This window comes from Nesoenas mayeri (genome assembly GCF_963082525.1).
Source record: "Nesoenas mayeri genome assembly, chromosome: 21".
NCBI classification, from domain to species: domain Eukaryota; kingdom Metazoa; phylum Chordata; class Aves; order Columbiformes; family Columbidae; genus Nesoenas; species Nesoenas mayeri.
The window spans coordinates 6620124-6691820 of NC_137571.1; the positions used below are offsets into that span (position 1 = coordinate 6620124).

The following is a 71697-nucleotide window of genomic DNA, read 5'->3' on the forward strand; positions in this document are numbered from 1 at the left end:
AAACCAGGGAAAAGGGAACACTGGCTTAGGGGGAAAAAAACAATTTTTGGGGTTTTTTGGTGGAGGGGAAAGCAGAGCGATGGGGCGGCCGGGTCACCCGCATAGCCCCGATGGCGCCACCTCCAGCCCCAGCACTGGGGATGGACCCAGCGCTCCCCGTGCAGCCAGCGGCTCTAACGGGGCGGTGGGTTTTACCAGCGAGCCGAGGAGCGCGACGCTACGGACACCAGGGCTGACACGTCCCCCTTAGGAGCAGGGCATGAAACACATTTCCCAGTCACAGGCGGTAAAGTCGCAGCTTTAAGTGTTTCCTGCCGCGTTCCCGGGTATCCAGCCAACAACCTGTGGATAATCAGAGCGGACAGAGATGGGCCGCAAGGCACGGGGTCCATTTGGGAGCCAACCGCCCCCTCTCCTCCGCCCACGGGCTGCGCAGTCCTGCAGGACACCGAGCTCTGTGACCGCGATGAAAGCAGCGAAACTCGCGCTTCAGCACAAAGAAGTTACTGGAACTCCAGAAATGCTTAAGCTTAAGCCAACGTACAAGGGTTTTATTAGCTCTGGATAGAAGGTTTGGTACTTAACGGCTGGTTCAAGGAGTTATTTAAGTGCAGGGGCCAAGTCCTCCATGCACAATGGTTTCTTGGATGCCAGAGCATTCATTTCCATGAGTACCTGCGATCAGGGAAGCTACACAAACAGCTTAATAGGGAGGGAAATATCTGAGTAGGGTTTTGGCTGATTAACCAGCTACGTAACAACGAGGAGCAGCCGGTCTCTGGGAGCCACTTGTCCTCATGGACTAGACATTTACAGACCCTCTGCCAGAAGAAAAGCAGGAGATTTTATTTCCACCTGCCAATGAGAAGGAAGGGCTGGGCTTTGGTTTTTTCATTTGCCTATTTGCATTATTATTATTAATAAATACATTCTCTCGCGAATAATACTGCCAACCGCTCCGCAAAGCATCAGTACAGCCAAACCCAGCCAGCCCTGCGGGAGGTAAATCAGGATTTATCGCTCCTATTCTGCAGACAGAAGAGACACCCCGAGTGACATTAAAAGCTGTGACCTGCAAACAGCTTTCACCGAGCGTGACACGGGGAGGCCAACGGGCGCCCGGGTGGGGACGGCAGCCACCAGTGACGGCTGCACCGTGGGTAACACGCAGCGCTATGAACACGGCTGGAGCCGCGGTGCCCCGGGCTGCGCGCGAGGAGCGGGGAGACGCGACCGGCACGGGGTCAGCCCAGGACCCCGCAGCCGGGCTCGGGGACACCCGCCCTGCCCGCAGGCGGAGATGCTGGTGGCGGCGCGGAGGAGGACGCCCTTCCCGCCGAGCTCCGAGCTGTCCGTGTGAGAATTAGCCCTTGAATATTGATTTTTGTGATCCCTTTTGCCTATCCAATAGGCCGTATTGCGCCCGTTAGGTATAACATGAAGCACCATTTCACCCCCGGCCGGAGCATCCCCCGCCGCCCCGCAGAGGAGCCGCAGCGGGTGGAGACGGAGCAGCCTTGGGGTCTCTATTTGCCCATCCCCTGAGTTTCCAGCGGTCCCCGGGTGACGGGTACGGGGTCCCCTCGGGGAGCAATTCCCAAACTCCTCACCCCGACCCTTCCGCTTTGGCCGCGGGTGGAGGGGTCGGACGGTCGCACGCAGCGCCAGCCGCCAGCACGGACGCTCTGCAGCCGCGATGCTGAAAGCTTCAACTCATCTGGAGCTGCCGGCAAAGCTTTAAGAAATAATAATAATAATAACAAAAATAAACCACAGCAACAAAACCAACGTAATGACTCCTGGGTTTTGTTGTTGTTCTTTTTTTCCCCCCTCTGTTCAGAAATGACAGAGGGAGGAAAAAAAAACAAAGGCAAAACATGCGAAGTATCAGCAGGTCAAGGATTAAAATGGTTACGGAAAGAAGCCGAGCAGATTTGATCTAGCCCAAAGCTCGTGGCAAATGCACCTAACAAAACCGGGATGCTGAGTGCACGGCTGCTGCGCTATTTTTCTTTATGTACAATTTATATATATATATATATATATATATATATATATATATATATATATATATATATAAATTAAATACAAAAAGCTACCTTGGAATAATGTTAAGAGCATGACGAGGGCAAGCGGGAGGACAGTGGCAGAAGGCAGGAAAGTCCAAACTGTCACTAGATGGGGCGGATGGTTTCCAGGGATGCTCACGCCGGCCCTGGCCGAGCATCTTGATACTAAGCAGACGCTTAAAGCCTGAGTGGGATTTAGGCTGGTGCTTAAGAGACGCACTGAGGGCTCAGCTGAGCCGAGCTCCCGGGCCTGGGGCCAAACGGGGGGAGACGGGAAAAAGGGAAACTCGATCAAAGTGCTAATTAAGGTATAAATGGGTTCTGGACCTTGTTTTGGTCAGTGTCACAGCCTTAATGTTATTTCCATGATATCTTCTTTTGTACTTAATTCCCTTTACAAGAAAAGCAAAAAAAAATATAATAATCACAGAAGATTATTAAAAAAATGATCTTATTTGCCCGTGAAACGGGAACAGTTCGCAGCTCATCAAGTCTGGCAAGGAAATGTGTTCTCGGTGAGGGTTTTATGTGATTTTTTTTTTAATTTTTAATTTTTTTTTAAAAAGCGTATTACATACCCGATAAAGCGGAGCAGCTCTGAAAGCAGAAAGAACCGCTCCGCTGGTTCAATACTTATATCTTTTTCTTTTTTTAACTAAAAAAAAAGAGGTTTGTACAGATTCCATAGAGCAGAAGAGCCTCCGAAGCCGCGCAGGGCCTGCTGGCCGCAGGGCAAACCCCTGCAACGTCTGCTTCAGACAGCACGGCAGCGCCACACGGGAGCCGCTCCAGGGGCGCCTCTGGGTTTGGTATCTACCGGCAGTGGAGGCCACTGCTCCGCCACGGATCGGCACAGAAACCCCTGTGCATGCACAAGCAGCTGATTGCAAACACCGACCACCCCGCACCATCACGCCGGCACCACAGGGGCGGTCGCCACGTTGCGTTTAAATAAATAAATTAAATTAACATAAGACGGGGGGCGGCAGGGAGACGCGGAGCGGCGGGCGCGCAGACCTGCGGGGAGCGGAACCGGGCGGGAGCGAGCGGGACTGACGGACGCAGTGAGCGGGACTGACAGATGCAGCAAGCAGGACAGACGGACAGAGCTCGTCTGCCACTGCAAAACCAACCACGGGGCGGGGGGAACACGGTCGCAAGGCCGAGTGTCCTTGCGGCGGGAGGCGAAGGAGCGCGGGCTGTCAGGCACGGGCGGGCTCGCGGGGCGGCGCGGGCGCAACACGCGGCGGGGCGGAAGGATTAAAGCGAGCAGGAGGCCGGCTCGTCCAGCGAGAGACACCATTCCCGGGGCTACATTCGATACATTCCTGTGTTCCTGCAGGGAAAGCTTTGAAGAAGAACCTGCTTTTTTGTCCCTTTTTAGAAAAGTGCTTTGCTGGGGTCGGCAGGAGGGAGGACGCTCAGGCTTCGTTTTCTCCCTCTGGTAGGGGTTTCTCTCGCTGCGCACGAGCCTCCCCCTGCTCAAGGAAGTGCTACTTTCATCGACAAGTTCAGGGTAAACACGTTTCTCAAATGTAAAGCAGTCTCAACTCTTTAAAGCACAACCATAGGCAACCCGAGGGATGCGAGGAAAAAACCAAAAACCAAGCACTTTGCAAGAATTAAATAAAGCCTGTAATAAATACGAATCATAAACTTCTGTACACAGGAGCAAGGGTTTGGTTTGTTTTCTTTTTTAATCATTTAATCAATATAAAAAAAAGTTTTTCTGTTTTGTTTTTTGTTTTCAGTGCATCTTCTCCCTCCTAAAACAATTAACCCTTTCCTTTCTGCATCTCTCAGGCCCATAAGAACGCACACCGAAATGGCAAAAAAGACAAGGTCTAACAAACCCCTTTCCAAAAAACTCTAAAAAAATATTCACAGCCTCAAACATCTTTGTACATTTCAAGCAACAAAAGGTATAGAAAAAGGCACAAGTAACTGCATACATGTGGAGATAATACCAGACTGGGACAAAGAAAACCAGGAATCTTCCATGGGTTTGGTCATTCACTAGAGTGCTCCGTATAGCGATGATTATACTAAAGGAAATAGTGTTGAAAATGTCTGTTGATTTTACATAGGAAGCCTAAAGGTGGAACGGATGGCGGGGGCTTAAGTACTTCCCGTGTTTTCATCCACCTTGTGTTGAGTTTGACCTACATGTGCGTGCTCGAGGCTGCCGGCCCTGGGGGCGCCCCCGGGGTCCCCGGAGAGGTTCCTCCTGCGGCCGAAGGGCTGGGCGTGCGGGTGGCCGGGCGGCGGCTCCGAGAGGCAGCCGGTGCTGCCGCTGCGGTCCAGCGGCGGCGAGGGGGGCGCTGAGATGAAAGTGCAGGACGATTCCAAACAAGTGCTCGAGCTGCCGGATTGCTTCTTGCCCGTTTTCTTCGAGGGTTCTTCCCCGCTCGTCGAAGGCTTTGGAGAGTGCTCGTGGGTGGCGCTGGGGCTGCCCGGGGCCGCCTGCTCCGCGCGGCTGGACTCCGCCAACGTTTTTACCCTGTATTCCTCCTGGTCTGTCTTTTGCTGAAGCTCACTAGTCCTCGTTTTCTCTTCTAAGTACCCGCTGCTCGTAGGCTCTGGGGACAGCGTGTATTTGGAAACCTTTGCGACCGGGGAGACGGACGCCGACGACGGCTCCTGCGGGACCGGCGGGTCCTCGTCCCTCTGGGGAGCGCGGCTGAACTCCACGAAGCTGCTGCCACCAGAGGCGAAGTATCCGGCTTGCAGGGACACGACCGAACCGGGCACCAAGCTGGGGTGGGTGCTGGGCCTCGCCTGGACCATCTGGATGCCCCCGATGGGAATCATAGGATACGGCGTCCTCGTGAGCTGCTGCGAATGCAACGGGAGGTGGCTGAAGACCTTGTCCCCGCCGCGGCTGGGAGCGTGGAGGTGCATCTCGTGAGGTGCCTGCGAGGGTCTGGAGCAGACGGGCTGTGTGACGCCAGGCGAGCGCGTTGGGCTTCGTGGTTCTATCTTCTGCACCAGAGAGGGAAAAGGAACAGCTGAATCAGTGCACCGTACAAGTTACGGCATTAGCGCCATTAATGTTCACTATAAGGACTGGTTTTGTTATTATTTTATTCTAATCTGAGGGAGATCAATCAACCGAGGAACACTTGGACCCCCAAACCTTGAAGGTAAGGAGCAAAACAACTCACAGCGTTTGCTGTCTGGGTACAAATATGCCCATGGTCTCCTGGGGCAAATATCCAGGGCTTTGGTTCAGGGTTGGATCATTTTAAAATCATTCAATAGTTTGGGTTGAAGGACCTTCCCAGCCCCCCAGTGCCCCCCCTGCCATGACAGGGACATCGTCACCAGCTCAGGGTGCTCAGAGCCCCGTCCAGCCTGGCCTGGGGTGTCTCAGGGATGGTTCATCCACCACCTCTCTGGGTACCTGGGACAGTGTTTTATCACCCTCATTGTAAAAAACGTCTTCTTTATATCTAGTCTGAATCTCCCCTCTTTTAGCTCAAAACTATTACCCCTTGTGCTATCATCAGACTTGCCCCTGAGGCCCTGGCAGAGGACACAGTGCTTCCTGCCGTCCACGTTGCTCTGGATCCCTTTCAGTACATGGGGTTTCTGACCACCCAAAATAACGTTATTTATTTTCACTGTACTTTGTCACAGCAGCATTACACCCTCACAGCTGCTCATCGCAAGGATGCTTTGGACCGAATGACAGCGTTAACTCTTGTTTGGCCAAAGCACACCCAGCAGTGCGGTCCCCACCACCACCCTCACGGTGTGGTCTGTACAAATCACGGGTCAGGACCCTACGATTTTACCTTTTCCTCTTTCTCTCTTGGTGCTTCACATAGTTTCCTAATGTACATCATGGAGAGATATGTGGCTAAACAGAAATGGATTAATTAGTGACGAGCTTATAACTAAACCCCTAAACAGGACTCGCGAGAAGAGGAAGCAACAGAAACTGAGATCAGCTTTCCGTTAAGATGGAGTCAGCTACAAAATCTGAGGATTCACTGGAGGGCATATTCCTTCATAGGATGATGGAGAACTGGCTGATCTCCATGAAGAGGCGACAGAGGAAAGCAGCAAAAGAGAAAAGAAGAGAAAGAAGCAAGAGCCACTCAAGACAGTGTAACCTTGGTCAGCAGCTACAAGCCCAAACCCTTGCTAAATCTCACTTATCCACACGAAGTCTTGGCAAAATCACTAAAGGGATGCCAGGAAACCCCCAAACAAATAATCTCAATGGTGCAGCAGCCACCAGAAGGAGAGGCCACTACTGCAGGAGCCAGGGGGGACAGACGGTCACGGTCGGGCTGATGGACGGACTAAGCTGAGCTAAGCTGTGATGGCCTCCAAGTTTCTAAACAATGTATAGGGCACCAGTTTTGAGCACAGAGCTCCGTTTGGGATCTGATAAATCCACAATTCTGTCTCTTGTAGCCTCATTGAGAATGTAATTTTGCTATGAAAGCCCAGCTGTCCATCTCGCTGGTAAATAGAAAGTTTCCTGTTGGGGTCTTTATTGTTGCGTTGGAGACACGTGAGCAAAGCAACACCGGTGACTTTGGGTGCGTAAGAGCAGGAAAATGGAACAAGAAGGTATGTGTGTGAGCTTCAGTTAAAAGGTATGAATGGGCAGGAGTATACAAAACCATGTCCTACTGTGGACTAGGGAGCTTAGAGGATTTGCTACGAATGGTGGCAGTGGGTGGTTTTCCTGACAGGGGAAGGATTGGGGTGTCCAAAGCCCTGAGATTCACCACAAAAAGTTAATTGACAGGAAAGGGAAATAGCAATAAAGTAAGCAAAATTTTGGACCTAAAACTAAGGATAGGCCCCGAGAAGGTAAGGCAAGCGTCCATAGCGCAAAGCAGAGGGAAGGCGGCACCAGAAGATGGTACGTTATCATAGTCACGGAAGAAACGCACACTGGGCAACGCGGCTTTCCTGGAGAAGACCTGGGTCAGTATCTGCCGTGACCGCTTCTCCAGGGCGTACGAGGCCTCTCCTCCCCGCGCAGCCCTGAGGGCTCCATCTCTCCTCACACCAGTTTCCCAGCAGGGCCACTCCAGCACCCGAATTTCACGGTCATCAGCACAAAGCACAGGCGGGCCAGGCGCTTCAGCGGAAACGGGAAACGTCCCACCAAACCCGACGTCTAATTTGCCTGTAGCGGTGGGAGGAACATGCAGTTTTCCTTTACTCATAGGATTTGATACGTCCAGCAGAGAGATTAAATAAGTTTCTGGACCCAGCGGTAACACCTCTCTGTGCTGAAGAGAGAAGCGAGATGAAATCAGAGATGCCCAAACAAACACTTCTCAGCGGTTAATCTAACAGCGCTGGCTCCATACGCACACAGCCCACAAGTCAGCAACGACCAGATCAGACCTGGTTCGGGCCACTGAGCAGGAAAACAATGGTCCCAGCTTCACCCCAGCTGGTGAAATCTCAGGAATGGGTGTGAAATTCCCAGGAAAAACAAGAAAAAGCCTCTTAGTGACAATTAGCCATTATGAAGCTGTCACCTCACTGCTTGTGTCAGCAGGAGACTGCTTGGCTCGGGAGAGTAAATACCCTCTTGGAGAAAGGACAACCTGATTTCTCTTCAATTGAGATGATCAGGACTGAAATGGGTGCAAAAGCTGGTGCTGTCCGCTGTCACTTTTCTCTGGGTGACCTGTGCCACAGTCACTGCGCACTCTGCATTGCAACCTTCATTAAAAAACATATCAGAGAACGTACCGCGGGGACTAGAACGCAAGAAGGGCTCGAACTTACCAGCTTGGACTCATAGAGCTGTACGTTTTTGCCAAAGAACCTGTGAGGTAGAGGCATCGAAGACAATATCCCGTGCTGGGCTTGATATGAGCTTTGAACTTTGTCATCTGCTGCTGATTTGCTCGTACCAGGCAAGTCCTCTTTCCCGGGGGACGGATACCTCGGTGACTCCGAACAGCCTGGGGACAGGACCTTCTTCAGCGATAAATATCTGACCGATGACATCTCTCTGCTCGGCGACGAGCGCCTCACAGGGGAGACTTCTCCTTCTGGTGGAAGGTACGACCTCGGGGACAGCTCTGTTCGGGGGGAAAGATGCCGGCTGGGCGACAGCTCAAGCCTTGGTGACACACACCTCAGTGGAGACGCCTCCCTCCTGGGAGAGACTCGCTGGCCAGGAGACACCCCCCTCCCTGGAGACAGGCACCGGAGGGGGGACAGCTCTCCGGGCGGGGAAAACCGTTTGGGCGAAGTTTCATTTTTGGTTAACAGGTGCTTTCTCGCGAGCATCGGTCGGCTGCTGCCAGCGCCTCTGCCGGAGTCCTGACTCGGAGACCACCTTCTTCTTGGGGACGTGTCCTTGGAGGTTGACAGGTCCATAACTAAGGACATCTGGGGCCTTGTGACAGACTCTCTTTCAGCAGAAGCCAATTGCTTGGTGGAGGTCAAAGCTGGTCTGTGGAGACTCAAGAAACTGTGGCACACGGCAACGTCGCTGCTGTCTGCTGACCACCTCGTTTCCAGCCCCGAGGAGGAGCCCTGCTGGTCTTCACCTGCTTTTTGGCTGCTGGAAACAGTTTCTTGGGCTAAGGATGATGCTATTTCGGTGCCTTCCTCCTGAGAAGATGGAGAGCCACCTGAAGAGTGCAGCGGGAGGGTGGCAGGTTTGCCTTCCGACAACTTTAAAGGTGGCTCATCTTGGCTCTCCTCTTCCTCCTCGTCTTCCTCATCTTCATTGTCATCATCATCGTCAGATTCTTCTAGGTCTGAAAACTGATGTTCTTCAATTGGCTCAGATCCCTCCCGCCCCTCAGAGTCCTGGAATAGGTCTTCACTGGTTCCTGAAGGGATGGACAAACACAGAACAGAGAGGGTGAAACACACGCACAGGGACGGGTTTTGTGCTAAATCTGCCCAAAAGTTCGAAGGGGACAAGAGGAGGGAGGACCCAGTCATTTCCTAGATGTGATCATCTCGTGCTTTGAAGCCTTGCAGCCGCTGCCCTCTGTGCCAGCTCCGCTCCTGGCGATCCCAGTACAGCCCAGTGGACCCCACTGGGACCTCCCGCTCTGCCCTGAACTGGTTCCAGCCATTGCTCTGACAACACACGCAGCTTCTGCTCCAGCCCTTCGCACCCCCTGCCTGCCTCCCTCTAGAAACGCAAAATAAGGCTCTTAATAGATGAGAACAGCAGCACAATCACCCTTTAGTGGGCTTCTTACGACTATTTGTTGCAATGGTGCCTACAAAATACCTAGAGCTGCCAAAGTATGAGGAAGGCACTGGGATGGCCGTTCCCATCCTTCACGTTGGGCCTTTTTCTGCAGTTAAACATTAGCAAGACAGGACATATTAGGGTGAAAAATAGGGTTGAAAGCACTTTTGTGGATTTTCCCTTATTTTGATAAATTCTGGCTATGATGCAGATGCTCGTTTGTAGCAGAGGCTTTTGCTGTCTGCCTGTGGAAAGCCTTGCACAGGGATGCTTTGTTAATAAGGGCTTGTAAACAGTGAGGAGTGTACAAGAAGCAAATTCTAAAGGATTTGCAATATATCTGCAGGTAAATATACCACATCTCTCTTCTACTTTAAGGGCCGGCGGAGGCTTTGTGAGACCAGCACCAAGCTCCAAGCAGATGGCGCCGGCTCTGCACCAGGAAAACCTGCCTTTGCGCGCCAGATGTGCACAGCTGCGCGCTCAGCCTGCAGAGGCCCATCGGGAACAGCCACTGGATGTCACTGCAGCTCAACGCAATCACGCCGCCAGGCTGCCCTGCCAGTCCCCACCGCTCTGCACACGCTGATAAAACACCAGTTTTTCCAACCTCTGTTTGTGCCAAGCACCAAGACAACGGGCGCAGAGCTGCCGGGATGCGCGTGGTCCCCAGCTTTGGGAGGGATGCTGCTCTGACACCTGCACCAAACAAGGTGATTAATTGCGGCACTGCTGGCCTCTTTTCACCGTCAGTTCAGCCTAGGACACGCTTTCTCCTCCGATGAACACTGAAACGGTTTTCCATTCAGAGCTGCCATCTGTCAGCAGGACGAGCCGGAGGGGAAATGAGCCGGGTGAGCGCTGAGGCTGGAGCAGACCTGCCTGCAGCGGGCAGGGCGGCTGCCACCAGCGGCCACGGCCACACAGTGAGAAGTCACTGTGATCTATGCATAAAAAACCCCTCATTTTGTTTGCTTGGAATAACAGGGCCCTACTAGTAAAAGCTCATGAAATACTTGGCATCACCAGTGAAATAAATAAGACGTGTATTTTACCAGGGCTGCTGATCCATCCAAGGCTCAGCCTGAAATGCACCTCATTTGCTCCCCACCACATTTCAGAAGTATCTGGTCCATAAAGCGAGACCTACCGCAGAACTCACGCGGCACCGAGTCCAAGCCAGCGGCTCTTCGCTGCGAGGTGGACTCGCATTGTGACCGTCCGTATAATCACGGTGCTTGCTGGACGCAGGATCCAGTGGCGGGTTTGCAAACTCCCAAAGGGATTGAATTCAGAACAAAGATTATTCCAAACGACCGGTTTTCCCGGCTGTAGGGTGAACGGTGCATATTTCTCGCTTGGAAAAGGAATGCATTGCGCTGGCAGAGCCAAGGGCTGGTCCCCATCTCTGGTTTTGTGGTTCCTATGGTATTATGTGGTATCTATGGGCTCGGGGAGCCGCGTCCGCTGTGGCCTCTGCCGGGTCCCAGTCGCCCAGCGGACAGGACAGAGAGCAAGGTCAGAAACAGGGAGTGAGGGGAACGCGAAGCCAGCTCCGCGCTGGGACGTGTTTGCATTTGCCACGGAGGGAAACATGTGAGCGAGCGCCGGGACAGCCCAAGGGGAGTTTGCTTTGGCCTCGGGACAGGCAGAGAGAGCTCAGAGCCGAGCCCTGGCTCCCTGCGCCAAAACACATTCTGCTGAGCTAACGGGCAGAGAAAGGGCAAGTCAGGAGAAGGGAGAGGAGGAGGGAGAGGAGGAGGAGGGAGAGGAGGAGGGAGAGGAGGAGGGAGAGCTGGGAGAAGGACGGGAGAGGCAGCCAGGGAAAACGCGCCTTGTCGGCTTTGGCCGAGGGCTGCGTTTCATTACACGTGTGTTATTCTGAGCTTGTTCTACCAAACCGGTGCAATCCCATCAAGCAAAACCAACGCAGGAGTGAGGAATTAGACTCCGATCTCCTTTTATAGTAACACTCCTTACTTTCTCCTGCCCCTTAAATAGAAATAAAAACAATCGAGTGAAATATAACTCTTGTTTAAAATAATCCGGGGAGTTTTAGGCGCTGCGGCTCCCTCCCTGCCTGCCCCAAAGGAAGCGCGGCCATTCCCGTGCTGGCTTGTGGCACATGGAAATAGCCATTTTCTAGTTTTCTAATTAAAATAGTCCTTGCTAGGGGTCTGTTCTGAGCCCCTTTGCAAAGAGAGAAGACATTGTGGTTACACAGGCTCTTTGTAGCCCACTATGAGAACACGGGATGCCTGACGGAGCTGTGAGCTCTTGATTTCTCATGCACCTTTCTGTTATCTTTATGTTATTTTCTCATCCATCCAAATAGCCCCCAACCACTATAGTGGAAAATAGGATTTTCTGGCCATCTTCTTGGCTGCTTTATTTAGTATTGGCATTTATGAGCAATGAGCCTCCTTACTCATGAGGCAGAACATACAGCCGAAGTCCAGTGTTAACTTCAACCGGATGGAAAAGCAGCTGAAAGAAAATAAAGGAAAGGTCCTGCGATACCACGGCTCCCGCTTTCACCTTCCTGCATTCCTTCCTGGCAGACCGTCCCCTTTACACAAACACGAACGCTCCTCATCAATGGGAGGAAATGGGGACTGTATGTTTTTTGTAATTCTAAAATTACACGGGTTGTTTGCATAATGCGATGAGGGCCAGCCAGCGCAGCTCACTCCAGCGAGCAGCCGACGGCGGCCGGGGCAGAGGAGTCCCCGCTGCACGCGGGTGCGTTCGGGTCCTCTGCAGGGAGATCTTTCCTTGCTGGGCTCAGCGCGTGTCCAGCCACCCGCTGGTCAGACACAAGCAGTCATGGATCATTTTGGCTGGAAAAGCCCCTCAAGATCATCCAGTCCAACTGTTCCCCAGCCCTGTCCCTGCCCCATGTCCTGAGACCCTCATCTCCATGTCCAGCCCTGCAGGGCTGGTGACTCCAGCCCTGCCCTGGGCAGCCTGTTCAATGCCCCACAGCCCTGGTCTGTGACCAGTGACTTAATTATGGCTGAAAGAAAAAGCCCCCCAGGAGATGGTCTCGGTTTCTCCAGCCAACCCAGAGATGCAGTCAGACCCCTCTTGTGCTTTTGTTTAATTCTGCTCCTTCCATGAGGCCAAAGACTCAGACCAGCTCAGCCTCTCCACCTGCCAGGGCTCCCTTTGGGAAAGCAGAGTGCTCCCACCAGCATGGAGGGGCTTCCACACCACTATTAACCCCGTATGAGCCCAGGGATGAATGACAGAAGGAAATCACGAAAGAAAGCACTCCCCCGGACCGGTGAAGTGAGCCCTTGCAGTTCTGTCCTCGGAAGGCTGCAATTACATGTAACATAAATAGGACTTCTGATTTGCAGGTTTTCAAAAGTGACACTCAATTAATATGATTCATTAGTTCTAATTGACTATAATGGAAAGGTTTAAAATAACAGTTGCTCTTTTCAGAGTAACGCAACCAACGTTTCAGGAGCCACTTTCCCTATCTGGCTTTGGTCTGCAGAAGCATCACCAGCGGGTGCTGTAACAGCAGGGAGAGATTTTTGGGGACCATCAGCTAATCAATTCTTTTGAGTGAGTTCCCAGCTGAAGGAGCTCTCCAGCAACCCCCACGGGAGCAGCATCCCACTGTTTGCCCCATAACAATGGGCAGCCACTGCAAAATCCCCAGCTAGGTTCTCCTTTGGCCATGCCCGCATTCGGAGAGGCCGTGGCCGAGAACACCGTGTCTCTGCGCGATGGAAAGGTTGCTCTGCAGAGCTGGATAAACGCCAGGGGCTTGGGCAGATTTCAAAGGCAGAAAGCCCTCCCTGGAGGCAGAGCGGCACGTTGCCAGCCAGGCCAGACGGCCTCAGCTTTGGTAGGTGGTTGTTCTGTGTGGCCTGGGACAGCCCTTTGTCCACCCCCTGTGCATGTCAGGGAAGGCACCACGAAGGGGACACGGGTGTGGGGTGATGCCTTAGGGCCCTTTCTTCCTCCCACGTCCTCATCTCCTGAGCACCCAGGTCAGAACCCAAGTCTGAAAGGGCTGCACTGATCACTCAACACCCCAAAATAACAAGAAGCACCTTCTCACAGCACCACTATTCATGATTATGCATTGTACACAGCCCCTTCTCAGCACCACTATTCATGATTATGTACTGTACACAGCCCACGTGCAGAGCGCTGGGGCAAACACAGGACGCTCCCCACCCCTCCGTTCACTCTTGCCAGCAGCCAAAATCCTTCTGACAAACACACGGAACCCCCAGCACAGACACACGGGCTCAGACCGCCCCGTTGATGAACCCCCCCAGACGGCCCGTAACCCACCCCGTGCAAGCAGAAACCTCCCTGGGTGCTGGAAGGAGCTTGAGATGAACAGAATTGCTCCACATCTTGGAAAGGATGATCTGCGGAGTAACCTCCTGCCTGGACGGGCATCGCCCTCGCTCAGCACCAACAGCAGGTTTATAAGGTGAAAGACTTTACCTTCTTCGGCTTCCAGATCCACCAGTGAAGATACCAACACGCCCATCTCCTGACATTTTTTGCTGTGGGCCTTTGACTTCATATGTTTAGTCAGATTCCCTGAAAAGAAGCAGAAAACACATTTTGGTGAATATGACTTTTTAAATATATATATTCTTTCAATTTTGCGAGCTCTGCAGTAACAAGTTCATCGTTTGGCTCTGGCTCTCCCTAAACCACTGGCCACTGCAAACAGCCCGTGCCACAAAGCGTCACCGCCCGTTCCCTCGCTGCTCCGCTAACGGGGCTGTGAGACGTCTCAGGTGTTGTCGCAACAGTCGGGGAACACATTTGGGTTTATGGGGGACAAAAGTCCTGGATTGCCTTCAGCTGTGATGGTGCAGCAAAGAAACATGGCAGGAAAGCAGGGAAGAGAAACACGTCTCAACTGAGCGTCATCTCCCACCTCGGCACAAGCGTTGGTTATTGTTATCAAGGCATCGGTTATTGCTCTGAGATGGTGTGATTGGGTGACTCGTGGGCAGGCCGGCATCACAGGGCACCCCTCTAATGCTAACTCCCAGATTACAAGCAGGTTAATTAGATAGTTATTAGCCCTAATTATGTCCAAGGGAAACGCTGAACAAAAGGGAACCTTTGTTGTGGGGGAAAAGGTAAGTAGGTGGAATTAGGAGAAGAATTAAGGGTAGGAGAGATAAAGGAAAAATGCCCCTTTTTTCTCTTTCCCACATCTCTCATGGGCTGAGCTGCTGAGGAGAAGAAACCTGGGCTGTTGAACCTCCCAGCACAGCGCTGGCGCTGGCTGAGCACCAATTCACCGCGGCCATACGATGTGCCATCGGCCTCCCTGTCTGCGACAACTCCCGAGCAGTGCTGAGCACCAGCCTTGTTTTCATCACCGAAAAAATGAATCCTCACACTTGATTACAACCTTCAGTGGGGACTGAGGTCCCGCAGGACCAGGAACCCTGAGCCCAGAGTCCCCTGGTCCCCGAGCTGGGTGGGAGCACAGAGAACCTCTACCAACCTCTCCTCCTGCTGCTCCGCATTGTGTAAATAAATAAGCAACTATTCATTGGAGCAGAGAATGACCCGTGACACCCTGACATCTCAGAAGATGCCACAACCATCGAGCTACCAAGTTAGTTTCTCTTTAGCCCATGAATTATTTATTTAGCCCATTTTATACGAAATGGAATGGCTCCAACAGGAAGGCTGACTATATATCCTTGTGTATCTGGCACCCATCGAGGGTGTGGATTCAAAGGATATTTAATATTTTAAATGCAGCAAACCAGTTCCAATAAGAGATTTATTATTTCTAAGCTTCATGCCTAAAACCCCTCAGCCCCACGGTGAGGACACTCAGGTAGGAGGATGAGGCCACCTTGGCTCAGATCCTTCCTCCAAATCACATTTCCCTTCTACACTTTGGACCGGGAGTTTTGCTGTGGACCCACAGACACCCAGTCACACAGACCCTGCTCTCACGGACACCTCCGCTTCCAGTGAACCACTATTGCTTTAAGGAGAAAAACTGCTTCACCAAAAAATATCCAACGGGTCCAGATTATGGCCTCATGGAACTGGAATTTAAATTTGGACCTAACAGGCAAAAAGACAGAGTGAGTCAGCCTGTTGCAATCAAGGCTGCTGCCGCGTGGCACAGCGCATCGCGGCTGCAGAAAGGACCCGCATCGCTCAGCCACCACAGCAAAGCCCGCACTGATCTCCTCCAACCACGATGAGCACAGAAAACAAGCCCAAGCCAAGGCCTGGGAGGACCGGGGGGGTTGGTCTGTGATCCCCATGGTGGGAACGGTGGGGAGGGGAGCTCCCCAGGCATTTTGGTGCTACCACATCCTCAAAACAAGCTCATAAATCCCCTGCGCTACACACATCTGGCTTCGACTGAAGTGGGAGGGCGTAACATGAATTCCCCAGGGGTGGCTGTTGGATGCGATGGTTTGGGCGAGAACGCGGCGCTCGAGGGAGGGAGCCTGGTCCTCAGAGGTGCGCGGTGGCCACCGTGGCCACCTCGGAGATCCCAGGCTGGCTGTACATGAGCCCTTCTCCTCAGCCCGGTGCTGTTCACAGCCAACACACGCTCCCCATGTGTTCTGCTCTTGCCTCCGCACCGGGGGAGCTCCAAAGCCAAAACCCCTCTGAGAATGGCTTCATGTAAAGGACCAAAGGACCAGTCCATAGCAAGTGTTGCTTTCCTTCTCCTGCTTTTTTCTATTCTGCTTTCCGTCCTCATTTGGTGAGATAAGGCCATACCCACACACACTGATGAACAAGATAAGCCCGCAAAGCTCTTGCTGCACATCCCTTGGTGCACGGGCTGTCCGTGCACAGCACCATGGGTGCACAGCAACAAGAAACCCCAGCAAAGCAGGGATGCAGAAAAAACACCCAACAAAACAGGGATGCAGAAGCAATTCCAGCAAACAGGGATGCTGCTCTCCCTTCATGGAAGAGGCTCAGCGGGCTGGATCCTCATCTGACCTGAGTTTGCATCAGTTTTAGGGAAGCTCAAGGCTTATTTACACCAGCTGAGTTATCACCTTGGGAGCAATCTGGAGGACAATGATATTTGTCTTATCAGGGTTCTTCTTACAGTTTGTGTTTTCAGACCCCTTAATTAATGCTGGCAGGATTAAATGCTGAAGTCCTTTGGCCCATTTCCAGTAAAATCAACACTGCTTTGCCTAAGTAAGAAGCTGGATACGAATCCTACCAGGAAGGACTCACAGCTACTTGTTGCCTTACAGAGTTCTGGCTCCAAAGGAAAAACAACCCACATAGTGTCGCTTCCTTGGAAACAGTGAGAAAAACCATATTGGAAGAAGGACGGGAGGAAGCAGCAGGTGGGGAAGCAGGATTTAAACAGGCAGTTCTGGATCCTCAGCAGCTAAGTGGTCCTTCCTAAGGACTGTTCACCACATTTGAGATAAACTGGCTGTATATAAATCCAGGAATCAGTGGAAATTGTAACCCCAGCCCAACTGTTGCTGCACTGGAGAACACGCAGCATCAGCACAGCTCCCGCTTTACACCCGCTTGTAACTCCGTATTACCGGCCACTTAAGCTCTTCTTAGGTTGTGATGTCTTATTCTGGACTTCAAGCAGCTTAAATACTTGTGTTGTTTTGAGAAAGCTGAAACTCCGGTGTTCCAGCAGCACTTAAAGCAGCTTAATGGGGACTAGAAGCTATTTCCCATTTACATTGAAAGAGGGAAATTGATTTTTCAGAATATCCATCATCACATTTTAAAGGTGGTGGAGTTAAAGCAAATATTAGGGAACAGAAACATTGAGATTCCCTGCCTGTACTGGCCATGCACTATGCTTCTATTTCTCCTATTAAAAGTGAACAATTTAACAACAACAAAAATACCTCAAAAAATACCAGCAACACCGGTTCTGCATCCCCGACCAACCCTCCAAACGGGCTTTGTGTCTGACTTAAACAATGCACAGGCCTTGATTTAGGTCTCTGCACGGATACTGTGTTCCCAAGTGAGGCTCCACGAGAAGGAAAGCCTTAGTTTACATCATTTATTGGGCAAAAGATTTCAATTTGTTAAACTTGTGTTATTATCTTTTATACTTATTGACTTAAAGAGTAAGGAAGAGAATGTGAACACCGAGCCTGCCTGTCTGTATTGATACGGGCTATAAGATGTTCACTGTCTCCTGGATCAAGCTTGCATTAGCCAAAACCTCATCTTCCAGAAAGGTACCCGGGATGGATTTGCAGAGTTCAAAACATAGAGAATTAGCGTATTTCCCATTGAGGATTGCGCTGAGACTCAATAGCTGCACTGCTCAAAAAAAAAGAATAACAGCTAATAATTCACTTGAATTGTCTTTGACTTGGAGCCCTCGTTCCCTTATTTTCATCCCTTTCCCTGGTACGTTACAAAGCCCTTTTGCTCACAGCGTTCCGCCTCCTGTCTGGACCACTGGGTCGGTTTTCAATCCAAGCGACACGTCTCAGCCGCATTGCGGGAGGGAGCGAGGCAGCGCGTTCCTGAGGATAACCCCATCCCCGCCGGGGGCAGGACCGAACCCCCGTCCCGCGGCGGCTCCGCGGGGACGCTGGGAGCCCCGTCCCCGCTCCGGGTGCCACGGAAGGGCCGCAGCACGCGGGGCCGCTTGCAGACCCGCAGCCCGACTGCCCTGCCGTTAGCTGATTCTCTCGGAGCTTCGCGCCAGCTGGACCCACTGCGCAGCCAGAGCAGCCCGAGCAGCAATCCTCATAACTGTGCAGCCACAACCCTGCCTGTACGGGCTGAGGGGGTAATGCATTTAATATATTAACATGTTCAATAACCTCAGCGCCTGTCATGCGCTGATTTAAGGAAGCGCAAACTAATTTATTAAAGGAAGACTGCGGCTGAGGACATGGAGAAGTCTGGTGTCTGGAAACTGTGGGTGGACTAGACTACCAAATGGATGTCTTGAGCCAACAGGCACTGATGTCCTTTACACAAGCACCTTTTAAATTAATATGAAGCTCCCTGTCCCTCCTGACCTCCAAGCAAAGGCAGCAGCAGGGACACCGAGCTGCTCCACGCGATTTATGCAGAAATCGTAAGAAATCTTCAGCAATCAAGACGTGAGAGTCTGAACGAGAGCAGGAAAGAGCTCTGGCCAAGGAGAATGAACACACCAACACCGACCCGCGTCACCGCGAGCGGTGAGGAACGGGCTGGAGACGGGGGACAAGGGAACGTTCCTGTGACCCCCGGGAACGCGGTCGGGGGAAAAACTCTCCCTGACCTTCCTGAAAGGGAAAATTGTTCCACTGCAGCTTTTTCTCCGTTTCCTTCCTGGTAAGAAAACAATGAAGAAGCTGCTTAACTTCTTCTCAACAGCCTCGTGGAGGCCGCGGCAACAAAGCCCTCGGGAGAGCGGGGCTGCGCGGGAGGTGCAGACACCTCGTTAAAGAGGCACATTTAGATCTGCTCCAGAAATGTAAAATCAAATAAATCTTTACGAACCGAGTTTCCAAGGCTGCTGTTTCCATCAGCTCAGCGAGCACACGAAAATCTCATGGATTGGCTTTAAAATAATAATAATAATAACAATAATAATAAAGCTTTCCCTGCAGTTCTATAAGCCAAAGGAAGCGCCTCGCTCACAGCGGCAGAAACGCACAAAAAGTGGAGAAACAGCATAATTACTGAAAAGGGGAAAATATTTAAAGCGCTTTCTTTTGCAACAGTTTTCCCAGCTCTTGGAACACAGACATGGGTTTGGGGGCAGGGGAGGGAGGTACATTTAACCAGATAAAGATCCTCATTAAAAATAATAATAAAAAAAGCGTTTAACTGCTTCCAGCCTATTTGAGAGTTTAGAGCATTAGATCATGCTGGAGTGATGCACAGAGCCAAACGAAGGCAGCTCCGCAGATCTCCCCCCGGAGCACACGCTGAAGGCTGAAATGAACTTTCCAAGCTGATTTCTAGAAGAGCTTCAGCTCAGCTTGTATTGAGCTGGGGCTGCAAACCACACACGGGGAAGGACGATCCTCATGGATCGGGGCACAACCAAACTCATCCTGGGGGTCTGCAAAATGAGCCGTGAAACTCCCGTTCTGCAAAGCTCCGCTTCTCACCCCCCCACCAACAGCAATGATTCTGTAACTGGACTTTGATGATTTTATCAGCACCCGAGGCTGATTTGTTCCTCACCCTCCAGCAATTCTTCCAAAGGTCCTCGTGTCTCCATCAGCAAAGCAAACAGTTTTTACTCAAGTGCTGCAAAGTAGAACATTAGGAGGCCCGCGGGCACGGCCGGGCTCGACCGTCACCCCCTCGCAGCACCGACCCGTTCTCATGCAAATCCAAGTTACCATCATGCAAGTATTTGTCCTGAAACCGCTGATTCGGGGAGGTTCTGACCCCTCATGCATCTATAGGCAAACGGATAGTTTGGCATTCAAACCCCCACACGTTTTCCTTTATGTTTTGAAGGCAGAATTCCCATGCCACCATCCTCATGCAATTTTCCTGCAAAGCTAAAGAAGTCCCTCGGGGGCAAAGTGTCTCTGTGCGGTGGCACGGGCCGTGCTGGCAGCTCGTGCGCTTCGAGGGAGCGGAGATGGAGAGCAAAGCAGCTAGAGATGGGGACAAGGACGGTCTGATCGCAGCATCCTGATAGAAGCCTAACAGAAGCATGGCGGAAAGCAAGGCGGGGTGGCGGAAGGGGCTGAATGAGTCCACCTCTCAAAACCTCAGAACAAAGTAACAAAAGCAAGAGGGAAAGGGAAAGAAAATGAATCAGAAATAGCTCCAGGCGGGGAGGAAGCGAAAGAAGCGTCGCTCAGATCTGCCGCATGCGTCTGATGAGATTTTGGCCTCAAGTTGGGTATCACTTCCCCATGCTGCCCAGTGACCACGGACACGGTGTTTCCCAGAGATCGCCCACCAGCTTCCCCAGCAACCCCCGGGCCCCCGGCGCCGCGTGCCCTGCGTCACCGTCCGGTCACCGCTCGGCACAGGCGGCTCAGGACACCCGTGTCGTGCCCCACGCAGCACTCGCTGCCTCCTCCCCACACCCCTGTTTGGGGCTGACGCTCTCAATGAGTAATTAACTCTCCCAGATCTGTCTTCCAAGAGCAATGGTGGAGCTCCAGACAGCGAACATTTACGCATCTATGTCAAACTATAATCAAGAAACTGAACTCGACATCTCGATTGCAAAACTTGCTGCAACCAGCGGTGCAGGGAGAGTCGTCAAACCACAGTTCCAGCGTCTTATGGGAAGTTAAAGGGACCTGGGCACCCCTGGCACTTTGGAAACCTTCACCCACAGTCTCTCGGAGACTTCATTTTGCGTGTGGTTTTGCGTGTTCCTGGTGGAGTTCACTCGCACACCCCCCGAGGAAATGGTGACGACAAAGAATATCTGGTGGTGGTGAGGCTGTGGGTCATTAATGACTACATGTCCCGGAATGGAGGCCTTTAGAGAAAAAAGCCTATTGATATGATATAGAAAATGTCGAAGCTACATGCAACCGCAAAGGATGAAAATGCAGCGCGAACAGATCATAGAGCACTCGCATAGAAAGGCACTCAGACCGTCTCCGTGTGCTCGGCCAGGGCTGTCTGCCCGCACCAGGAGCTGCTGCTCCCCCTCGGGGTGCTCTGGTTCGTAAAGCCCTGCCAGCCAAGCTGCGTTTCAGGATGATTCCCTTTAAGAAGCACAAAGGGGATGGCGCAGGTGCAGCCAGCGCTCTCCACCGAGCCTAACGCAGGGCTGCTCCTCTGCCGCAGCCTTCAGCCCGTTCCAACTCCCTCATCCCCCTCCCTCCAACTCCTGGGGTTCCAGACCCTGGGAAGACCTTCCCTTCCCCTTGGCCGCTGCCCGAGGAGGCCGGTCAGTCAATACACTAAGCAGAGGAGCCGGGAGCTGACTGTCTCTTACCTTTGGTTTTAAAAGCAAAGTTACAGTACTTGCAGACATATGGCCTGACGTCTGTGTGCGTGCGAATGTGTTTCTTCAGCATGCTGGGTTTCTTGCAGCGAATTCCACACTCCTCACATACATACTTCCCTCTTCCACGGCCTCGCACATACACATACTCTTCGTTTGATTTGTACCTATGAGCAACAGGCGTCATGATAAAAAAAAAAAAGAAGATTCCCACCTCAAAAGTAGAGTCACAACGTTCCTGGATCAATTCAGCATGTTATTGACACCACTGGGTAATTGTTTACATACAAAATATCTTCAAAAGCTTTTACCCAGATGCCTACTTCTTCTTCTGGAATATTTTCTTACGTCCTACGTCTGCGTCTCTATACAGACAAACAGCCCAAAGTCTGAAATCAAGGCACAGTGTCACCCAAATGTCCTGATTTCCCCATCCGCAAGCACAAGCCAGGCACTCGGAACAGTCTGAATACGTCACGGTCCAGCCCGGCTGCCTCAGTCGTCTCTCCCAGCCTGTGCTGCGGCTCAAAACGCCGCGTCCGTCACCGCACGATGCCAGGACTGAGGAGACCCACCCCAGCTCAGCCCCTGCTGGTTCAAACCCTCCTCACCCGTGGAAACGCCGGTGAAAGCCGCCCAGAGGGCTGCGATGCACCACGCGCTGCGGCCCCTGCCAGGATGAGACACCAGGATGGACACAGAGAGAAATCATCCCTTTTAAAATCATATGGTGCTATCGCTGAACGTGAACACCACAGTCTCCAGGCTCTTTTATCTCCGGCACAACATCATGAGTTAGATTCACCCAAGAGAACGAGGCCGGTCACCCTTCCTCCCCATTGTACATTCATTTCTCCTCTGTCCACGCGTTAGCGCGTGGGGAAGGCTACGTGATACGGGTTTGAAAAATACTTGTGCGAGTGAGACAAATCCTTTGGCCTCCTGCCGTTTAGCAAATGGAGACTGTGATTTCCTGTACTTGCAGCACAAGAAGAAGAAGGTAACACAAAACAAGTCCCTTCAGATTTTTAAGAGGCTAAATTTTGGAAGCAGGGTACTTCTTGTAACCCATTCTTTTTCTATTCTGCATGATTTAAGTCTGGTCTTCAGAAATCCCCAAACATCCGCTTTTGAAAATCAAGCCTTCTAAAGCATCTTAATGGGGGATCCAAAGACACACAACACCATGAGTCACCGTTTCATAACCTCCCAGTAAAGCACATTCCAAACCAGAATGGTGGGAAAACTGCAGCCAGACTGAAGAGAGACTGAACAGACACAGCAGCACTGAGGATTCCAGTACTCAAATGAGTAAAAGTAGAGTAAATCCTAAAATATATATATATAATGAACAAAGAAATCATTGCAGATCTCCTGCGCAGGTCTCAGACTCAGACTAGAGAAAAGAGAGGCAAGAATGGTGCCCAGGTAGCCCCAGTCTAGTGTGAAATACCGGGGCAGCACCAGCAGAGCCGGGTCTGGGTGTCCAACAGCTCCATGGGGACACGGTTCGTGTTTGTGGGCGCCAGCAGGAGCTCTCCAGAACACAACCGGGCTCGGCTGCTAGCCCAGATATCCCGAAGTATTTTATCTTCTCCAACAGAAACCACGGCAATGCCATCTATCCCCATCCCTTTCCCCCCTCAAGAAAACCCCAAAACACCAAAACTCAGCCAAACAAACAAAAAAACCCCACGGAACTCCCTTCATCACCAGGTTCTCATGATCTGAGCAGAGCTGGTGGTTGGAGAGCACACAGTGACTGCACATCCACCCCGCGCCCGCAATGTCCCGCTAGCTCCATAGATACCAGGGTACACAGGATTAATGGTTGGGGATGGCCGATGTCCCTTCTTCATTCAGTGACGCAACGCTAACGCAGCCAAAGGAGCAAAGGGAATCCAGGAATCCTGATTCTCTCCTCCTGCCCACATTTGTATTCGAGGCTTCCTTCTGCCCCTCCTTCCTTTCTCATTACTCTGGTAATCACCTTGCCATTTAAAAACGGAATCACTCCTTTCTCAGCCCTGTGCTGGCACTGCCCGCAATTACACCCCGCATGGAAACCTCCGAGCGGGTTCTCTGTGTCCAGCGGCCCCTTTGTCAGCCTCATTAAAGCCATCAGGGCTGGCTCTTCCCGGATAAAAAGGGACATGTGGTTTAATCTGAAATGACACATCGCAGCTTCTCCGACACTCACTGACTGAGCCATCCTACAACACCTATTTTCCTATAGCTCCCCGAGCCCCTGCGTAAAACACCCAGGAGAGGAGGGAAACAGAACGGGAACCTGCAGAAACACCGAACCAAACATGAAGAGGAAAGCCAGGGAGATGACGCTGCCATAACGCAGAGAACGCTGCTGCAAATGCCATCTATTGACGGCTATAATATGTTCATGGAGATAATTACTTCAACGTGACGCCGGTTTCTCTGTGGCTCTAATACGCTCATATGATTTGCATCAGAAAGCCGAATCAGTGACAGCTCGCTTCATGCGAAGATTCACCCCGGACAAGGGATCCTCCTGCTCCGCAACGTTTGCTGTAACCAGATCCCTCTAATATCCACAGTCGGAGTTTGCGTCAGCAAATTCGGGCTCGTTGTGGAATTCATAATCCCGCAGTTAGCAACTCACACCTCCCGCAGCGTCACAGCTCCGGCTAATACCGAGATGATTTGAAACCCAGGGGGCTAACTGGCCATTACGAGCTCGGAGACTCATTTAGGAAATAGTTCCTTCACACAGACACACAAAAAGACAAAACTCAGTTGCTTGATGCATTTTTGAAAGGTTATTTGCTGTGTTCTGCTAACAAACACACAGTTGTTGAGTTCTGCGCAACCACTACAGGCGTTTCAGGGCAAGAGGAACCGGCACAGCTACCACAGGCAGGACCAGAGCCAGAGACACAATGACCCCAACCTGAGCATCGCGGTCAGGAGCCACACGGAACCCCACAACGGGAACACATCAGTCTGGAGAAAGCTTCCTCTCAGCTCTTACACATAGTCCAAACTTAAAACCATGAAGCACTTATTCCTTTGCAGGCTTTAAGAGGCTTGGTTTTAATATTTGCTATCTAACCACCCTTTTGAGTCAGACACTTCTTGTCTCAGCCCTGGCACTGCAAGAAAAAAACCACACAGCTCAGGCCTAAGTTACCCGTTCTGCTTTTTATAATATTCCTGGTGGGTCCTCATAGCTCAGATTTTACCTAAGGCAATTTTCCACATTTCTTTGAATGGGAAACAATAAAGTGGGTGTATCCCTCCTTGTGATCCCAGCGCTGTCAGCACGACCCCGGTGGCACTGGGGCCGCGCGGGACACGCCGGCGATGCCGACACTGTGGGTGGCCGGAGCGCATCGGTGACCACAGAGACCCGGCGCTGGCAGAGCCCGTACGGCACCGAGAAAGGCCCCGGGAGCCGGTTCCTCCGGCGCTGCCTGCGACCGGGACGCCAGAGCACCAGGAGCCCGGCGCGGAAACGCCGACTCGACGCGATCACACCTGGGGCGCTGCATCCGGGCCCTTGCGCTGCGAAAGCTGAAGGATGCCAGCAAACGAGAAAAAAACGGGAGGGGAAAACCCGCCCCGGTGAAGGGGATGGATGCAAAGATGAACGAGGGAGGAACGCACACCAAAAGCGAGTAATTCAAACATCACGCTGAATAGGCAGGAAAAGGGCTACGGACAGGCTGATGATCCGGAAAGGTGCATGTGATAGTCAGGAGGCGGAGACATTTACTATTTACAGTTATCCTAAGAACTAGAGTGGAACCAAGAAACAGTAAAACTTAAGCTCAATATGCAAAGAGCGGGGCAGTGTCTGCAGGGCTGGGCTGCGCATCCCTTATCCACGCAAAAGTCGGCTATTGCCACCCAAACAGCCCAGCTCACCAATATCAATGGGAAAGGAAAGAAAATCATCTGCGGTATTTAATAATCATGGGGACGCAATGGCGGCATCATGAACCATCACGTCTGCCGTCCGCCTCTGCGCACCCATTTCCAAATAATCCCCTGTATGTTATCAGGATAATCGAACGCCCCGTGACCGGTGCCGCCGGCTGGGGTTTCCTTCCCAGCACCAGCGGACGGGTCGGGCTGCGGTGCAGAAGTGGGCCCAGGCACGGACGCTGCCCCAGGGCGCTGCTCAGCACCGCCCGCCCCTTCGGAACATCAGATCCAACCAGAATAACGCACCACGTTAAAACAAACACTAACAACACGCACACACAAAGAATCCAAACCGCCACAAACTCGTCCAGCTGACTCATAAAGTATTCATAGAGAAAGTCCGGCACGGAAATCTCCACAGATGACCCGTCTCCATCCCGTCTTTCTCCTCCTCCGCCCCCATCAGAATTGATTAAACAATTTCCAGAGAATCTGACATTAATGACTCCATCTGACACAGACACTTCTTGTTCTCAAAACAGCTCTTTCTGCCACTATTTCTCCAAGCGCTGCGACTGGCTCTGGATGCCATCGCTGTTTTAATGAGAGGCTGCCTTCTTGTCCTTCTGTCGCTCGTCATGTCGCGGAGGAAGGGCCGGCTTTAATGGCCTTAAGCCAGTGCTTTATTCTAAGTACTAAACGTACTATTATTAAATGTACTAGTACTATTGTCCCTGCAGTACCTGGATTTTTGGGAGGCGCGCTGGGGTATGGAACACTTGTCAGTCCTAAAGAGATCATCAAATTATGGAAGACTTCGTTGTGGATTGAGGTCAGTTACAACTGAAGGGTTATTGCAAACTGGGCTGAGGATGTCGAATGGATATATCCAACCAAATAAATACACACTGTTCCCACTGCATGGTCATTAGCTCCAGGATCTTTCCCCTCCTCTCTATTTTGATGCTGCTACCAAGTTTATCTTAACACAGCTACAAGAAATTATCATTGTGAGGATTTGGCTTCCGAGATGCATAAACATAAATGGATTTTGATGGTGTATTCCCATGTGCCTGTGTAAAGAAATACCTATTTTTGACAAAAACAGGCTTTTGGGGTACATGTGACACCTTGTTGTTCAGTTGGATATGATTATATCTGCAGTGACCCCCAACATCTTCATTCCCAGCGCCCAGGTGGGCTCTGAGGGCACCACAGGAGGAGGCTGTAGGAACAACAGGGATGGTGAAACAACAGAAAACTTCCCCCAAGCTCCCGCAGCCCCACCATCACGCACTGGAGAAGTTCTTGGGCATCAGTGTCCCTTTCTACTTTGTATATGTGAGCGCCATGGGTTGGTGCTGGAGCTGGGCTATGGTTGGACTCCATCATCTTGAGGGTCTCTTCCAACTGAAACGATTCTGTGATTCTGCGACTCCAAGAGGCTGCAGCGCTCGGGGCGGGTGTGCAGGGACTTGGGCACGGATGGTGTTTGGGAGCTGTTTTTATCCCATCCTTTTGTTTCTTAGCAATAGGAACCCAAACACTTCTCCTCCAAGTGCAGAAGGCTTCCAGCAGCTCTGCAAGGGCCCGGCAGGGACTATTGAATTTCATTCACTTCTTCACCAGCGGCATGAACACCCGTCCGTGAACTGCTGGCACAATAAAACCCGAATGTCTACGGCCGCCTGACATTAACAGCACCGCAAAGCTCGTCCAAGCAACGGCCTGGTTACGCTTTGAAATAACAGGAAGCACCTTGATTTCAAAGAATCTTGGACACGAACCTGGCATCCTGCACTTTATAGAATCACTTCTTCGAGACAAACGCTTGATTTCCAAACGTCTCCAGGACGTCCCAGCCAACCCCAGCACCGATTCCAACGGCAGCTCCAGCACAAGCTTCCAGCGCGGGGTTTGGGAGGAGAAAGGGTCCCCTTTGGAGCCTTCGAGAAAGACAGAGGTGAGAAGGTCCATGGATGGGACCGGCATTATCAACCGAGTCCTTCAAGGCTTCTTGCAGTTAAAACCGGACTCATGCGACACACGTTTGCTTGGGCTGAGCTGGAGGTGTCGGAGCATCCGTCCTCGCTCGCAGGATCCCAGGGGTTTCCTTCCAGCTGGTTCTTCCGAGCTCAGCACCTCGGCCGCTGCAGGGCGGAGGGGAACCCGCGGCTCCCGCCGAGCCTGACGCTTCCCTAAGCGGGGTCCAGCTCCCCAGTGAAAGCTCTTAACAAGTAACAACAATGAATAATAATAACGGAATAGATTTACTTCTATAGCATGGAAGCCAAAAAGCCTCTGGCTATATTGGAACACAATAATCAAAAGCAAGTCCAGCTGCCTGGTCCCTTTTTTCCCCAAAGGTAACAAAACCATATACAAAACCATAGTAAAGGCAATCAATACAAAAGTACTCAGTAAGTATCACTTTCTGGTCTGTTCTTGCCCTTATCACCACTGGGTATTGATGGCTGATAAACTGCTGATCTCCAGATATAAATAACACTGACAAAATACCCAAAGCCACTTAGGTTATTATGACATATTGACATCCCCGAGGATCTAATGGATCAGGCTTAGATTACCACCTCCAAGCAGACCATCCCGTCAGCCCTCGTTCTGCGCTGCAGGACCCAGGGGTTGTCATTGTTAATGAAATCCGGTACATTATTCTGGTAGACGGAGGAACACTCCACGGGAACTCGAGGCTCAGCCTGGTCCCAAGCCTTCACCCATCCTTCAAACCGGGCCCCAGACAAATCAATCTGTGAAACACTGATTTAATTACTTCTCATTTCCTGTGCTTCCTGTCTGCTGTCAAGGCCAAGCAAGGAAATGAGGACTAATCCCAAGGGGGTCTGAGATACCATCAGTCCAACCGGACCGAAGCAACACCGGGAACTGCATAAGAAAGTTTTGTCCTACCACGTGTCAAACCAATTGCAGACAGGTAAGAGACTCCAGATGAGCTGTGGGAAGTGTCTCGCCCCTCGGGCATTCATCTGGACAAGCAGAATCCCATTTTAAGCCCTGCTTGTCTCTAATAAGGATGAAGAATCTCCATCCCTCGGGGAGGACCTGTGTTGTGAAAGACCTGGCAAGAGGCAGCAAGTCATCAGCCTCACTGAAACTATGAATGCCAGGATGCGCACTCTTGGGAAGATGCAGTTTTAGTGTTTCTACAGCCAAAATACAGACCCCAATCCAACCTGCCCTTGAGCCAGTGCGAGGGTTTGCTTCAAGGGCACCAACTGGGTCCACTCAACGCAAATGAACTGGTGACCAAACGACTGAATGTTGCGGGTTCATCAGCGCTCCCCCAGCGCGGGCTCTGAGAGCTCAGCGATGACTGTTCCCACATCTGTAGGAAATCACCTGTCCGCAGGGACCGTTCCCCGTCAGCCGCGCAGCCAGTGCCCCCAGGCGCCCCGTGAGTCCGCAGGGCGAGGAGCGTCCCTGCAAGTGCCCTTTCCCATCTCGCTGCTCCTCCCCGCGGCATCCGGAGGCACAACCGACTTCACTCACTGCAAAAGTCGCCATTTCCCTCTTGTGCTGCTGTTCCTGCAAAAACCAACGAGAGCCCAGGGAGAGGGAGCTGGAGCCTGTTCTCTCTTGCACATCATCAATGCAATGATTTAGGCAGCTCCAACCACACGTGCGAAGCAATGAAGGGAGCAGGCAGCACGGGTAACGGGGGCAGCGCCTCCGCTGCCTGACGTGCGGGGAGGCGAGCGGAGCCAAGTTGTGCTTGCAGGACCTATAGTTCAACCCCCTCATCTTTTAACTTGGAACCAAAACACATTGGACAGGACACTTAGTGAGGAAAGACTCTGGAAAACACATAATGCTATTTTCCCAGGCGTTTTTCTGCAACTGAATTTAAAAAGAAACACCTCTCTCAGGCATCTGCTTTCAGCTGGTACATTAAGTAACTGCTGTGCAGAGCTTTCAGAGTGCAATGGTTATAATAATAATAAAAAGTAAGTTTATGCCAAGAGCACACTCTTCTGTAGCTTAAGCAGCATCTGCGCGTGCCCTAAGTAACTTCTTTTAGAAGTCCCTCACTATTCTTCAGCCGTGGATAGTCTCCTTCACATCCTGCTAGTGCTAGAAACCATTTCTACAGGTACTTTTACAGCTTCAGATCACAGATCTATGACGTGCAATGTTTTCACGAGCCCCGGTAGCACAGCAGCTCTCGTTCGGCACCATCAGCCCCCGCGGGTCCGACCCCCGCGTTCTGAGGATGCAACGCAGCCCCCGCACCCCCGCGGGACCGTGCTGCTCCCCCTGTTCCCAGGCGCTGAGATCAGGGCCCGAGCAGCGAGGCAGCCGGAGGCGAGTCCTGCGGGGAGGCTGAACCTCCATCGCCGGCACCGAGCGGCACCGGAGCTGGTGGGAGGAGGAGACGGGCTCCCGGGTCACGGACGGTCCAGCCGCCTCCCCTGTGGGTTGCAAGAGACTGTGAAATTATCCCCGCTTGGAAAGTTTCCCATGGAAACCTCGCAGAGATAACACACAGCGAGAAAAACGTGCCGATGTCTGCGTGTGCAAACGGCGGGAGATCAGAAGGTTTGGGGGAAGACTCTTTAAACAGGATGGAAAATATACATTAGCAGAAGTCCCCTGAGAGCCTCAGGGTCTGCTGATGACATTGAAGGGTTTTCGCTTTGAGTTCAACATCCAGCCCGAAGCAGGAGCGGCTGAAAGCTGTCACGGCACAGCAGTTTCCTGGTCCTTCATAGGAGAAAGCAGCTGGTAATTGCAGCTGAGCCCCTATGGATCGAGTCTTTGCACTGCAGACCGGCTGCCCGCGTTATAATAACCGACCAGCTTCCCTACACGGGTCAGAGCGAGCCCTCTGCAGCCCTCCCAGCGACTGTGCCCCCTATGCGGCAGGTCCTGCACCCTGCACACATTAAAGATGAATATTGTCCAAGATAGGAACCCTCTTATTTATCTTAACATGGTGCCTATAAGTCCATCCTGCAGGCACTGCACACAGAATAAAAAGCCAGTTTGTACCCTGTAGAGTTCCTGCGCCAAGGACACACGAAGAACCAGCAGATGGACACTGGTCCATAGTACTGGAAACAACGGGACAGCACGGGACTGCTGGGATGTCCTGGCACAGCAGCCTAAACGTCACCATCTCTGTGGCCCCCAGAGAGAGGTGAGGCCAAGCGGGAGAAGGAAGGCTGGCAGATGTTCTCAGCTCTTTGCAGCAGGGAGGAAAGGTCTGAAGACACAACGCGTGGGGATGGGAGAGCACTGTCCCATCAGGAACGGGGGGATCGCCGCTCCCTCTTCCAGACGAGCTGCCACCTGGAAGCTCAACAGCACGTGGTTTGTAGACAAGACCAAACCTACTCAGAGCGTGTTATACCCAGAGGAGTAAAGACCATTCCTCGTATATCTCAGGAAACGCCTTTCTGCGCTAGCACTTCCCTTTAAAAGAAAAACATGGAAGCATCACAGAAATCCCTGCTCAGAAGGCTTTCTCTATATATTTTGTATGGGCGCAAGGGAGTCTGTCAAATGTACCAGTGTATCGTGCTCAGTTTTGCTGAGGCCAAAATGTATTTATTTTTATCTCCAGAAAGTTACACAACCCGCCATCCCTGCTTATCCTGCGGCTGTGGCACTTTTCCCAAAGCAGGGAGAGACACGCAGGCTCTGAGGGTCTCGTGGACACGTCTGCACAGGGGACACGTGGGCTCGTTTCCAGCTCACATTCCGCTGGAGCCGTGTCTGAAGACAAGGAGACACCCAACCCTGTAAGAGTCCGAAGCGACTCCTCCTCGAAACCACTTCTGGCCCCCTCTGTCAGACAAACACGGAGCGGTGGGCGGCTGCCAACAGCCACGGGGGCTCGCGGGACCGCGGGCCAGCGGGAGCTCCCTGGCCGGGCCGCCTGCAGCGCCACTCAGCGCCATCTGATCCCCGGCGCGGTTCACGAACCCACCGCTCCAGATGTGACCTCGGCTGCCGGGGGCTCTGGCAGTGCTGGTGACACTTCTCACGAGACACGGGAAGGCGGCAGAGACGGGTCGGGCAGAGAGAACCGGCTGCTGCTGCTGCCAACACGTCCTCTGCTCTGCAGCGCAGGGGAGGGAGCACCGCAAGGGCCTCTTCGGAAGGAGGGGGCAGAGTTAGAAACCACCGTAACTCGCTGCTCTTCACTGCAATAAACAAAAGCTCCCCAAGCTCCGGCGGAGACCCAAGTGTGTTTCACGCCCAGGTGCCCCGGGGAGCTGCTGCGCTGCACGACGCTGTGCAGGGTCCGGAGCCACCGTGGCTTTCTGTGCTGGTAGAGCCGCAGGTTGGAAACGCTCACAGAACAGGACTGGGATCCCCAGAGCCCTCCTGCTTCCCGAGGCTGCTGCCTGAAGCGCCCTCTGCCCTGGATTAGCACTTCCTTAACTTCCCATCGGCGTTAATGGTGCACCCATGCACCAGGGCCACGGTTTTCTGTCTTGGATGGCGCGAGTGAGCTTATTAAACTCACACAGCGACATCCACATAAAGGTCCAATTTGCACAGGCACAAATACCCATAGCTCTTAACGACTGCAACGAGCTCTGCCCGTTACTCAGCACCTCGGAACGTTAAGCCCTTCTCTGAGCGATGAGCTCAGCTTTCACCTCCACAAATTCACCCCAAGATTCAACACATGAAGAGCTGAATTCATAATAAATCATTGTTATCAATGATACTTTGCAGCAAAACTAGTACATTTCAGCTCTAAAACTCAAAGCCTTTCACAACCCGGGTAACTAGACTAATTCACATTTATTCGTACTGCGCCCCTACGGTCCCACACACACGGGAGATCTCACTGCACTTCTCAACGTTATCCCATCTTGGGAAAGAAGGGAAACAGCCACAAACCAAGGCGATAACAGAGCTGCGTAAGAACACTGCCCCCGACATCGTACACACGTGTAACACACCCCAAGCCTTTTGGAATCATTGTGAAAAACAGATCAAGCACAGAATCATAGAACCATTTTGGATGGAAGAGCCACTCAGGATCATCGAGTCCAACCAGAACCCAACTCTAGCACTAAACCTTGTCCCTAAGGACCTCGTCTAAACGCCTTTAAACCCCCCCAGGGACGGCGACTCCACCTTTAGCCCAAACTCCCTGGCAGCTCTCAGGACGCTCAGTTTTCAGTAACGAAGGTCTTTGCTCGGTTTACATTTGGAAGAAGGTTCTTATTCACCCGGCACACCGCGGACCCGCGCTCTGCACACACAGCAGCGCTTGGAAACGCTCTTTGGTCTTGGGAGGGGACTCAATCATACATCTCAGAAGAGCAGCGCGAAGTGCTCGGCCTCTCGCAACCTTGAAAACCACATCATTCTGCCACCAAACAGTTTGTTTAAATAAGAACGGCAAGAAGATCACAAACATCGAGAACCGCTGGTTTAAGTGCTGATCTAAAACATCTGCAAGAAGTATTTGCTCTTTGGAAGCGCCGCTACTGTGCTGAGAACCCAAGCGAGAGCTGCCCCAGCTCAGCCACGGCCAAAGCGCCCAGCAAACAGAAAGGGTCATAAAAACCTGGCTACGTGCATCTGGTTATCGCCCAGTATTTGACGTACCAAGTCCTGAACAGGTCTAGAGGCAGGAGCACCCGGTGTTCAGAAACACATGAACTTCTAAGAAACCGAAACAGAATTTGGAATCCAAGCGGGGAGCAGGGAGCGCTCAATTCCCAGCCCCGGGGACGCGGTGGAGATGGAACAGGACCATGGGATTTCATAGGGTTCATGTTCTGAAACACACGTCGTTTTTTGAAAGTAGAACGTGAGCACACTTTACTCTTTGCCCTCTGTAATTTCCACCATGAGGAATGTTCCCAAGAGTGTCACATCCCATCTGTCATCACCAGGATTCTCCGGTAGTCGCCACTGAAGAGAATGGAAAATCAACTGCTACGTTTGGGAAGACTGAAAACAAAACAAAACGCTAAAAAAACCCCACAAAACCGGAATCCCAGTAACATCCGCATTGAGAAAGACCCGTCTCCTCAGAACTGAAGCTCTCCTCATTAGAAAGCGACAGAAAAGCCCCCAAAAGCCACTTCAGAATTACGTTCTCCAAGTCATCTTCCTGCCATTCACCCCGTGGGATATGGATTGAGTAACAGGCAGCCAGGTCTGGGTCTGCTGTTTAAACATCAGGTTTCTAATTGATTGCACAGTACTTGGAATCCATTAAAGGGCTTCTATAAATTACATTCTGTATAGGACAGGCTGCCTAGATATGCAGATGTTAAGAACTGGCTAATCCTAAGTAAAACTGGTAAAAACGTTTGCTTTCTCAAATTTTCCACTGAATTAATTGCAGGGATTGTGTCACTGAATCAATAAAGAGAAAACTCCGTAATGCCGACGTTTGCCACGAGCCCATAAACAGTCTGCTCACAGGGAGAGCTCATCATTGCAGACACTGGCCCGTGTCAGCCAGCGGCTCGGAACAAGACATTGTGTCATGCCTGTGAATCCCAGATGCTGAAGGATGTGCAGGTGATCACCGACTGACTTCAGCACAGATTCTTTTACACGATCGTTTTCAAGCCCCTGGCAAAACAAAGTGTCCAGTTTGCCTTCTAGTAAACTGAAAAGCAATCAAATAGAGCATCTTCCACCCAGGACCCAAGGGCCACGCTCAGGCCGTGTCCTTGCGCAACTGCGTCCCACCGGGGAGGCCCACGGGCAGGCGGGATGGACGGTTACAGGATCTTCGGTTGGGAGGAGAGAAATCACTGCGGGGAGCCGAGCGGCCCACGCGGGGTCAGGCGGGAACTGGAGATACCGCTTTTAATACCTGGCTGTGGGGCATCAGCACCGGGCTGCGTTCCGAGCGCCTGCCAGCGGGACGCGTCGAGGACACGGGCTGACAGAAACAATTCAGGAGAAATAATAAAGAACAGCAGACAACAACAGAGACTAAATCCGTCTGTGTTTGTCAGATTTCCTGGGAAAACAGGAATAAGCTGCGGAACGAACCCCATTTGTCAAGTGAAGTGATGAGATATTTAGGAAACACTAACAATTCCCGCTGGGGAATGTTAAGACGTTTTAAAGGTGTAATAGAATCAAGTTTAGCAGTAGGTGAGTTTGCGTGTCCCTTCTTACAAGCAATGCAATCGAACTATAGAGTGGAGAATGACTGATGTGGGAGTGACGAGTCCAGCATCCCCGAGTCACCCATGTGCTGTCTCCGGGAGATTTCAGGAGGCCAAGAACAGCGTGTTCAGAACTGCTCAGCACAACCCCGCTGCTCTTACAGGAAAGAACGGGGGGACATCCTGCGCTTTGGAGCCAAAGAGGAGGTGGCGCAGGGATTGTTACCCACCCAAAGTGTGAGGAGCGGCTGAGAGACCTGGGGGTTCAGCTGGAGAACAGGAGCTGAGGGGAGACCTTCTGATCTCTGAACTGCCTGAAAGGAGCTTGGAGCCAGAGGGGTCGGGCTCTGCTCCCCAGGAACAAGCGCCAGCAAAGCGCCAGGCTCAGGAAAACCCCTCTCACTCAAGAAGGCAAATTACAGGAATCGTTTGCTTACACCTGGGCGCAGAGTAAAATGTGACTATACAACCCCAGCCCTGTTTCCCAGAGATGTGTCCCCCTGCCCTGGGCTGTGGAGTGAGCTCAGCTCCAGGATTCAAGGAGATTCTCAGATAAATGAAGCAGCATCAGCCGGCACCTCCCACGGGCGCACGCGGCAGCTGGATCTGACACGGACACGAGCTTGCTCGGATCCCTCCTTTGCTGCTCACGCATGCACTCGATTGCACTCGGGATAAACGACCCTTTCCAAACAAAGGTGGTGAATTCTTAGAACTCACGGGAGCAGCAGAGGAAATCCCCTGGAGGAGCCGGGGCGGCGGGAGGCGGGGGCTCCGCGCGGAGCAGTGTCGCTGGTTCAGCAGCGGCTGTGTGCGGGGCAGCCGAGCTCCGGCGCCGCGTGCCAGGGGCTTTCTGGGAGGTGTCAGCGCGGGGCGCGAGCGGCACTTTCTGTGGCCGCTCATAGTAATGCAGTGAGATCAGCCCGGAGATGCTGACCGCAGATCCCAGTGAGCCCACAGCAGCAGGAACTGGGAAGAGCGGGGGAAGGGAGGTTTGCACACAGCTAATGGGTTCCCCCAGAGCATTTCTTGGTTTTGTTCTGTGTTTGTGGCTTTTTTTCATTTTTCATTGGTTTTCTTTGTTTTCCTCCTCCAACCCTCCCGCTGTTCGCGCAGCACCAGCCAGACGGGGCTCTGCCGGGGCTCAGGAGCGGGGATTGCAGGTGGGGGTTTCACGACCCCGGTTCAGAAGATCTCACACCTGGTGAACCTGCAGCTCGGTGTTATTAACCCTTATTGGTGAGGACAGCGCGTGAAGGACCTGGATTGATATCTGAGTCAGAGCAAACCGAAGTCCAGAGCAGCCTGGGTCACAACAGCACTATGAGCATCTCCCCTAATGTTCAAAGATACATTCCATGACACGGCCTTGGGTTCTTCTTGTTCACCTGCGGATTTGCACACATGGATGGGGCGAAGGGGAAGTATTTTTTTAAGGTATGAATGCAAGGATGCTCTGGTCTGCAACCATAAGATTGTAGCCATAAGTTTTGTTCTGTAAAGAAGGCGCAAAAGAGAAGAGTTTTCCAAAGAGAGCCTTCTTTTTGGTGTAATATTCATTTGACGTGACACTGCTTTGGGATGGCAGTTAGGGTGAGCTGTCTTTAACCCCCTGTATCTTGGTATTGCTTCTCCTACTAGTTGCAAATCAACTAATGCAATAAGCCAACGGATGGGCCCCATAAAAGCACTGAGAGTTTGGCTATGAAACAGAAGAACACGTATTGACTGTAACCACCCCACCGCTATCAGGTTTCATCGTGGTCATACTAATGCACAGCAAACGGGCAACATTTCCCCAACAAGCCCATAATACCATCCCAGGCCTCACTCTCAAAGCAGGTCGATACCAATCTACAGTTCCATGATGTCAGATTTGGGAATGGGGCTGGTGCCTCCCAAGGACCTGGGCGGATTGATGGAGGTGACACGGAGCCACCGAGGCATCGCGCCATTCTCCCGCAGCGCTGCTTGCCAGCCTGACCTTCAAAGATCATTTTCACCGCTCCAAACCACCACAGTACCCCCCAGGACCAGTCCAATGGATGTTTTTATTGGCTCTTGCAGGAGTACAAACTCCAACCTGGCTGTTTAATGCATGGTTCTCCCAGACACAACTGTGCCCAGTGCGTGCGTGGGACGCTCAACAGCTCCCATCTCCTCCAGTGCACGGGTGTGCTCATGGGGCTATGCATAGCAATACAGCTATATCCAAGTCTTATAGAATTTCAGAATCACAAGAATAATTCCCTGCTGAATTACACACGGAATGATCTTAAGACCTGCTCTGTAAAAGCAAGAGCTCTAAAGAGATCAACACTGAAAGGGAGAAGGAGCTAAAAGAGCTGCAGCAAGTTCACGTGGTAACGCTTGCATTTCTTTATAATCTCCCTCCTTGGTCAAGGCAACAAAGCACGGGATGGCTCCACGAGGCTGGAAACCAACGGCACCCCGCTGGAAGGATGGTCTGGCAAGCAGCAGACCACGTGAAACCAATAAATAAGGCGAAGAATGAGATAAGGAGAACATGTTTATGGGGGGAAAAAGATGGTGAAATAACGTCTTGAGAATGGATGCACTTTACATAAAACATCAGGAGATAGCCAGGAAAGGAGTCTGATCTATTCAGTATCTCGCACAAAGCACCGGGTATCCTGCGGATTCACTTGCAGGGCTGCTCCTTCGCTGCAAGAGAACACCGTCGCTGCTGAGGCCAAACAACTTCATGTGACACCAGAAACCTCAGGGAACAAGGCACAGCCCCCCAGGTACGGGCTGAGCGCCCCGGGAGCGCTGCCTGTGCCCAGCAGCGCCGCGCCACGCAACTCAGATACCACATTTACCTCTGCGACCTGGCGCGCTACGTTACTGCCTGCGCTCGGCATTGAACAGCTACTCTATCCTGTCTCGCATCCAGAAGGACGGCTGCCTGCAGTCCGTGCTACAGGAACTTTAAAATAAAACACGGCATACGTTCAGGATGACTAATGCGTTCCCTGATGCTGGCTTATGCAGAACGTGTTGGAGAAGTTGCTTTATTTTAGAAATTTACATTAGAAATGTGACTCCACATCCGCTGTGCTGGGGATGCAGACAGCACCTCGGTGCGGGCGCGGGGATGCGGTTTGGCTGGCGCCCAGCACCCCGCGTCTCACCCCAAAACCCTCCGCGGTACGGGGATTTTCATTCACGTTAACACTGAGCCTCTTTAGCCACCTCTAGGAAGGAGCCCAAGAGTCTCTAAAACAGCCGCAGCCCCGGGAGAACCAGCCAAGGATCCTCATGCGCTTTAGGGCAATAAAACCCACTGCTCGGTGGGTCCCATCTGCTGCGGGAGGGCGATGGAATGTACCGAACCCACCGCTTTTCTCCGTCTGTTGCTTTCTCACCACCCCCTGGCTCGCTCCCTACGTCCCTTCAGCTCCTATCACCGCGGTGCTCTCTGCGCCCACCGCGCGCTGCCCACGCGTCTCCGACCCCGAGCTGCCCGCGCCGCGGCGGGCAGGGGGCGAGCTGTCCTGAGCAAACACGTTCCCTCCCGTTTGCTCTCTTTGGTTGGCTGGTTTGATCGGCCGCTAATGAAACATTTTAAAATAAAAGCAAACTTCAACCGGTAACAGCAGAAAACCACAACCACCGACTAATTAAAGCCTTCTTCTGACACACAAGAAACAAGACCACCCAATGGCAAGAGTGGAATTGATGACTCCTGCTAGGGATCTCTCGCATCTCTTTGGCTTGTCTGCAGCACACAGGAAGGATGATCTTCAAGTATGAACTTTAATTGTATCCCACAGACATGCTACTTATCAGCTGATCTTTTCTTTTTGAAACAATAAACAGTAGTATTAGACCAGCGCTGAATTACTGAAGAGCACTCCGAACTACCTGGAGCCGAGAATTAAGATATGCATCAAATTTAGATCTTGCATCCATTCTGGTTTGAGCTACTTTGGTTGGGTGGGATTAAAATTATATAAATACAACCCTTCTTTTCTCCCCCACCCAAAACCCAAATGTCAGAAAAAATCTTCCCAACTCCTTGTAATAAGGGTAAAAACCATCAGGAATATCATTTTTCAGGAGAAAGCTCTGGAAAGATTTAGAAGATAGGAAGTACACCCCAACACATCAGAGGCAGCTACGGGATGTATTTGTGCTCCTCAGCCGCTCAGGAAAGACATTAAGGTGCTTGTTAACTTGAAGACAACTGAGAAAACGAAAACTCAATGCAGTCCAGGGTATCCACCCGTCCTGAGGGCCAAAATAACCTGACATCCAACTATATCTGCCCTTCTCCTGCTCAGCTCCACAGGCCACCTCCACTGACTCGCCATCACTGTTATCAGTCACTCCGTACAACCGTAACGCAAAAGAAGAAATAAAATGAGACACTTACCCTCCTTCAAAGATCTTGATCCTCGCTGGCTCCCCTCTTTTGGTTACAAGAGCCTCTTCTTCTGATTTTCCTCTCTTATCCTCTTCCTTCTCAGCTCTAGTTATGTCTTTTCGACCTTCATTAGAAAGGAGCGAAGGCAAATGAACCTATCTCCCCAAAAGAGCAAAACAATCCATGATTATATACAAAATCACTCTAAGACAGATACAGACCAAACAGCCTCAGAAGAGCCAGCAACGTGCTGCACGTGCTGCTCCGGGCAGCCCAGCGCAGTAATTAGCACATCCTGCTAACGAGCAGGGCCTCTGCTGCTGGGTTTTGGGCCCTGCTAGTTATGTTACACAGACAGGGACCGCTGAAAACGTTTTAAATCCCCCCCTGCATATGGTGGCTCAATATTATTCAGCTCTGGCCAGCTGGAACAGTGAGGCATGAGGAGAAGCGCCTTGGCTGGGCAGCCCTGAGCCAAGGGTCCCTGCTCCCACCCCACTGCTCTGCGCTCGGGTAACGAACACATCTACAGAGCTCTAGAGAGGAGGCATCTGTGGAATTCACACATTTAACCTCAACCTTTGGGTTTCCCCCACACACACATACATTTGGACTTCAGCCATCTGAACCTGATATAAATCAAGCCCAAGCTCGACAGTCGGCGCTCCGGGCGATTTCCTTTCACCAAACCCCTGTTGCCGAGGGCGCGCTACAGAGAGAGCCACAAACCAACGGGAGAGAACATCCTCCACCTCCCCAGATGTTCCCGAGGTGAAAATTCGTTTTTTCACTGGGAAACTTGTCACTCCTTTTTAACCCCAGGTTTAAGTCATGCACGGACATCCCCTCCAGCATGTGCAATGTGATTTGTTACAGTATATGGATGGAAATGTGAGAGCTGCCTCTCTAGTTCTGTCCGATGGAAGGGGAGCTTCCCTACACCCAGAATGACATCTCGGGGTCTGCCCCCCTACAACCTCACCTCACAAACAACAGGAGCCTCGGAGGCTCCCAAAGAGGAGAGCAGATCGCCCTTCACCCAGGGAACTTCCTACACAAGTGCAAGAACATCTTTTAAGTTCAACTGACTTACCCAGATCCTCACTTCATATATAATTTATGGGAAAAGATTAAAGACATTTGAGAGACCAGGGATTAATTAGAGGGATTTTAGCCTGAATGTAGCCAACAAACTGGCAGAAGTCTAAAGCAGAGCTGGTCACCCTTGACTCCTTACAGCTGCTGGAAAGAGCTGCGGATCTCCAGGGTGATTCAGCGGCCCTGCCTCGGACACTGATCTCAAGGGGGGTGAATCACCCAGGAAGTGCCTCTTTGTCTCCCACGGTTATATGGGAAGCCAAGAGCTGAAACTGAGACGTGAAATGCAGCGGGACAGAACCCGGCCAGCGCGCCGCTGCTGCCACCTGCACGTCTGCAGCACAAGGGACTGACTGGCTAAAACACAGCTTTGCAAAACTGAGCTCAGATGTTTCTGGAGCAGCTCTGCTGGGGACAGGTGACAGAGATGGGTGCTCAGCTGGAGAAGAGAAGCTCTGGGGAGACCTTATTATGCCCTTTCTGTGCTTAAAAGGGGCTGATAAGAAAGACAGGGACAGACTTTTGAGCAGGGCCTGTTGTGATGGGACAAGGGGTGATGGTTTAAACTAAAGGAGGGAGATTCAGGCTGGACATGAGGAAGGAATTGTTGCCTGAGGGTGGTGAGAGCCTGGCCCAGGTACCCAGAGAGGGGGTGGATGAACCATCCCTGAGACACCCCAGGCCAGGCTGGACGGGGTCTGAGCACCCTGAGCTGGTGACGATGTCCCTGTCATGGCAGGGGGGCACTGGGGGGCTGGGAAGGTCCTTCAACCCCAAACATTCTGTAATTCTATTATTTCATGTTTGCCCAGTAATTTCAGGAGCTCCGGTCAGAGCATTAAATGGACCTGGGGCTGCTCTCTGCCCTGGGGACCAGTTCACACAGGTCAGCCCACGTCCCCACTGCCAAACACACGTACCCTTCCCAGACGCCTCCTGGGAACGGTCCCTGTCCTGCCTCCCTAGACGTGCTCAGGAATTTCTTGGGAGAGAACTATCAGCCCAGGAACCATTTTAACAATTGAATGGCAGAAATGGTCTCGAACTGGTGTGTCTGGGCACGGAGGTGTCGGTGCCGGGAGGAAAGTGGCGGCTGGAGACACACTGAGCACCTTCAAAGATTAAACCCTGGCCATTAGGGCTTCACCTCCTGATGGGAACTACCCGCTGGTGACAATGCTGGGGACAACCCTCCCAGGTCAGCTCCTTATTTACTGAGGAATACAAAACAATTGACTTTCTAGATGTAGCATGAGGATTATTTATTGCAACTTTCGAAAGCACAAAACATAGACAGACGAAAGGCACCAGAGAGAGCCAAAATCATACAGTCGCTACTATCCCCTTGTACAATCTCGTTTAATTTACAAAGTGTGCAAGCCCAATACAGCGTAATTAGCCATCCCTACATGCACGCTGCACCTACAGTCACTTCAGAATCGAGCAGCTCAGGGAATCACACTGATCATTTAAAAATCAAGCCGAGTATGTAGACAGCACACACAGTCCTACTGCTTGCTAGTAGCTTGCTGCATGCATCATTGTACAAAATATCAGCGCTGGTTTACATTGTCTGTTGTGTTGACTGACAACTTATAGTTACATAAAGAAATAGCTGGAGCCAGGTTAACCAAGGGTTGAGCTCCCAGCCCTGGCCGGACGCTGCTGCCCTGCAGCACCTACGAACCGCACCTTCCTGAGCACCAGCGGCGCCGCTTCCTACCTGCGCTGGGCGGATGGATTTTAAAACCAAGCGGGGATTTCCCTCCCTCTGATCACCTCATCGAAAACATTTCTCTGCTTGGCATGATGTCCTTTTATCTCCACTGAAATTAAGAGGATTTCTGCAAACCGCACTCCTTTAAGCAGCAGGTGATTAATAGGAGATGTAGGCTGCACCACTTTCCAGGTGAATTCGGTGGGACTAATTCTTACTTTAATAGATTGTCCCATGAAAAGCTTAACTGCCAGCAAATTCCAGGGGTTTGTGTAAAAGGTTTTTGAGCAAACGCATGCAGTGAAATGCACATTTTGATGCATTGTGAAGCGTTCCTGCCTGCAGCTCGACCTCAACGCGGGGCCACGCGGGCCGGGGGTCCGGGGCGCCGGTGTGCGGTTTGGCACCGAGCGAGGAGCGCAGCCCCGGGGAGCACAGGCACTTCTAGAGAACGGGAACAAGACGCTCCTGCATCGCTCAGATAAAACCTTTTGAAAATACCGCATCAGCAGCAAGAGTTAGAGCGGTTACTGCACCGCACGGGTGAGTATCTGCCCCATCTCCTTAGAAACTCTGCGGCTTGGATTTCTGCAGGAGAATGATGGGAATACTGAGGAGAAATAGAGACTGATTGAATCAAAGCGACTGTACTGTGTATTTTAAGACATATTTATAAGCAGCAGCTGCGGCAGTGATAATGATAAAGTTAATATTCAGAGTTCATTTCATGATACAGAAATAAAGTGAATGATCCATCAATATAAATTGACTTGATACGAATATCAAATTGCAAAATCTTTAGAGCGACTCTGTTTGCTAATCTACATGAGCACGATCTGGATCGAAGGGATCTGTACAGTTCGGCATTAACCAAATGGGAAAAGTCTGGCCTCAAAATGAGACGCATAACAGTTGGCAGCTACCACAAGTGTCTTAAACACTCCTGTGCCACGCGGCCAGTTCCTCTGTGAGCTCTGCCCTGCGAAGCCGTTTGCTTTGCTCCTCTAATGCCAAAGACCGGCTATAAAGTATAAAGTATAGATACCCAGAAAAGCAGGCACGCAGCAAAGGGCCGTAAGTCAACGGACCAAGCGACACGGGTGTTGTAACAAGGGTCCATGTCCGACCCACTGAAGCGCCTTCAGAAACATCACTGCATGCCTTTGCGCTTCTCCGGAGCCCTAAATACACTTGCAAATCTCCCTTTAATATTTTTAAATACTTTTAAGCATACCTCTCCATGTTCATTAATGCGAGATCAGTAGATGCACAACCAGACGGAATCCCATTTCCCCAAGGTAATCCTTTTTCATTTATAACACGCAAAATGTAGGGAATTATAACAGCATTCACGAGGGGAAAAAAAACTTGTAAAGCTATTTGAAATATCAAGACAAATGCAAATGGAGTGTAATCCTCTGTGCTCGAGCAGCGGCAGCTCCCGCGCGTGGCGATTCCTACATGCTCTTTACATTACAAGGCAAGTAGAAACCGGAGGACAGAAACGTGGCCCGTTGCCCTGGGGCAGCCTGCATTTTTTGCCTTATTACAGTGGGTTTTAGCTTCATTCTAAAAGTTTCACCGACAACAAGTGCTTACCAAACTGAGAGAGGGATGAATAAACTCCTATGAAACTAAGAACAGCAATTCCCCGGCCCTCGTCCCCCTCTTCCCACGTATCCAACTGGATGAGGAGAAATAGATAGGATTGCATTACCTCTGTCATTTTTGGCTTCCTGGAGCCGGCCGGGACCAGCCTGCCCGCCTCTGGCCGCGGAGCCGTGGCCATGGTGTAGGTCTCCTTGCTCACCTTCTGCTTGGACCTCAGGAGGGCCAGGGCCGCTTTGGTGGAGACCCCCGGCAGGTTGGGGTTGTACAAGCTGACACACCAGCTGGCGTACACCGAAGAGCGCCGGTCGGCTTGCTGGATGTGATTTGGCTTTATGTAGTTCAAATAGCACCAACTGACATTAGTGGTTGTGTGGAGGCTGGGGAACTGGAGTACCTTCTTCGTGTCCGTACCTTCTCGAGACTTCATTGCACTACGAGGGACCTCCGAGAGAGGTGCAGGGCTTGGAGGGTTCGGTGGAGGCGGCTCCACCACTTCTTTGGAGTCTTCTTTCTTCACAGCTTGCGAAGGTGCCTTGCTGAGGAACTGCTTGCCAGCCGGCTGCTCGTACTCCTCCAACGCCTCGAAACTTGGAGAACCCGAACGGGACACAGCTTGCTGCGAAGTACTTGGGATTTCCTTTGGCTCCGATTGCTCTAAGGACAAACCAGGTGGTGTTTCAACCTCGACCCTGCCTTGGCTTTCTGCAAGGAAGTGAGATTTATCCTGCTTTTTCCCTTCCTCTGTTGCGCTGGGTGGCTTCACCACTTCCAACTTCTCTTCTGCTTCCAACACCTCCTCCTCTTTCACCCTCTTCTGCTGTTGTGTTTCCATTGTCAGCTCCAAGCTGCCAGCTGGAGAGAGCATCCTTTTGCTTCCACCGACCGTCGAGGGGCCTCCTTCCAGCCCGAGGACGCTGTCTGAGGGGGACGTGAGCGGCATGTAGCCCTTCCGTTCTGGCAAGGGCAGGGGCACCCTCAGATACGGGCTCTGGAAAATGCTTCTTTGTTCCTCGGTGATCATCTGTGCCAGATCGAAGCCCAGCCCGTGAACATCGGCACTGCACACCAGGGTACCCTTGGCTTGGCGATCATCGAATTTGGGGAGAACAATAGAAGAGGAGCTGCACTGGGACTGAGTGACCAGGATCTGGGAAAGCGTTGTGTACATGGCAGTCCCGTAGGACGGCATGTTTGTCTGTATGCGAACGGGGACAACAAGAGACACCATCGGGTCTGAGCGCGTGGGAACAACCAGCTGGGATGTGGATATGGACACCGAAGGACTCGTCGTGCAGGTCAAAGGATGCAACCTGCTGTCGGAGCCATATTCTGTGCACAGAGAAAGACTGGAGGTTCCCGCCGCTGGGAATAAACTGGATTTGATCGGTGACAAATGTCCGCCAGCTTCACTTGGCAACTGGAGAGCAAACTGAGACTGAAGAGGCAGGAAAAAGGCTGAGGGGATGGGCGAGGAGCCGGGGTAATGCACCGGCAGGAACGAGGGATGCTGCCTGAACGGCACCTCGGCGGGGTGAGGCATCAAGGGGGGAGCGATGTGGAGCGGGCCCGGGTGCAGGAGCGTCTGCGGGAGAGGCAGCGGCGGAGTCTGAAATATGGAAGGAGGAATCTGCGGCACGGAGAACTGAGCGGAGAGGATGTCGGACATGGTGTGCGCGGCGAAGAGCTCCGCAGACTGCCCCGGCTGCGGCAGGAGGGGCTGGTAGGGGAGGATGGAGACCTGCGGGGACATGAACTGCTTCTCGTGCAGCGTTAGCTGTGGGACGGGGTGGTGAAACACCTGCAGAGCTTCTGTGTAGGGCTGGGTGTACGCCGGCTCAGGGCTGTCCTTCGGCTGGCTCTTTTCACCGGGGTAGGTACCATGAGACGGCAAAGGGGATGAAGATGTGGGCTGATGGGGCAAACTTGTCGAAGGAGATTTACTTGAAGACGGAATTGGATCTTCTGTGTCTGTTCGGGCCGTGGGGGCCGGGTCTGGGTCGTGCTCGGGGTGCCTGGTGAGGGACGCCTGCCTGACGAGGAAGCATTTCCTCCTCTCCGGGGGGGCCGAGGGGCCGGGGGTGGAGGCGGGAGTGGACGACAAGCTCCCGTAGTCAAACGATTTACTGCGGGTCTCTGACATCTGGGAAGGATGGGACACGTTTGGCGTCTGCTCAGAAGCGGATCTCCGCATTTCCCTGGAATGGTGATGGTGGCTCGGAACCATCAACATATGTGAGCCGAGGCCGGGAGGCTTGGGCTGGGACTCGGAGGGCTGGCCGGCTGACTCTGCCTTGCTGTGATCGTCACGATCGAACGAGACAGAGTGGCTGGAGCCGTGGGATATGCTGCTCTCCTGGCTTGGGCTTCGTGTGAGAGAGACGGATTCGAAACTGGACTCTCCGGAGGACTGAGCCATCTCCGCCAGCCGCAGCCTCTTCTTCTTGGGTGGGAGTTTCTCCGCAGGGAGCTGAGAAAGCGTCTGGCTCCTCTGCGGCCACTGAAACTCCTCCGTCTTCTCCGGCTCTTTCGGAGGAGGCTCCGGCTCTGTCTCTGGTCTGTCAGGCTCTTCTGTGACCAGGATCTCAGGGACCTGGATGTTGGGCTGGCGCACCAGCCGGGGCTGCAGGGAGTGGGGCGGCCGGCTGGGCTGGGCGCTGGGCTGAGGCGAGAACTGCGACAAGGGCTTCTCCTCTGCTTCCAAGCTGCTCGCCTGCTCGATGGAGTCGGACTTCTCAAAGGAGCTCGTGTGCTGGATCACAGAGATCTCCTTCGAGGTTGTTCTTCTCTCTTTGCCCTCCGCGCTTGAAGCCGGTTTGGTGCTCCTGGAATGAAAGCCGGCGCTGACATCCGAAGGTGCGGATTTACCCGGGTCTGCTGGTGACTTAATGGATTCGCGGGTTAGGTTTAAAGCAACATCGGATGATGCTGGGTTTGCAAACTGAGGCCCTGTCGCAGTACTGGAGGAAGGAGTGTCAGACAACTCGAAAGCCGGAGGCTCCTCATCGTCACCGAGACTCTTCTCCTTCCGTCTCTTCCGGAGCGGAGTGAGCTCCAAGGTGCTCCCCAGCTTGTAATGCATCATCTGGGGCCACGCGTCGGGATCCGCAGCGCTCTTCTCCGGCTCTGAAGAGGTATGGGACGTGGAAGAACGAGGCTTGGAGAGCTGCAGTTCTGAACAGTAGTATTTCTTATGGGCTTCATAATTGTCCCTTTTCTTATACCGAGCACCACATATGTTACACTCGTACATGAATCCTTTAGCTTTCGGACCCTTCCGTGACTTTTTGGTAAGATCGCTTTCCTTGGTTTCAGGCTCTTCGGGAGGTTTGGAAACAGCTTCTTTGTTCGCGGAGCTGACCTCCTCCGAGACGTACTCCACTCCCAAAGGGAGCTCAATAGCTGGTTGTCGCTTTAGCATTCGAGGATGGGAAGAAAACGCTTGACTGCGGCTTAAGACTTCAGACTCCATGATGTGATCATCGAACGAATAGCTACCGCGAAAGGTGTGCGGGGAGCTCATAGTGCATGCAGCAGAAGGCATTGAGTGGCTTCTTAGGAGAGGCACTGTCTCTGTGGCACTGTGGGATTGCTGAAGTGACAACAATGATTGTTCGGGCTTCATCTTTTCGCCGTGGGATGTCAACACTTTGGATGCATCCAACTGGCTACTGGAACCAGACTTGATATCAAACTGGAACGGTTCTCTATATACACTAGACTTTGGAGATTCAATGCTGCTACGTCTAGATAAAGAGCTTCTTCTAGGCTTAACGCTATCTATTTCACTGGTATCTACAACGGCTTCATTAATTGTAATTAGCTTAGTGATGTGTTCAATAACCTGTGTTCTAGGCACAGATAACGGTACCATGCTAGGTTTCTCTTCGGTAGACAGGTGCGGGAACCCCGGGGTTGTGTTTGCAGCTAATGCCGCAGTCCTTTGCCCAATTCTACCACATTTCCCAAAAATAATTTCTGCATAAGATTTTGCATTAGTATTTGCTGGGCTGATCTGCTGCTCTGCGCTTTCCGACCTCGAGAAGTAGCCCGACTCGGTGCTGCCTTTGCTGCCAGGGCTCAGGAACGCTTGTTCATCTATGACCTTCTTCCGCTCGCTCAAGCGGAGCGCAAGCTTCTGCTTTATGGTGTGGGTGTCTTCCGATTTATGGCTCAGAGCGTGGTCTGACGGTGGCTCCGCAAACTGGGTGCTGTCCTCCAGAGACTGGGACATGCTGGAATGAGACAAGGAGCAGCGGTCGTGGCTGGAGCCCTGGCTCCCTCCGCTCAGCAAACTACCGGCCAGCAGCGAGTGCTTCTGCCTGGGCGACAGCTCGACCGAGTGGCCCGGCATGGCGCCCGTCTCCTCCTCCGAGTCCGTGCTTTCCCCTTCCGTCGGCTCCTCGAAGTCCTCCCCGCCGATCCTTTCCATCTCCAGGCTCGACGGATACATCTCCGCCCCAATCCCTGAGGCCAGCCCAGCTTTGATTCGATGAGCGTGCGACTTCCTATGTTTATACAAATTGCTCTTAGTCTTAAAAGAAAAGCCACATGGAATGCAAGGGTACGGCCTCTCGCCCGTGTGCGACCTGATGTGTTTCTGGAGCACACTGGGCTTCGCGCAAGGCCGGCTGCAGTACTGGCAAATGTATTTGCCCGGCTTCTGAGGTTTCTTTTCCTTCTTGTGCACTTCCTCGGCTTGTTTTAGGGAAACCTGCGACGGGCGAGGGATATAGACCTTTTGAACGGACGGCACGTCCTCTCCAGGAATGATCGGTGAATGGGAAGGTAAGAGCTGGCCGTGGTGAGAGTGAAGCCCGGGCGATGAGAAGGAGCCGGAGGGGCCTGGTCGTACGGGATCAACTAGCTGCCACGTGGGGCCCTCGAGGACGTGCTCCGGCTTCCCCGGAGACATGAATGCTGGTGACAGGGCGTGCTGCTGAAGCTGCGGAACGTGGGGAGGGTGGTCGAAAGAGGAGGGCTTGGCTGGCTTCTGGGGGGCAGCCGTCTCCTGCGCCTCCTCCCTCGGGGCCGGCACGGGACCAGAAAAGTGCTGCTGCGATATGACGTCCCGGAGGGGCGCCCCCTGCGCCGGGGCCGAGCTGCCCGGGTACGCGGCTGCGGGTGAAATGCTGCCTTGGAAAGTCTCTCCTTTGGGAAGCCTCTTTCTTGGACTTTCCTCAGCCTTTTTTGTGCTCTTCTGGCTTTGTTCAGGATCCATGACCTTAAAAGGGTCTTTGAATGCTATTTCGGGAAGGTTTTGGCAGGCTTCATTTACAAATAATAAAGCTCTCTTCTGCAGATTCCCCGTTTCGCCTGCATTTGCAATGGAGCTGGAGCCACCAGGAGAGGGTTCTTGACTTAAAATTTTACTAAAGTGTCACTAGTTTCTATTTGATTAAAAAAAAAAAACGTTTCAAGGTCAACAAAGTTCACATTGGTACCGCATGACAAACTACTTCAGAGAGAGGAAGCTTTCCAGAACTCTCCGGCCAAATATTTTCCTTGTGAACTTAGTTAAGGCTTTAAACCTCGCCATTTCGCTTCAGTTGACAGTGGCAAGCCTTCAAAGCCGAGGTGTAACCCACAATGTGTCTCTTGTTTGTTATGCAAACCTTTGAGAACTTGAGACTCCAGTGCTCATCTCAAAATGACTCTTTTTTCCCGTGCAAGGAAAATAACACTGAGCGGTGTATGTTTGTCCCCCTGCGTCTTCCTTCTGTTCCACGTTTGAGTTCAAAAGCCTTGGAAAAGTAGCTCCCACATTTCTGGAATTACACCCAAAAGAAAACAAACAGTAAAAATTACTTTAGCATTTGTATTTAAGTAATTACATGCTGCTATTCTATAGAGGATAATGGTAAATATTTTGCACAAAAGAAATACAGAATAACTCGCTCAATGTCTGCCATTCATGAGACGTTACTTTGAATGGTAATCTAAACAGAAATCATGTGAAGTCGAACCTCAGGGACCCGTGTTGCGTGTGGTGCACGCAGAACCTGGCTCTGCAGCAGGAACGGGAAACACAGCTTTGAAAAACGTATCCAAATGGTTTCAAACTCGATTCCCTTATGATCTCCTGCAAATGTTTATGGTTTGTCCATTTTTATAATCATATTTCCCTTCCAAACAGACTGCACGGTAAAGCACCGCCTAACGTAGCACATACAGTCACTGATAGATACAAAAGCAAATCTTCTCTGCCTAAAAGCCGCTCCTCAGCCCGCAATCATCTGCAGTGTCACTGACAACAGCAGCAGGTACGGGGAAAGCACACGCACACACACTCACTCACTCAGGCGGTGCCTCTTCATTTCCTGCCCTTTGCTACCAAACAATGGTGCAAATCCAACTTCCTCAGCAAGCTCATGTTTCATACGGGCGGGATGTCACACTGGGGAAGCCCTTCTTACAAAGAGTTTGCATGGGAGGGTCTATCAGCCCCATCAGCCCATCAGCAAACCCACCCGTGTCCCTCAGCAGCTCCGTTCCCTCCTCTGAACTCGCTCCACACCTCAAGCTCTTTCCTATAGCGAGGGGCCCAAAACTGACCCCCGGGTTCCAACATGGAGAGACACATCTGTGGGCACACAGATCTCTGTTTGCGGTAGCTCACCATGTCCTTACGAGAAATTCCGTGCTTTAGAAAAGCAGACAAGGTGATGGGGAAAGCACAGGGCGCTTGGGCACTTTGCTACCTGGACACCATGGTCTGTGCGCCCAGGTCTCAAGTGCAGCTTTGCAGATGCCACCGTAGACATTCGAGGTGATTTATGATGGAGGGAGATGTGCAAACAACAAGCAGCAACAGATCTCCTGCCATCCCCACGCGTAAGGAGACTCAGTAACACAAACCTCTGCTGCAGCACCGTGGGGACTCACCAGGCAAACAAGTCTCAATTCTATTGAAGAAGAAGCAAAGTAAACCAGACAAAGAGAGAAGCAAGTCCTGCCTCCGAGAGGAGCCTGCACAGGGCAGCGCACCCCAGGACAGGCCACCAGAAAAACACAGGCTACTTACACGGGATTGGGCAGCCGGTAATTCTGATGGCGTCTCTCTTTCACTCGTCCACGATTTAATTTGGTCTGGAAAAGAAACAGCACGTTGGAATCATAATGTGTGAGTATTAAAATGCCATCTCGGCAGCGAGCACACAGGACTCACACCGGTGCCCTGATGGGGAGGATTGCCTGGTAACCGCAGCAGTACACAAACTCAGTCCCAACAGCTGGAGCGGCTCGTGGTGACTGAGTTCACCTCCTTTGGTGTGTTTACCCCCTGGAGAAAACACATTGCCATGGGGCTTTCCTGCACAGCGCAGGCCCGACCAAGGCTCCGCACCCCGGTACCGACCTCAGCCCCGCTCTGAGCTCCCTCCAGCACCCCAATTCCAACCCTCCCCAGCTGGAACATGCCACCCTAATCCCCATTGCATCCAGGGGCAGCTTTAGAGCTGCAAACTCAGGCGTCTACCAACTCGATTCAATCATGAGCTTCTTAAACCACTTTCACACGTGCAACATGTGCCGGGTTGCTGCAGACCTGCAGAGGGGAGAAGGCGATCCAGGGCTAAGCTCAAGTGACTTGGGCTCAATTCTCGCTTCGGTTACACATTTCCTGTGTGAAACTGGGCAAGTCGTATCATCTACGGCCCATGTTACTCCCCGTTTCTAAAACAGGGATAGTTCCGTGTTTCACAGATGTGCCGTGAGTCACCCAGCACTGTCTGTGAGGCCCGGGGATCCTACGGGAAGGGAGCGACCCGCAGCGCTGAACAGGGATCCTTGTAACCAGAAATGGGAGGACGTCCAGGAGACTTCCTCTGCTCATTAAAAGCTGAATGCTGTGCTAATTAACTTTTATATGTACCCCACATGGCTTCAGCAACTTCCCTTCTCACCTCTCCAGACAGCAAAGGGCAGCGGTACCTGCACCACAAGGAAAGCAGACGGACAAAAGCGACTTTGCGTTTTGCCAGCAAGCCCTACGCAAAGGGTTAACCTATTTTCATAGCTTAAAACCGCTTTTCCAGAGAAGCATTTGAGTCAGAACAGAGTAATTATTGCAAAATCTGCATATTTTAGAGCTAAATATTCCCCAAAATATCACCATTGAAACGAGGAGAGAAAAGAGAAGGCAGCAAGCAGCCTGGGGAGCACCACCAGCAGAAGGCAGAGATGGGGAAGGTTCGCACCGCCGACCCGACGTGGCGAACAGCAGGAACAGCCCCGGGAGCCCCGGCCCCTCGTGACACCCACAAAAAGCAGAAGACACGGCAGCTTCACCCCCCTCGGAAGCCAAGGCTCAGCTCTGCCCATCCGCTGCAAACCCTTGGTAGCGCCTAAGAGCCCATCCAACCACATGCATGCTGGAAGGGCACGACAACGTGCCACTCATACTCCAGAGGACTTTATTTTTTGTTTGTTTCTTTTTCTGCACATTTGTGATGCAACTAATCCCCTTTTCTTGCAAATAAAACTTAAGAAACCCAAGTCCTCTGGCAATGGTTAAGAAGACCCTCAAGAGCCATCAGCACGGTGGCTGTGACGAGGGACGGTGCGCGTCGCCGCTGCGTCTCCTCCAGAGCGCTGTAAACATCGCTGCCGCTTTCACTTCCCACACGCTCCTCGGTGCAACAAAGTCATTAGTAAACTAATATTTTGAAACTACTGCTGAGTAATGATTCTTTCAAAATTCATCTGAACTGAACGCTCCAGACCTGCCAAACCAAGAGTGGGAAGCCAGCTCTTGGCAAGACGGGGACTCTTTCCAAGGTAATGTGTCTTGCACGCAGCTAAAGCAGTAATTGCCTTTCCCCAATACTATGTTCCCCCTGCTGAGACTTATGGTTAAACTCATGTATTGAGAAACCTTCCAAAAAGTTTCTACATAGTTTCAAACCACAGGAGTGGGGAAAAAAAAAATGTAATAAAGGAACAACTACAGTTCAGATGGAGTTTATGATTTGTGCTGCATTTCGTAAGCGCAGGGCGGACCAGCGGGGAAGGAGGCGTTAGCCGGCACCCCGGGCCCGGCGCTCGTGGCCAGCAGGCCCTGCAGGGATCAGATGAAGATAGTTTCCCTTGACTTACTGATGAGCCTCCCCCGAGCCGGCCGTGTCATGAGATCTCTGCCTGTGCCCGAGATACAGCAGGCGTTCCTAGTTTTAAAAGCCAATTTAAAAGCGCAGAAGCCTGGTGCTACCTTGCCCTTTCCTCGCTCTGGGTCTCTGTGCTGCTTCAGACAACGCCGCCTCCTCACAGGTGCCTCCCTCTATCTCCATCACTATTTGAGAGCTGCCAGCAGGACCACGCTCCGGGATGCAGAGACCTGGAGCACAAACCCACCCGCACATCCTGCCCGACGGCCGCAGGTCACGCGTGGGATCCACCCCAGAACCTGCCCCGCAGGACCCGCAGCCGCCCCAACCAGCCACGCAGGAACACCAACTTCCCAGCACGGGAACGGCCTCGGTCATTATATATATTTATATAATGAATTCTTATTATTATATACATTTAAAACCCAAAAATCTCCTAAGAGGCCAGCATTCCAGCTTTAAGCCCGAGCATTAGCAGGCGAAAAAAGGAAGAGCTCCAGGCCTTGACAGGAGTGAGGCAGCGCTTCATTTCCTGCCGTAGGCCTGGTTTATAGCTCTGTCTCTGCAGACTCCGGCTTTAGGCAGCAGATCGCAGGGGCCGTGTCTGTGTGCTCGCAGCTGAACAGGACGGGTCTGTCAGCACAAGCATAAAACAGCGAGGGACAGGTTCAAAAGAGGTGTCGGAGGAGGTTTCCGCACGTCCCGAACAGGCGGCTCCAGTCGCATCTTGCTAAGGGGCGGAACTCGGAGCTCTCTCGTTACCGTAACGAACAGCGAGGCCAGGTCCGGAGGAAGAGTTCACGGCTTTAAATAGACAAGCTGATACAGTTGGAAACACTCTGACGAGCCTGCAGCCACGCCAGCCCTGCTGCAGGTCAATAACGCTACGAGGTCTGCAATACCAAGTCATTAAAAGAAACAAGTGGCCCTGGTGGGAAAAGGAGGCGCAGCGGGAGAAAAGTCCCCTAAAGGGCAAAGGGGAAAGGGCTGGTGGCTGCCAGGTCCCTCCCCTCCCTGCCGCTCAGCCCTTGCTCAGCACCCCAGGTTGCAAGATCAGTAATTCTCCCCACGCGTTTCCTTTCGGCTGCGATGTCGGTCGGCGGGTGCGCGGGGTGTGCCCGGCGCCGGGGCAGGATGTGGTCCCACCGCTCCCGTGCACAACGCCCCATGCCACCCGCAGCAGAAACCCCGCACAAAACACGGCGCGCGGGGCGCTCAGGGGTCCCCCAGCCCCCGGCCGCTCCGCGAGCCGCCCAGCGCCCCCGTGCGCTGCAGCTCCCCGCGCACTCCCCGCAGCATCGCCGGGGGCCCCGCCGCCCCAACACCAGATGGTGACGCCGCAAGAACGGTGGAGACACAGCAACCCGACCCAGACTGGGGTCTGAACCACCCTCCAGGCTTCACAGCCCCCGCCTGCCCACCCCAAACCAGTGGGGTGCGAAGCTGGGGGAACCCAAGCAGTTAATTGGCCATCTGGGTAGGAACTGTCCTCTGAGGAACCTCAAATTAGGACTTGGGTTTTCTGCCTTGCAGAATTGTCCTCTTTGAGCCTTTTGCTTTCATTCACAAACAACAGGATTACCGGGGCTGTAAGTGTGGTCCTGCCCTGTTCGCAGAGTGAGGACGCGCGGCAGACAAGTACCAGCCTGGCCACACACCCAAAAGAGAGGGACATGCCTTTCCCACCCCTCTTATTCTTTTCCTCCTCCTACAAGTCATTTTGGAAGACATCATTCCTTCCCAAAGCAAAGGTGGTATTCGTAAAACCATTCAGAGAAGGGCCCCAGAAATTAAAAATCAATTATCATGCAAGAAAAGAGGGAAGAAGCTCAGGCCTGGGTGCAGAAGCGTTAACTTAAGAACACATGGCCCGCATGCTAATGGCACAAAAGCCGGTTTGTTTTCGCAGCGAGCTCCTGCACGGCTCGCAAGGCAAACACGCTGCCCTGCGGGGCTCCGCGGGTGCTCTGTGACGGCAAATCCCAACAGCAATGAGCTGGGGTGCAGCCAGTCCAGCGCTGGTCCTGGGATTTCTGTTCCTAACCTCAAACTGAACAGCAAAGACGTCCGTGCTCACGTTTCTGAGGCAATACAGAGACTTTCAGGAAAACAATGATACCGCGGTCAAGGCCTGTGATTTTTTTGGAGTAACCGTTTCCAGGGAGGTTAAAAGGTTGATTTCCAAAAGTGATGCCACAAGCTCACGTGGTCCTCAGAGATCCCCAAATGTTAACGCAGAGAACGGTGATAAACTCCAGAGCCGAAGCTGCTGCGAAGCACAGGCTGAGAACCTCTCCAGCACTTCTGCATCGAGCTCATTACATGCCCTCAAGCTTCAACATCTCTTATGAAAATAGAAAACCATCTTCATTTAAAGACCACACATTTTGGTAGAAGCAGCAGCTCTCAGTTAAGATGTTCCAGTGATTGATTTCTTCTCTGCTGAGGTTCTGTTCCTGTTTTCTAGGCTGCCTTCGTCTCGCTCCACTGCGCAAACCCTGCATCTATACAACTAAATACCAGGCTTTTTGTCGTCGTCGTTTTTGCCCTTCGAGGAGAAATAGCCCGACTATCCCAAGCCACGAACGATCCTTGTGGGTCCTTCCTCAAACCAGCCATGTATGTTGTAATCCCCCACCTACAATTACTACTTGAGATCTATTTGGGGTAAGAGAAACATACTTGAAATTTTAGGCCTTACGCAAACCAGAACACAGAGAATTCTTGGAAACGTGCTTCTTGTCAATGAGCCCTCTATACATCGCAACAAACCGCGGTCTGCAGAGCCTGGGACGCTGTGGAGCGGCTCCTGGTGAGCAGCAGCAGCCAGGAACCATCGCGTCCTCTCTGCTCGCTGAGACCCTGCGGTGTGGTAGCTCAATGGGAAACAACATAGATATTTCTATTCTTTGCAAACTTCTCAACATTCCAATACCTGTATCTGGCTATACGTCAATGGAAAAATGCATTTGATAATTTCTGTAGTGACACGATCTTTAAAGTGTTATTCTTAAATACTGCAAAGCTAGAAAAAGAAAAGGGTTCATAATCACCGAGCACACACAGCGCCCGGGACTCAGAGTTGGACACAACGCACCCAGCAGCCCCTGTGGTTCCCCTGTTAGCGCCCGGGGGCCCGGCCTGAGGATGGGGCCGTCGGCTTTAAAGCTATTTCCCAGTTACTTAAAGCAACAATAAACCTGCAAAGCTATTATAGCGATTTAAAAAGTAAACCCAACGGGGAAGCAAATTCAGTGGCTGTTCCATCCGGCTGGCAGATAGAACCGAGCGCTCGGTACTTCAGGAGGGACTCGGAGCAAGGTCAGTCGCTAAGCTCAGCCGCTAAGCTGGGCTTTGGAGCCGCGTCCCCAGCAGCGCAGGAGCAGGTTCAGTAGAAGCCACTGTATAAATATTTTGCTGAGCTGCAAAAGGAAGAAGCTTCCCCGGCCGGAGTGACATGTGGCACGATGGGTTCCCGGGCACAATGCTCAATGAACGCCATTATACGAAAGGCTGTTTATTTCCCATTGCAAAGCGGCTGCCAGAACACACAATCACGCGTCTCACCCTGCAGGCTGTCACAGAGAAACTCCTCTCCCGAAGAGAATGAGATAATTATGTTGGGATTAACTCTTTGGCAGCGGCAGCGGGACTTCCCCGGTCCCCGCGCCGCCCCGAGCCCTGAGCGAGCAGCACCGGGGGCACACACGGTGCCATTGATGCCACCCCACAGCCCAATGAGTTAATTAAAACTCTTAATTTCAGCACAGACAGGTGAGACCAGAGCTCCTTCCACTTCTTCACTATCTCGCCCGCTCACTGGCATTGATGCTCTGCAGATGATGGAATGTCCTGAGTTGAAAGGACCCACAAGGACCATGGGGTCCAACTGCTGTCCCTGCCCAGGACCCCCGCAGCCCACCCCGTGTGTCCGAGGACGCTGTCCAGGATGATCTCATTCTCTCCACCACACGGCAACACAAGGAACAACCTTATTTGAAAGGGCTGTGGTGCTGGGCAAACCTAATCAACAGCCCAAGAGTCTTTATTTCCCTGAAGTATTCCATTTTCACTCACATTGTCATTTTCTTAATGAAGACGAATGAAGGAAACACCAGGTTAAGAAACCTCTATCCTTGCAAATAAAACCAATACGCCTCTGCTCGGCCTCAGCAAAGCTCCTGCCTTGAGAATAATTCTGATTTCCTTCACTTGTTTTTGCTCTGGGGTGACTGCTGCCTCCGAGGCAGCCGCTCTTGAAACGCACAGTAAATAAGATCAGAATTAGGCCTAATTTGACCGTCTCCTCCTATCCCTACTGCCACTTTGGAACTTAACCGATTTATTGAGCAGCACGTCTCATCGCAGCATCCCAGGTCCAAGGGCAGCAGACGCAGGCAGTTCACACATCCAGAGCTGCATCGCTCCTGCACCGCCGGATCCTGCGGGGATCCCTTCCCGGGGCTGAGCCGGATGGGCCCCTGGCCTCCTTTCAGCTCCTCTTTCTCCATTCTACAGAACCACACTGTTACTTCTTATTCGATGTGACAACGCCATCAGCTCTCCGACGGACTGCAGGACACTGTCCACATAGCGAGCATGTTGTGTTAACTACCAGACACCTCCAGGAAAAAGAGCTTCTCCGGTGTTTAATGCGACACTCGAGCCTTAGGGGAAAAGCCAGAACCAGCAGAACTAAAATGAAAAGTCATCGCGGGCGCATAGACCTTCGTGTACGATCAGCAACTCACCTACACTGTTTCACCCCAGGGTAAAACCAGTAAAGTCCATCTTCTTTCTATGAATCACCTTAAGAACACAGCCCCGGCTCAGATGTAAAACTCTGCTGCACGACACCGACTGGAGCGGGAATTTATTTTTAGAAGTAGCTTAAAATAGAGTGTGTGTTACCTTGTCAAAAACCATCACCTCTGTGTCGGTAGAGGATGGCACAGCGCGGCGCTGCAGCTCCTGTGCCGACAGGCACCTCACACCGGCACCGGCACCGGCACGGCTGCCCGCACCGTGCCACAAAACACCGAGAAACCTCCAAAAATGGCCTTGACACCTCACTGCCAACACAGTAACAAGATGCCAGGGCTGAAAGACGGGAACGTAACGGGATGAGATAAGGAAGATTTTGCAAATCTCTTCTCCGAAGTAGCAAGTGATAGGACAAGGAGAAACAGCCTCAGGTTGCGCCAGGGGAGGTTGAGGTTGGATTTAGGAACAATTTCTTCCCCAAAGGGCTGTGGGGCATTGAACAGGCTGCCCAGGGCAGTGCTGGAGTCACCAGCCCTGGGGGGGTTTAAAGGCATTTAGATGAGGCTCTTAGAGACATGGTTTAGTGCCAGAGTTGGGTTATGGTTGAACTTGATGATCCTGAGAGTGTCTTCCAACCAAAATGATTCTGTGATTCTATGAAATAAGAGTGTTATTTCCCACTAGAAAGTGAAAAGAAAAAGCTGCGTGTTACTTCAGGGAAGGGGTTTGGTTTCTGACAGCTTTTGGTGAGATACACAAGCGGAAAATGTCAGAACGAGCATAGGAGCCGGGCAGTATGGGCAAGGGGACAGGAGAGGGACGCGCTGGTGACAAGAGGAGCTGGAGGACTAATGGACGGCTCTAAATGCTGCATGTAACATCATTTTCCCTAAAAGCCCAAGCAGCCAGAGTTATCTATTTATCATTCATTACGCCATGAGAAACAAGTCAAAAATATTCCCAAAACTCATAAACAAAACTCTTTTGATATGCCTTACCATTTCACAAAAATAAAAACCAGGCAGATAAACTAATCCTAATTAATCTGATTAGGATTATTGCAGCGGTGAGAATAATTTACTGGCACCATAAGCTTTTTTCGTCCTCTCTCCAAAAAGAATTCCCTTTGTGCACCTGCTTTTAACACCACCATGCGAGACAGCACATCCCAATGCAATCCATTATGGGCAGGAGAGATTTCATCCACTCAGTGAAATGAATAAACACAGCATCATTCATTATGTACTCTCTACAGCGATATTTAAGGCTTTTTCCCCCCCAAGTAAATCAGTTCTATGCAGTTAGAGCCCTTGAAAACACCAGACTGTGAGTCTTTGTTCACAGAACTTGATTTCTTCCTAAATTCCTGTAACTTTGGGAAAGACCCAGAGAAGGGGCCTGGAAATGAGCGTTTCTGTGCAGACTCGCCGTGATTCCAACACAGTCCCGGCCTCCTGCGACCCCGACTCAGCGCCCCCTCTGCAGGGAAAGCAGCTGGAAACCACTTTCCCATTTCAGCTCCAGTCTCCAGAACCAGCTGTTGCAGAGGAGACGAGGTTCGGAACCCGGAGCTACTGTGACAAACACGGACCGGTAACGCCACCACCCCGCCTCACGCTCCTCCCGAGGGAGAACCAGAGACCGATTCCCACCCGAGTTCATTTAATTACCTTTGGGGTCCCTCCACCACTTTTGTTTTCATTTCTTATCTGTTAAACACCAAGTTACCAGTGACTGTGCACTGTATTTCCAGTCTCCGTGGGCAGCACCTGGTGCGGCCCCATCCTGGCGCTACCGCAATTCCGCATCCTTATAACTGATTGGAATGATGGAACACAGTATGCTTACTAAAACTGCTGCCGAAACCAGGCTGGGACAGGCTGCAAGTGCTTCGGAGGCCAGGGTTAGGATTCAAAATGGTCTTGATAAATTGTAGAAATGGTCTGGAAAAACAAAAAAAGAGAGAAAAAGTTGAGGACCGGTGGGTGCACAGTGCTGAGACAGGAACGAGCCACGACGCGGCCACACGGAATAAATGTCAGCTCGCAAAGTTGGATTATTTTTGAAAAGGATCTCAGGATGACCCTGGATCACAAAGCGAACGGGAGCTGGACACGGTCACGTTACTGTGCCGAAAGCGAACATTGCACTGCGACGCACAGGGAGCTGTGCACACACACAGGGAGCTCTTCATTTCACTGCTGGAGTTGTGACACTGGACGCTGCGTTCCAATAGAGGTGAAGAGAAAGTCTCCGTTCAGACAGCGAGAACCATCAGAGATTGGGAAACACAGGCTGGAAAACCTGGGGCTGTTCCTCCCCACATTCTGGACCTTACACTGTTCAACTTCAGGTTTTCTGCCCAGCTGAATTCCACCCCGAGTCCCCAGCCAGGACAACATGCAGCCAATTAAATGAGCACCTGAAAGCATCAGGGTCTAGACTGAGCAGCTCCGGACCGGAGCCAGCAGAGCGCGGGTCTAGGAGGGCACCAAGGAACTGCGGTTCTAGTGCCTCTTCACCCATCAACAAGACAAAGAACAAAGATGCCCCGTTCACATGCTGCTTCACCCTGCCGGCAGGAAAGAGCTGCAAAGGGCCATTGCTTCTGAGCTTAATGACATCCCATGCTTCTAAGGGGGAGGGCAAAGAGGACTGCGTGAGCCAACACCAGACAACTGATACACTCCACTGCAGCAGGCACACAGCGTCTTCAGAGCCTTCCCAGCCCACACCCGCAGGTGGGAAATCACACTTTTTTAATTTTATTTTTTCTCAATAATGCTTTTTGCTCATTTCCTGCCTGGCCTCACGCCCTTCTAACAATGAATCGAGGTTAATTAGCATCAAGGTCGAGATTAAGATCGTGCCTAACCAGGACTTGTCATCTTCGGGGGACCTGAGCTCCAGGCCGGCCCTGCTGTGCCAGCCGAGCCCCTCGGTTTGGGAAACTCAGACAACCCCCCCAGGCTCGCGCTCGGTTTTCCACGCGGTTCTTCTGAACCCACCAGCGCCGCTTATTTCCACGTTCCCCGGGAGCAAGAGGCCACGCAGAAGCACAGAAGCGTGATCTGAGGTGACTGAGACGCACTTTTGGCATAAACGCCACAAACAGGTATGAAAAGGAAAACCAAGCCCAGCCGTCGCTGTTGCTCTGAAATCAGTGGGAGCAGCTGCAGTGCAAAATGAAATAAACGACTTTATATTCTCCAAAATATAAATATCCAGGGTCCCCCCAAGAGCTCACGCTGCCCTTTCCACCCCATGATGTCCCTTTGTCACCATCTCCGCACCGCACACGCTGGAACGTCACAGGATCAGGTCAAGAAGCTCCCACATATCATCAGTTTCTAGGCTAGCGCTCACTTTCTTCAGCCTCTCACCCGAAGGACGACGCGAAGCGCCACCCTGAGCGCCGCAGCCAACGCTCGCTGCGATTCTTCAGTTCCACGCGTGTCACAGACGCCGTGTGTACAAACGCAGCTGGGGGGTTTTGCCTTATGAGAGAAAACCAAAATAGCCATTTTCTGGTGTGCACAGAAGCTGTGCTGGGTGACACGGGGGAACCACAAAGCACGGCCCGAAGGAGGCAAACGGCTGATGCAAACGGAAAACAATGCGGCAAAAGGAAGTCACTCAGCAAGGCAATGGCTTTGTTCTTTCAGGGGCTTTTCGGGGTATCTTCTTTCCATAGAAAGTTTCCACTACAGTTATTTAAATGAAACTCGTGTGTATTTTTGTCCCCGGACCTGCTGCAAATTAGTAAAACAACATAGAATTGTACACGGGTCCTGGTTCCTGCGTCAGAAACATCGTCAAAGCACAAGGAATGCCCCAAAACTATTAACGACTCATTTTCTTACACTAAAACCTGGGAAGACCTCAAGATATCTTCCAGGACAGACACTGGAGGTGTTTTAGAGGGGACAAAGCCACCTGCAAGCGTGTGAAAAGCTGCAGCCATGGGCACATCCATCTTCACGGGATGGGGCAAAACAGGGAGAGGGAAGAGCTGAATGAACGTTGTTAGATCCCTTCACCACGGGCCATCCCACTGCTTGAAACATCTCAAGGCTGGACCAAGACCCTCCCACTGTCGGGTTGCACAGCGGGATATGGATTTCCAAGATGGTTCCATCTCATCATCTCCATTTTGGGCTCTGTTGGACTCATCCATGGGGGAAACACCAGGGAAGAGGAGTCGGAGCATCACGCCTGAGCCCCCAGTGACCTGGGGCCCCTCGCCGGACCCCAAACGTGCAGGAGGCTCAAGATGAAAGTGGCTTTGGCTGCCCAGCCCTGTGCAGCGGCACGGAAACGGCACACAAAGAACATTTTCTGCAGGAGATTTACAATCCACCTTTAAACCCTCCAAAGGGGTTAAATAACGCGGCGAGCACGGGTTTCTTGTGGAAAAATGACTCACAGGAAGGATGGCAACAATGCGCTGCTATAAAATATTAAACATAATAGGTCTCTCTGCCCTGGACTGAAAGAATAAAAAACAAGGTAAGTGGACCTGTGTTTTTCTGCTGGTTCTCAGAGCCACTAATGGCCCTGCGAGCAGATGTCAACAGCGTTCTGCAGGTACCGCAATTTACTCGCTACAAATTATTGCCTGGCATTTAATTAAAATTTTATTGTGGCGATTCCCATCAGCTCCCCCCGCAGCACCGAGCGCAGAGATGTGGATCTGTCGGAGCAAATGAGCCCAGGCCATCAATGAAATACTGTGAACGGGACAAGAAAGTGTGTGGTGAGAAGTTGGGTGATGTGACTTTCGCTGCCTGTTCCCAGCGCTGCCGCTGACCCGGCCGTGGGACAAGACCACGTTCCTCCACACTCACATCTTGCTCAGGTTCAGCTGGGGGCTGGATGGGAACACAATGTCACCTTTTGTCCCGTCCTGCACGTTTCTCTGGTGGCTTCTATAACAGCCAGGAGCTACAAGCACATGCAGCAGCTCCCATCTATCCCAGAGGTTCTGGAACGATCAGGTGTGCTGAGGTCCCATAAATACCATTGGCTATCAAAGAAGAAGAAAATCCCACCCGTATCTCATGAGGTATCTCCTTGTGGGTCATAGATACAGCGATCCCGAATCCCTGAGCAAAACAGCACAGCCAAGGAAGGGAAGAGCTGCATCCGTGAAAGCTGAGGCACCAGATTATCCCAAACCTCGGTGCCCTTCTAACACCTGAGGCCACTCCTGATCCTTCAAAAAAGGTGAAGGGAAAGCCAGAAACCGAAACAAAACATCCCCAGCTCCTTGTGCATTTAGAAAAGCTGTCCTCCTGACACCTGCAGACACCCCCACACCTGCAGACACCCCCACACCTGCAGACACCCGCTGGAAGCCTTGAAGCAAAAGAACCAAGGAAAGCAGAGTGAGAAGGGATGCTAAGAAGACACTGTCAACCCCTCTGTGTCCAGTGCTGGAGGACAAAGAGGCTCATGCACACACCAGCTCCAGGGCCAGGATGGATCCACACCACCTCCTGCCCTGTAGCTTGCGGTACTGGGGAAAACACGGCTCTTCGGGCTTAAAACTAAGGGGCTCTGACGACTTGAAGTACCCAAGGACAAGGCAGATTACAGCACCGTTCCAGAGGCTCAGGGGTTAACACGGCCCAGCACAAGGCTGCAAACCTCCCCTCTCAAGGTATCTGTTGATGCTTCACCTCCCTGTGCAACTACTCTGGGAAGGCAGGGGAGACAGAGCTAGAATGATGGATGCAAAATTAAAAGCTCAATAAATAATTAATTGCTGAGGTCATCAGATTGTACGAATCTGTCCATCTCGCTCTCCTGTTAATCAGAGGAGCCTCTGTTCCGATGGTGGCTGAAGTGGTCCTGGAAGGACCATAATTCCTGCAGGCTGCTGCCACGGAGCTTCTGCTGGGTGCCATATAAATCAATAGCAATAAATCATCCGCTGAACGCTGTAAGGATTTTAAGAGCGTTAAGCAAACAGAAAGTCTCCAGAGACCCCAAAACAAAGTAAGAGGTGAGTCTGAGTAACTTATTAAGGTAATCACTAAAATGCATAATTGCAAAACATCAAATATGTATATCATAGACAAAACCTCCTTTCCTCTTTCCGCTATCAGCCTCTCCACAAACGTCAATGAAAAAGAGCGCTCCGAAGGACCACAAATAAAACACAGAGCACACATGAAAGCTGGAAAACCCACCTCACCGCCCGCCTGGCGTAACCCTTTCCCTTCCCCATCCACAGCTGAGCTCACCCTGGGCTTTGGCTGCAATGGAAGGTCCCTCAAGCTGGGCCACACAGCCCGTTTCTGCAATGCGGGCGATTTCTAGTACGTGACGGTGACAAATCACAGAATCACAGGATGGTTTGTGTTGAAGGACCGTCCCAGCCCCCAGTGCCCCCCCTGCCATGACAGGGACATCGTCACTAGCTCAGGGTGCTCAGAGCCCCGTCCAGCCTGGCCTGGGGTGTCTCAGGGATGGTTCATCCACCACCTCTCTGGGTACCTGGGCCAGGCTCTCACCACCCTCAGGCAACAATTCCTTCCCCATGTCCAGCCTGAATCTCCCTCCTTTAGTTTAAACCATCACCCCTTGTCCCATCACAACAGCCCCTGCTCACAAGTCTGTCCCATCTTTCTCATTGGCCCCTTTTAAGTCCAGAAGGGCCACAATAAGTTCTCCCCAGAGCTTCTCTTCTCCAGCTGAGCACCCAGCTCTCTCGGCCTGCCCTCACAGGAGAGGATATTGGGATTATTTCTACATCTAAGGAGAAACAGGGGAAATTTAACAGCTCAAAGTGTAGTTTAGTGAGGGTTAATATCAAATATCTGCACAAAGTGCTGGTGCTTCACACGGACGCCAAACACCCAAGTGCCCCTTTTCCAGCCCTGCGGCTGCTCCGTGCCCGTTCGCTTCAGATGTTTCTCGACTCCCTTAGAAATACAGCCAGTAAAAATCTCCTGAAAATACTGTTCCCAATTAAAACGAGCCCTTATGAAACCAGTATCACAGCCACTTGCTTAATATATTTCTCCCTAGAAGAACTTAAGAGCGTTTCCTTGATGAACCCCCAAGCAAAACAGTTTCCACAGCGATTACAGAAAAAACAGCAGTGCCAGAAATAACATTGTTAGATGGAAAACATCCCCTGCTCCTGCTCTCACACACCCGCCCGTGCAAACGGGTCCCCTGGTGACAACCCCAGCACCGAGGAGGATGGAAACGGGGTGACAGTATCGCTGTTTAAGGGGATGTTTGGTGATGGAACGTGCTCAGGTCCCCTCTGCGCACAGGAACGCGATGGAGATAGAGACAGAATCTGTCATCGTATTGCAAAAGCGGCTTCCCAAGTACAAAATGTAAAATATTTTCCCTCGCAAAGTGGGACAAATTGCCCGGGCCAGGTGGGGCGTCCCCGTGGGAAAGGCGGGTTTTAATACTGACACCGTGCAAAAGCACGGAAACAACATCCCTTATATCGGTGTACTGCAAATCAACTGCTGCTTTGCCACTTTGGCACCGTGTCCCCTATCTTCCCAATAACTCCAAGTTCTGACGAATGCATGTAAAGTGTTTCCTGACTTTGCAGCGCATCCCCGCGGGTAGAGCTGGCAGCTTGCACACGGAGGAGCCAACCACGTCCACAGCAACCGACTGCAGGCACAACCAACACACAACCGTGCTCCACGGAGACCGCGAGGCAACCGATACCCCATCGGGGACTTGCTCTTAACTTCTTTAAAGACCCAAACCCTGCATAATGCATAATAAACCCAACACACACTGGCACAGCACTGCAAATCCGTCACTTTTGGCAGTAATGGTTTCGGGCTTCCTTGCTTTGAATGCAAAAGGCGCTGTTTGAAGCAGCTCTGCACGAGCGCCGAGGGCTCAGTTTTAATAAACACACCTCAGATTAACACGGATCACCCTGGTAATAGTACAAACCACGGCGGTAAAGTCATCAGATGTGAGTCACTGGGGAGGATGCTCGCGAATGCAAAGATCCAGCCCATGCACCCGCCGCGGGACGATCTCAGGCCATTCTTTGCTCTTTTTACCCATTCTGGCACTTTCTGGGTGGCCAGTGCTGAAAAGCAACATCCTCCCAGCCCAGAGCGCTCATGAACCGTGAACCTTTACCATAACACATTTTCATAGTTATTTGTAGTCATTCATTGTAGCGTGAAGCACTTAGAATATCATTTAAAGTAGCATCGATTTACTTTTATTTAGCGTTTTTAGACAAACCCGGTGCTGTTTTACCGACGGCTGCGGGGTGAGCGCCGCAACGCCCCCGGGGCGGAGGGACAGCATTTGTAACCCCGTTTGACAGAGGCGGGAAGCAAGGCCCGCACTTCTGCACCACAGGACACCGGCCAGAACACCTGTGAGTTGCCGCAGGATAAGTGCGGCAGAGACCCCCCGTTCCAGCAGGAACACCCGTTATTCCAACTGCGCTGCTCACGCTGCTGCGTCCTGGCCAGTTTCCACACGGAACCCGCGCGATGCAAAGAGCCGCTTCTCTGCAGGTTCTGTTCATTTTAGCCCGAGAAAAGTCCCGAAGGAAATACCTGAGCACCACGAGCAGGGTTGTGGGAGGTACCTAAACACCCAGCTTTACTTCCCTTTCAACTCAGAAAAGCTTTGTGTTTTTCTGTAGATACCTACAGCTCTGTTCTTGCACTGGGTTCTGCCCTGACCCTTCGTCACACTGTTTTGTCCCAAAGTCAAACCGCATCTTCAAACTGAAGGCATTTTTCTTTCAAATATGACCAAAACGTTATTTTCCTCTTTAAAATGTGCGAAGACCCAACACTTTATTAGTGTTCAAGCACACACAGAAACACTTTGTCCTGTCCCCGCCAGCCCTGACACGTCCCACAAGAGACCTCTCAGCTCAAATCCGCACTGGGATGCCAAGACACGTCGAACCTGTGTAGAGAAACCCCTCGGCTGCTTCCCTATGTTCAGTTTCTGCGGAGAGCTGATCCAGAAACACCCCGCGATGCTCAGCCCTCCCGAAAGCTGCATCCCGCATGGAACGGGCATCACGTCTCCATCCATCCGTCTGTCTGTCCGTCCCCCAGCCATCCCAGCACCCGTAACTTGTTCCTCTGCAGCTGATACGTGGCTGCGGAGCCTCCCAGGGAGTTTATCACATTTACACCCCCGTGGCAATGAGGTTGCAACTGCTAATTAGCAACTATTTAGCCGGTCCCAGCCCGGCAGCCTCACGGGGCATGTGCCATCCCAGCGCTTTCCAAATCGTGAACTTTATGAAACTTTGCAATGTCCGGTCAGCTCATTTGAGCCCCATCTCCAATCCTCCTCCAGCTTTAATTCACGTTAGTAAATCTCCCCAGAAGGGAACAAACTCAACAAAACTGAAGAGAAGGGCAGGAGGGAACACAGGAAACCCGTGGGCAGCTATTTAGAGAGTCAGCGCTGCCTCATGGAAACCTCTGAAACACATTCCCGTTAGTGACAAACCCGCAGCTTTGGCCTCGGGTCACTCGCCGCATCCCCAGGGGTCCCTGGTGACCCCCCCGAACCGCAGTGGATGGGCAGAGCTGTTGTATCCAACACCCCTTCTTGGGCATCTCGGGGCAGGGGGAGCCAAGGAGACATTGGGGGGGTTCCTCCGAAATCTCCTGAAAGCTGCTAGAAGCTCTTTGGGTTTCAAAACCATTTCTTGCAGCCCATTACCCGAATAACAACCGCCCATTGACCTTGAGCAGACCAAGCGGCTGGAGGCGGCTCTGCCATCGCTCCCAGTGGTGACACCGACCTCCGAACATCCGACCCACGGCTTATCTCACCACGTTACCTCTGGGGAGCACATCCCGGCAAAGCGCTTGTCTAGTTGGCCTTTTATTCCAAGATTATAACCTCCCCTGAGCTGGGAACACAACCCGCTCACAACACAACACCCCTTGGGTTCCTCCATCACCGCTGGCTCGTGGTTCACGATGACACAGATGTGGCTACCAAAGAGAATACTCATACACCTGAAGATGGAGAAAGCCAGTCCATGTATAGCCGAGACTTAAATCTATAAGTAATCCCTATGAAAAGTGACTGTAGGTGGGTACAAAATTAACGGTCGTGTCCAATTTGTGCCTTTTGAGGTCTGCAAAGAGTGAACTTCCCTTCAGCAGGGACCATCAAAGCAAGGCAGAGGTTGGATTTCAATCTGGACGCGGGAGGATGGTAACAGACCTCAGGGAACTACTGCACTTCAGACCAGGTTTGCTGGGAAAAGGGCCAGGTTCAATTTTCTTGGCTCCTCCCGAGGTTTCCCCTCTAACTGCTCCACCAAACGGGGGCTCAGCAAACCCCGTCAGGTCCTGCCGAGGGCAACGCGAGCGCAGGAACCCAAACCCAGGCGTGAGCTCAGCTGCATCCAGCCAATTTTGACACACTTTGCTTTCCTGCCTAAAACCTGCAGGTCTAACGGAGAAGCGGAGCAAAAGAACTCAAACCCCAAAGGCTCCCGGGGCTGCAAAGCCTGAGTAACAGCTTAACGAGCAGGTGACTCTCCAGAGCCGGAGGAAGGAACAAGAGAAGTGCTGGATACACAGCGTGGAAAAGATGACATAGGATCAGGAAACTGAGAAGCTGCTGAAACTGAAAGCCTCATTGCACTAAAAAATAACACTTTCATACCATCGGTGTACAACAAGGTTTCCCACAGTGCTGAAGATGCTCGGCTTTGTACCAGTTGCCACCAGCCCCTGTGCGCCTGCACAGCCAGTCCCGCTCTCTCTGGCCCCGCGCGCTGTGCTCACAGGCTGGCTGAGCACCGGGCCCACGGGCGCTCAGCGCCCACGCAGGATGGACCCGCATTCCGGGCACCGCGGAACCAGCGGCGCCTGCTTGCAGCAGCTTGTTTGGGAAAGCAGGAAAACTTGATCTCACCCGTGTTTTCCTCTCAGTTCTCCTGCTCAGAGGCGGCTGAGCGCTTCCCAGAACAGAGTGCCTCCGAACCGAAATTTCCGTGCGACTGAAAACAAAATACAAAGTGTTACAAAAATACCATCTATGTGTGTTTAAAGGGGCTGGTTACTGCTCCTCCTCGGGAAAAGGCTTCTCGGAAGGTTTCCAGGCAGTGAACAGCGCGGGATGTCCCTGCAGGGCCGGGTTCCCCAGCGCACCCCCGTCCCCTCCCCAGAGAGCTCCGCAAAGCGCCAAAACCAGCACTAGGGGAGCTGGGCGCAGCCCGGGCTTCCTCGGGACGGGGGGCTGCGCTTTGCAGAGCAAACGAGGCAGCGCAGAGGATAAGGAAGATTTATTGCACATTTACTTTCACCGAATGTTTTTTGAATGACTGAATAATCCCCCAGTCCCTTTAACGCAGGCCCTCCCTGACACACAATGCGTCTTTTCATGCTCATTAAAAGGTTCACCTTATGCAGGCATGTAATTAGAGCCAGGCGGGATAAAAATCTCCATTCTGATTACTGCAGCGCCCACAGAGCCGGAGCTCCCGGCCGCCGTGTAGAGCCAGCCTGGGAAAGACCATGTTCTTCAATGCAAGTCACAGCAGCGGGAGCGCTAATGACAAGAGTCCTCTCGCAAGGTGGTCTCGGCGGAGCCAGGAGAGGGAGCAGCAGCGAGAAACGGGGCTGGATTCACAAGCCAAGGTGGGAAGAATTCAGCAAGTGTAATGGGCAGAACGGGAAACAGAATAAACACCTCCCTGCATCCCAACCAGCCGAGTGGCCGCAGATCCCAGTAGAGCTGTAAAGATCTACTAACGAGCAGCCTTTTTAAAGTCAGAGACAACGGCGCTGAATGTATATGCTAAATAAATTGCTTTCCTCCCCAGAGAGTTAGTTTTGTGCTTTTTGGTTTTGCCCAAGTTTGAAGCCCCTTGCCAAGAAACCAAACGCCTTCAAGCACTGCAGAAGCGGCGAGTCTGCTCCAGCACTTCGCATTCAACACGTGCAGTCGAACGCGGCCGGAGCTGCGAGGGCAGCGCTGCAGTGGGACGGGAAACCTCGCGCTGCAGCGGGAGCCGCCCCGCGTCCCGGCGCTCGGCGGTGACGCACAGGACGGAGTTCCCAGGAGCCCCTCATTAATGACCCGCCACCCAATCAACAGGACGCCGCGGTGATTTCCCGGCCGGGATGCGCTTCTCGGCTCTCTCCGGTTACGGCCATCCCGCCCGTGCCGCGGTGCCGCACCCGCGGCAGCAGCGCTGTCTCAACAGCGCTTTTGTTGCTCGCTTCAGAATAAATATTATTCTCGAAACCGTTTCTCCAGGGACTCACCCCACCGGATCCCCTCTGCAGTTCCCACATCCGATCACGCTCGCACACGCTGCAAACTACGCAAGCCGAACACTGAGCTATTCTATTGACAGCTGCCGTATATTTTTCAAGAGCGAGCTCCAAACATTTCCGAGTTCGCTGGCTCCCCGCTCGGCTCCCTCCTCCGCCCCCGCTGCGAGAATGTGCTTGTGCTCAGCCAGGAAACCCAAGCGAGCGGAGCCCGCGCTCCCGGCTCGCCGCCTCTGCACCCGGGGCAGCCGCTCCGGGGGAAAGGGGTCTGTGAGGTCCCTGGTCAGGATGCTCAAAGCGCAGCACAGAAGCTGCAGAGGGACGTAGAAATGTTTCTGAAATGGCTGATGTCCAGCACGGAGAAATTAGAAGTGCCCATTGTGCATGAGGATGAAAATGGTCAGTCACAGGGAATAACTTTGCTCCTCAAAGGCGTTTCTAGGGCTGCACCCACCGCCGCGTGTGCTGAATGTGTCCCAGAGGACACAGAGCCCAGACCTGCTGCAAGGACTTGGTGGTAACACATCCCTTAATTAATCAACTAGTAACTGCGGAAAGTTTACACACAATTTACACAAGTCCTCTACAGACTTTGTGTTTCCTTCATAAGGGCTGTGGTAAGTCCTTCCCCAGCCCGACAAGCCCTGGGGCAGAAGGCTTCTCTTCCCCAAAGCAGGTCAGGGCAGCACGGATCAGCCCCACCAGCGCCCGCTCCGGCATCTCCACACCCTCCACCGAAGGAAACTTCTCTAGAGGCAAAATCAATCCCTTCAGTCAGACCTGCCTGCTAAGAAGAGGACGGGGACAAGGAGACTCATGGGCTTTGGAGCATCTTCACACCTGCGAGCCAAGTGAGAGTCACAACGTCCCACCCGCCCCACGCGAATCCCATCTGTTCTTATGGGGGAAACGCACTGCGAACGTTTTCCTACAAGAATCAGAATGCACAGTTCCTGAAACACCGAGACCGTGAGAAAAACACCACAGTCCCCAAAAAGCACAAACAACTTCCTAAGGGGTCGCTGAAGCCACATACAATAAGAGAGGTGGGAGCTGCGATGAAGGAGCTACCAGGACATCCAGAAGGTTAAAATGGGCTCTGTGCGCTGACACTAATAACCTTTCAACACCAGGAAGGCTAAAAGCCTGTAAGCTACAGGTTATCCTGCAGCAGCAGAGCAGGGTTTGGATTGTATTGCTCACACCATAAATCACCGCGTCAGCTGCCCGGCCACTTCCACTCACCAGGGTGCAGCGGGTAGGGGCGCCAGCACGGTGCCCAGCCACACAGCTCCAGAACCGGGAGGAAAACGCTAAAATAACGCATGGTGCTTTTGTTTTTTCCAGAATAACAGTCCACACATTTGCACAGAGCAGCTCAGCGCGTGTCCGCGTTTCTGATCGCACCTCTAGGTGCATCAAAAGCATTATTAATTTCCATCAAGGAGGATTAAGAAGCTTAAATCATTAGCACTCATTTACTCAGGCTTAATGCATTTTTAAAGCTGCCTCATTTTCTGCTGACGCGCAGGTGCTAATCAGCAGCGAGAAACACTTGAAAAGGACAAAGCGCCCCAAGGGTCGGCCCCGGGTCCGGACCCTCCTCCTCGGCATCCAGCGGGTCCCAGCTCTCACCTGCCCGCAGGAGCCCAGCCGATATTTTGGCCGCGGGGCTGGGAAAGCCGGTTTGCGAGGAGCTCACGCAGGGATTGCACTCGCACGGCTTCTCGCTCGCATCACGTGTTGCCCAAGAACAGCCCTTCTGCTCCCCGCTTGCTTTCCTGTGCAAGTGATAAGGAGGAAATCCGTCCCAGACAGACAGACAGACAGACAGCTCACCCCTGCCACATGGTCCGGCCAGCGAAAAGTCCCCAGCTCTCAGCACCTTAATTAGAAGCGGCTGCCAATTAAGAGCGGAGCTGCGCTAAGGCAGCGCCAGGGAAGGCACCCGGGCTGTCTGGCGGCGGATCAAGAGAAACAACCCCTCGGTGTTTACAGGATGCAGGAGCCCGACATCCAGTAACTCCAGTTACTCATGGCCGTGACCTCACCAGCGAGACATGCCCCAGTCTACGGCTCCTAATTACGCCCCATGGGCTGCTCTTCCCTCTCGCGCTGACCGTGGCTGATACGAGAAAAACAGACGCAAATCTGCGCCGGTGGCCGCGGGCGCCCCGGCCAGCAGAGCCCAGCGCCGGGGTTTGTTACCTGCACGTGTCCCCCGTGCCGCGGCCGCTGTGCCATGACTCTGCCCTCAGCGCGGGGACCCTGGGACTCCAGGGGGATCTTCTGCGGGGCTGCAATAGAAAAGGGTTAGTTTAAAGCTCCTTATTTGGGCAGTGATGTAAAGGGAAGTTGTTCGGGCAGCGCCACCCCCTTTTTTTTTTCCATTCACTACACATTGTTTCCTGTTGTCAAGCAGCTGCTGTGGCTGTGGGGCAGACAAGGGAATCCTTCACCCCGCTGGCCCAGTGCTGCTCCATCCCGCACCCCGCGGGT

The 71697-nt window shown here is 52.3% G+C and overlaps 1 protein-coding gene across 1 annotated transcript; it reads right to left on the reverse strand.

Annotated features, from left to right (window-relative positions):
* Nucleotides 1–4187: 4187 nt before the first annotated feature.
* HIVEP3 (HIVEP zinc finger 3) lies at nucleotides 4188–48402 on the reverse strand (the record flags this gene model as incomplete). The annotated part of the gene is made up of 6 exons (XM_080357573.1): nucleotides 43159–48402; nucleotides 38636–38781; nucleotides 21185–21360; nucleotides 13747–13845; nucleotides 7836–8896; nucleotides 4188–5051 (listed from the first exon to the last, which is right to left on the reverse strand). Exons 1-6 carry the CDS (start codon nucleotides 48268–48270, stop codon nucleotides 4188–4190), a joined length of 7458 nt encoding a protein of 2485 aa, XP_080213699.1. The 5' UTR covers nucleotides 48271–48402.
* Nucleotides 48403–71697: the final 23295 nt, after the last annotated feature.